Source organism: Cupressus sempervirens, chromosome 3, assembly GCF_028749045.1.
Source record: "Cupressus sempervirens isolate cs-2001-9-10 chromosome 3, ASM2874904v1, whole genome shotgun sequence".
NCBI classification, from domain to species: Eukaryota; Viridiplantae; Streptophyta; class Pinopsida; order Cupressales; family Cupressaceae; genus Cupressus; species Cupressus sempervirens.
Genome location: NC_143120.1, coordinates 851,791,843 through 851,863,931, shown reverse-complemented (window position 1 = coordinate 851,863,931; position 72,089 = coordinate 851,791,843). Strand labels below are relative to the sequence as shown.

At 35.0% G+C, this 72,089-nt stretch overlaps 1 protein-coding gene across 5 annotated transcripts; it reads right to left on the bottom strand.

The window, feature by feature from the left end:
* Positions 1 to 35,923: 35,923 nt before the first annotated feature.
* On the bottom strand, positions 35,924 to 55,533 carry LOC149569456 (E3 ubiquitin-protein ligase DIS1-like). Of its 5 annotated transcripts, none has more exons than XM_089822158.1 (5): positions 55,204 to 55,533; positions 54,754 to 54,821; positions 47,575 to 47,979; positions 36,728 to 37,114; positions 35,924 to 36,635 (listed from the first exon to the last, which is right to left on the bottom strand). In XM_089822158.1, exons 3-5 carry the CDS (start codon positions 47,782 to 47,784, stop codon positions 36,315 to 36,317), a joined length of 918 nt encoding a protein of 305 aa, XP_089678284.1. In that variant the 5' UTR covers positions 47,785 to 47,979; positions 54,754 to 54,821; positions 55,204 to 55,533; the 3' UTR covers positions 35,924 to 36,314. The 5 variants fall into 5 exon arrangements, with proteins under 5 accessions (XP_089678284.1, XP_089678287.1, XP_089678285.1 ...); XM_089822161.1 differs by having other exon boundaries at positions 54,754 to 54,876; positions 55,204 to 55,372; XM_089822159.1 differs by having other exon boundaries at positions 54,969 to 55,310.
* Between the last annotated feature and the right edge of the window lie 16,556 nt (positions 55,534 to 72,089).

The following is a 72,089-nucleotide window of genomic DNA, read 5'->3' as shown; positions in this document are numbered from 1 at the left end:
CCCATATTACCCATTCGAATATGTCCCTAGGGGTCCTAGGACCCCTAGGGACATATGTCATCGTTTAATGGGTCAAAGGGGGTCATAGGGTTTGACTCATATGAACGATTCAAATATGTCCCTAGGGGTCCTAGGACCCCTAGGGATATATGTCATCGTTTAATGAGTCAAAAGGGGTCATAGGTCACCCTATGACCCCCTTTGACCCATATGAACCATTCGAATATTTCCCTAGGGTCCTAGGACCCCTAGGGAGATATGTCGTCGTTTAATGGGTCAAAGGGGGTCATAGGTCACCCTATGACCCCCTTTGACTCATATGAACGATTCAAATATGTCCCTAGGGGTCCTAGGACCCCTAGGAACATATGTCGTCGTTTAATGGGTCAAAGGGGGTCATAGGTCACCCTATGACCTCCTTTGACCCATATGAACCATTCGAATATGTCCCTAGGGTCCTAAGACCCCTAGGGACATATGTCTTCGTTTAATGGGTCAAAGAGGGTCATAGGTCACCCTATGACCCCCTTTAACCCATATTACCCATTCGAATATGTCCCTAGGGGTCATAGGACCCCTAGGGACATATGTCATCGTTTAATGGGTCAAAGAGGATCATAGGTCACCCTATGACCCCCTTTGACCCATATTACCCATTCGAATATGTCCCTAGGGGTCCTAGGACCCCTAGAGACATATATCGTCATTTAATGGGTCAAGAGGGTCATAGGTCACCCTATGACCCCCTTTGACCCATATGAACGATTCGAATATGTCCCTAGGGGTCCTAGGACCCCTAGAGACATATGTCATCATTTAATGGGTCAAAGAGGGTCATAGGTTACCCTATGATCCCATTTGACCCATATTACCCATTCGAATATGTCCCCAGGGGTCCTAGGACCCCTAGGGACCTATGTCATCGTTTAATGGGTCAAAAGGGGTCATAGGTCACCCTACGACCCCCTTTGACTCATATGAACGATTCAAATATGTCCCTAGGGGTCCTAGGACCCCTAGGGACATATGTCGTCATTTAATGAGTCAAAGGGGGTCATAAGTCACCCTATGACCCCCTTTGACCCATATGAACGATTCGAATATGTCCCTAGGGTCCTAGGACCCCTAGGAACATATGTCGTCGTTTAATGGGTCAAAGAGGGTCATAGGTCACCCTATGACCCCTTTTGACCCATATTACCCATTCGAATATGTCCCTTGGGGTCCGAGGACCCCTAGGGACATATGTCGTCGTTTAATGGGTCAAAGAGGGTCATAGGTCACCCTATGATCCCCTTTGACCCATATTACCCATTCGAATATGTCCCTAGGGGTCCTAAGACCCCTAGAGACATATATCGTTGTTTAATGGGTCAAGAGGGTCATAGGTCACCCTATGACCCCCTTTGACCCATATGAACGATTCGAATATGTCCCTAGGGGTCCTAGGACCTCTAGAGACATATGTCATCGTTTAATAGGTCAAAGAGGGTCATAGGTTACCCTATGATCCCATTTGACCCATATTACCCATTCGAATATGTCCCTAGGGGTCCTAGGACCCCTAGGGACATATGTCGTTGTTTAATGGGTCAAAGGGGGTCATAGGTCACCCTATGACCCCCTTTGACCCATATGAACAATTCGAATATGTCCCTAGAGTCCTAGGACCCCTAAGGACATATGTCATCGTTTAATGTGTCAAAGAGGGTCATAGGTCACCCTATGACCCCCTTTGACCCATATTACCCATTCGAATATGTCTCTTGGGGTCCAAGGACCCCTAGGGACATATGTCATCATTTAATGGGTCAAAGAGGGTCATAGGTCACCCTATGACCCCCTTTGACCCATAATACCCATTCGAATATGTCCCTAGAGGTCCTAGGACCCCTAGAGACATATGTCATCATTTAATGGGTCAAAGGGGGTCATAGGTCACCCTATGACCCCCTTTGACCCATATGTACGATTCGAATATGTCCCTAGGGGTCTTAGGACCCCTAGGGACATATGTCGTCGTTTAATGGGTCAAAGAGGGTCATAGGTCACCCTATACCCCCTTTGACCCATATGAACGATTCGAATATGTCCCTAAGGGTCCGAGGGGTCAAAGGGGGTCATAGGTCACCCTATGACCCCCTTTGACCCATATGAACGATTCGAATATGTCCCTAGGGGTCTGAGGACCCCTAGGGACATATGTCATCGTTTAATGGGTCAAAGAGGGTCATAGGTCACCCTATGACCCTCTTTGACCCATATTAACGATTCGAATATGTCCCTAGGGGTCTGAGGACCCCTAGGGACATATGTCATCATTTAATGGGTCAAAGAGGGTCATAGGTTACCGTATGACCCCATTTGACCCATATTACTCATTCGAATATGTCCCTAGGGGTCCTAGGACCCCTAGGGACACATGTCGTCGTTTAATGGGTCAAAGGGGGTCATAGGTCACCCTATGACCCCCTTTGACCCATATGAACAATTCGAATATGTCCCTAGGGGTCCAAGGACCCCTAGAGAAATATGTCATCGTTTAATGAGTCAAAGAGGGTCATAGGTCACCCTATGACCCCCTTTGACCCATATTACCCATTCGAATATGTCCCTAGGGGTCCTAGGACCCCTAGAGACATATATCATCGTTTAATGGGTCAAAGAGGGTCATAGGTCACCCTATGACCCCCTTTGACCCATATGAACGATTGGAATATGTCCCTAGGGGTCCTAGGACCCCTAGGGACATATGTCATCGTTTAATGGGTCAAAGAGGGTCATAGGTCACCCTATGACCCCCTTTGACCCATATTACCCATTCGAATATGTCCCTAAAGGTCCTAGGACCCTTAGGGACATATGTCATCGTTTAATGGGTCAAAGGGGGTCATAGGTCACCCTATGACCCCCTTTGACCCATATGAATGATTCGACTATGTCCCTGGGGGTCCTAGGACCCCTAGGGACATATGTCGTCATTTAATGGGTCAAAGGGGGTCATAGGTCACCCTATGACCCCCTTTGACCCATATGAATGATTTGACTATGTCCCTAGGGGTCCTAGGACCCCTAGGGACATATGTCATCGTTTAATGGGTCAAAGAGGGTCATAGGTCACCTTATGACCCCCTTTGACCCATAATACCCATTCGAATATGTCCCTAGGGGTCCTAGGACCCCTAGAGACATATGTCGTCATTTAATGAGTCAAAGGGGGTCATAGGTCACCCTATGACCCCCTTTGACCGATATGAACGATTCGGCTATGTCCCTAGGGGTCCTAGGGATATATGTCATCATTTAATGGGTCAAAGGGACCCCCTTTGACCCATTAAAGGACGACATATGTCCCTTGGGGTCCTAGGACCCCTAGAGACATATATCGTTGTTTAATGGGTCAAAGAGGGTTATAGGTCACCCTATGACCCCCTTTGACTCTTATATATTAATAATATACATATCAATATAATATATATACATATACATATTACATTATTATATTTAATGAAAATATTACGTTATTATATAAATATATTAATAACATACATATTAATATAATAATATTTATAATATATATTATATTTAATAAAAATATTATGTTGTTATATAAATATTATATTATTATACATATTAATATAATAATATATAATACATATTACATTTAATGAAAATATTATGTTATTGTATATATTAATAACATACATATTAATATAATTATATATAATACGTATTTTATATATATATATAAATTACGTTATTATATTTAGTAAAAATAATAATAATATATATTATATTTATAGATTGTAATAAGATTAACATAAGATATTATTATATATTACTAGATTATATCTTGTATGTTTACATTACGTTATTATATATATATAATATATTAAAATATGCCTTTACATATTAATATAAGTGAAATAATTTAAAAATAAAAAACTAGAACGTTTAAATCGAATTTCTCTCCAAAATTTGAAGATTTTTGAAATTTGACTACCGAGCCATATCGGATATCCAATGTCAAATCGGATATCCGATCAGGCTTGGTATTTACCAAGCCTGCCCGGTCAACCCCAAAGACGTGTTTATAGAGGGTTTTAGTGATACTCAGACTTCGGGTAGCCGTCTGACAATGTTATTTTGATCGAAATTGAATGAAACGAAATGGGTTTTTTAATATCGCTCTCTAGATTCCATCAATATAATTTCTGTCAAATTCTGAGTTCGATAAGTATTTATTAGTTAATTATCAATGAAGATTATTGTAAAGTGCTAATTGACATACTGAATGAAAAATAGCTATAACTTTCAAACGGTATAACATTTTTTAAATCTAAAAGTTGCGTCACATTCTATACTTCGCCTAGTATAAGAAAAATACAAAAAAAGAAAAATTTGGTCAAATTTTCTATTAGTTAGGGTGGTTAGACACGGGACTTTTTTTAATCCGAAAAAGTTTTGGTAGAAAATTCATATTTAATTATTTATTTGGAATAAAAATATCAAAAAATATGCGTCACATCCGGGCATGAGTCTAGTTTTCATATCTATAATTATATTAAAAAAATATTATGATTTGATTTTGATTAAGGTGGTCAGACATACACCTACTTTTTATTTTCGCCCTGAAATTTTTTTAGTACTGCATTAAAATTCAAACTTTTGACCAATCAATTATTTTTTTCTCCTGATAAGGCCTAGTAGTTTAGAAACTACATTCAATTTTCTACAAATTATTTTCTTAAAACTTTTTGATATAAAGTCCATAACCACTTCAAAATTATGTGTCAAGTTGACATAAACCTGATTTGCTGATTTTTCACTGCCACTTAAGGCCATAGTTTGGTACACCATGATCTTGCACATACCCTCAAGACAATAATTATATATAGGAAAAGAATTTTATATGATAAATAAATGTCATTGTACAAAGGAAAGTTGGTCCTTATAAAAGGAGAGAAACAATGTACAAACAACCTTTCCCTCAAGTATAGAGGCAAGAAACTACAAATGAGAAATAGAAAGAAAACTGTGGAGGATTATAAAGTGATAAGAAAAATCTTGTAAGATATAATGAAGAATCATAAGTAACAACGAAATCTAGCCTTGCACAAAAAAAGCACCCTATATCAAACAAGTTGTATCATAGAATAATGGAACACCATAAAGAAATGGTAAAATATACCATAGGATATGTAATGAAATATGTGTGTGTGTTAAGAAAGATACAAGATATGAAGTAAATTATAAATGTTATAGATGATTATTAAGTGACAAACAATCAAATTCAAGAAATGGAAAGTATTGTTAGGCAAAAAAAATCATGTCTTGCAAGAAACAAACATTGCATACCCAAAAATTGCATATCCAATATATGTGTGTGTATGCGCACATGCGCACGCCTGCATGTGTATGCGCATGCCTGTGCATGAGTTAAGAAAGATACAACATATGAAGTAAATTATAGATTCTATAGATGATTATTAAGTGACAAAAACTCAAATCCAAGAAATGGAAAGAATTGTTAGGTAGCAAAAATTGTGTCTTGCAAGAAACAAACATTAAGTGCCCAAATATTAGAATGTATCATAAAATAATGCAAATCTATAGATAAGTGAAAGAAGAAGATGAAAGGATGTCATGTCATGCCTACTTAGTTATCACAAGAGGAAAAACAAAGAGATAATAGATCCTTAAAATAGAAAAGAGAGAACAAGATATTCCTCTAGGATAAATTCATAAATCCCCTGTTATATGTATTAACTAATCAATGTGAAGTAAGCTCATTATAGAGAACACATCCAAAAGGAATATAAATACACAAGAGGAGAAAGGGAGAGAGGGACAATATATTAATCACCCTAAAGTATTTCTTCTAGATACCAAATAATCACTTCCTAGTTAACTAGAAATGAATATAAATCCCAATAAAAGATGAACCTTTCCCTCCAATTAAGATGAACAAGGAGAAGGACCTATTGTGCCACTCTTAACAATATTATTTAAAATAACATAATGTGGCCTAAATAGGGATTAGAAATGCTAAGTAATCTTATGAAAAAGGAACAAAATATCTTTCGTATAAGAAATATTACCATTTTCAACTTTATCATGAACATATAAAGACATTTCAACACAATGACAAAGTAAATCTTCATTATTGTAGAGAAAGGTACATGAAAATATATTGATATAATTATTCTCATAAGGATGATGTCTTAGTTTAGGGGCATTCAAAAGGTAACAATAAACTTTGAATGCTAAAGCTTCCTGAGTGTCATTGGGAGATAGAGATGGAGTTGGAAGAAGGAGATGAAAGGGAGTTCGTACAGGAGAGAAGGTAGGAGGAACATTGGGAGAGGGAACATAGAAAATTCCTTTTTATGTTGGTGTTGATGAAGGTAAATGAGAATTTTATGTTCATTAATACCAAGTCTGAGGCCCTTATAACCTTGTCTAGTGATAATACTATAGCGTGTGGTATTAGTAATTTCAAGGGTAGATGGACAAAATGATTTCTCTTGAGTTGTATGAGTGTATGTATTGTAAGGAGGAATTTAATTATGATTTTTGTGTATAGGAGAGTGAGGGGTATTTGTGGGAGGTAGTGGAGAAGTTGGCTCATCAAAGAATTATCTAATATTGAGGTCATGAACCATAATTTGAAGGTGTTGGAATGTAGTAGGGTTATGAGGGGTTTGATCATGAGTGGAAGGTATAGGGTTATGCATAGGATTAGGCATAGAATTAGGAAAAAAAAAATTAGGAGCGTCATTAAAAACATCTCTAACACCATCTAAAAAGATGAAAAAGGAATCTTCATGAAAGTCTAATGATTGTCTTAAAATATGCCTTATCAAGAAAACTTGTGTTAGTTAACCTCATTATACCATCTACAAGAAAATAATGTAAGGATGTGAACATCATGAAATGAAAAAAAAATTGCATAAACATCATAAGCAAGATAGATGATAATGTGCCATGCTACCTTAGAGAATGACATTGTAAAATAAGATCTAACTTCACAAGATAGAAAATCTAACTCCAAAGGAAAGGGGTATGAGTTGGGTTCACCAAAAGAAGATGAACACCTAATGTAAAGAAGAAAGTAATGGAGATCAAAGGATATAACTCTATAATCACAAAGAAGAGACACATTGGGTTCACCAAAATATTTAGGGGGAAAGTGGCATCAATGAATTTAAAAATGTAAACTAGATGAGATAAATTCATTAATAACACAATTTCACACTAAGCCATAACTATTAATATAACTAGGGTTACATTAGAAAAACTCAAACAAGATGAATGGATGCTAATACTAAACCCAAATTATATTAAGGAAGTACGCAAGAAATTCCTCTTTCAGGAAATATTAATTAACTCTAAATGTGCAATGTGAATGTAAATTGAACCAATTGATTAATGAGAAAGCTAAAATAGATCTAGGAGCTATATGTATCCAATCAACCCAACTCAAATATGAAAATAGTGTTAGCATTAATTTTGATGATATTCTTATGGTGGAGTATCATAGCATTGTTAGAAACATTTGGGAGATTGCTAGTATGATCATATGTTGTATTCATGGTAGTATTTGTCATTGATGTCAACATATTGAAGATTGAGAGAGTGTCAAATAGTGTTTGTGATCATATGGTTTAATGATTGAAGAAGAGATAAACATAGTTGAATAAATTCTCTATAAATTGTCTTGATGTCATGGTTAAGAGTGCATGCATAAAGTCGAAGACTGGTGACAGTTATTTGAGATTTATAGAAGACAGTGTACAAACAGAGTTCCTAAGAAGTGGTTTTTGGTAATTGGAGTATATCTCCTAACAGGGATAGAATATGGTTGAGCATGGTTAGATAGAGGTAGAAGACATCACATTGATGATGTAGTTGAGTGCACAAAGTCTTAGGTTTCTTGTGTAAATATTTGTGAAGACTATGAGACAAGCATGTTATGTAATTCTGAAAAGATGTAATGTAGCATGTATCATTTTATCTTAATAAGGTCCCATTGTAATTATAAATTGAGAAAGCTTCAAGGAAGACTCAAAAAAAATTGAGGACTTGGTATAAGGGAACATTATTTTCTTTGTGATTATGTGTGTGATGTAAAAAATAAATTAAGCAAACTATAAGTGTGAATTACATATGAGTAAGAGATGTAAGGGATATTTGTGATGCAAGTTTGTAGATCTGGTATTGAGATCTGAGAATTATTTGGTGTAGTCGAGGCACAATGAAAGAGTGAAGTAATTGTATTTGGTAGAGATTTATATTGGAAAGTTGATATTTTAGTATTGTTCTGAAAGGAATAACACAAAGGCCAATTGAATAGTTAGTTCGATGGTCTTTCCCTTGAAGTTGTTTGAATAGTGGATCCTTTTGCCTTCCACAACTCCTAACAGGGTTGGAATCTCCTCAGAGGGATTTAAAGTCTCCTAAAAAGGATTTATATGTACTTGATTTATTTCATTGACTCCTAATAGGGTTCATCCTTTTGTGAGGAACTTAGATATTAGTACATCATTTTCTGGGTATCATCCCCATTGGGGTCTTCCCTCTAACCAAGGGTTTCCCTAGTTAACGAATCTAGTTTTACTACATATGGTTATTTTCTTGTGTTTTTTCACTTGTTGATTACATGTTTTAGATTTAATAAGGTTAATAAATGTTGTTTTGATTGGATAAGTTATTCACCGCCCCCCCCCCCCCCCCCCCCCCCCCTCAATTATCTTGGTGGACTTTACTTTCTACAATTGGTATCGAAGCATCGGGTCCTTAAAGAAAAATCTTAATAGATTAAGGAGATCTATAGCGAGTCATTTAAGAAAGGATAGTCTAAATTTTGATGGAACTAACTATGTCAGCTAGAAAGAGAAGATGAAGGCACATTTTCTATGCATGGATCCAAGATACTAGTTGATTACTAAGAATGAGAAAGAAATGGTTGAAGAAGAAAAACTTGAAGATTATAATGAAAGACAAAGAGAGTTGTTCGTGTGTAACATTCTTGCTAGAGAAGCACTCTTATCAACCCTTACTAAAAATGGATATAGTCAGGTAAAATATTTACTATTATCACATGAAATTTGGAAAGCTTTGAAATCTTCTTGAAGGTGATAAGCATGCTAAGAAGGTTAGATTATAGAATTGGATGTGTTTGTTTAAAGAAGCTAAAATAATGGAAGATGAATCTGTAACAAGTTATTTTGGTAGAATATCAAAAATTGTTGCAGGAATTAAGGCTTGTGATGGATCAAAAGATGAAGATGAAATTTTATGAAAGATATTGAAAACTTTGACACTTGCATATAAGAAAATAATGTGTATGATTGAACAGGTTATATCTTGCACAAAGAAGTTTACAAAGAAACTCTTCTTGGAAGATTGGAAGAAGTAGAGATAAGTTTGAGACAGAGTGGAGATTTTCCTAGAATTGAGACAACATTCAGTACATTGAGTGTTAGACCTACATTGACAATGAGCGCAAGAACTAGTGGAGATTATGCTAGCAACAGCAGAGGAAGAATCAAAGAAGAGAGAAAGATTGAAGAAGGAATTTTCCTACTTATGAAAAGATAACCTAAAGGTAAGAAAATCTTTAAATGTTGGACTTATAGTTAAAATGGTCATTTTGCTTCTAAATTCCCTAAGAGAGTAAAGAAGTATAAGAGGAATTTCAAGCCTATGAGACCTACAGAAATTCTTTATGCAAATGATGAAGATCTAGAAGCTAGTGTGGAAAGGTTCTTGATGCAAGCGATAATGAAAGTGATGAACTAGGATTTATTGCAATTAAAGAAGAAAGTCATGAAAAAGAAGAAGTTAGAGAAGAAAAGGAATCAGTATCTAAAGTTGCAAAGAATAAATCTTATTAGAACATAGACAGTGGTTTTTTGCATCATATGACTAGTGATATGAATAAATTTGTTGAGTTCAACAGTTGTGATAGAGGAATTATCAGAGTTGGAAACAACACAACTTGTCATATAAAGAGAATAGGTTCTATTACTCTTGATGGTAAAACTAACACTGATGATTTTTATTTTGTTGATGGTTTGAAACATAATCTTTTGAGTGTTGGATAGTTGGTTGACAAGGGATATCAGTTGCAGTTTGCAGAAAGGACATGTATCATCAAGGATAAAGATATAAGTTGATTGGTATAGGCACAAGATCAAGAGGTAATGTTTTCAACTAAACCCTATAGAGATTACATGCTTGGTTGCTAAAGTTTAACAGTTGCTTATGGAATAAGAAGTTTTTTCATATTAATTTTGACAACATTGTGAAAGTAAGCACTACATTTGTTGTTGCAGATTTACCTAAAATAGTGAAGCCTACTAACATGGTATGCAAGGAATGTGTTATGGAAAAGTAAAAGAAACGTTCCTTTCCAAGAAAAAATTTTACTACATTAGCAAAATTGGAGATAGTACACATAGACTTGAGTGGTCCTACAAAGACAAGAGCATTCTACGGTGAAAGGTACTTCATGATTCTTGTTGATGATTTTACTAGGATGATGTGGGTAGCATTTCTTAGAGAGAAATTTGAAGCATTTAAAAAGTTTAAAGTGCTTAAGAATAGAGTTGAAAATGAATTTGGATTAAAGATTAAGTGTTTAAGATATGGTAGAGGTGGAGAGTTTACCTCGAATGAGTGCAATAGTTTTTGTGAAGTAAATAACATTATATATATATATATATATATATATATATATATATATATATATATATATATATATATCTTTCAGCCCTAAAATACCTAAGCAGAATGGTATAGCGGAAAGGAGAAACGTATCAATAATAGAGGCAGCAAGAGCTATGATATTTGATAATCATTTCTCAAATATATTTTGGAGAGAAGTGGTCAACACAGCAGTATATACAATGAACAAATTTCAAATTAAACAAGGTATTGGTAAGACCCCTTATGATTTGTGGTTTGAACATGCACCCTTAGTTAAGTATTTTGGAATTTTTGAAAGTAATTATTACATTAAGAGAGAATATGACATTTGTAAGTTTGATGCAAGAAGTGATAAAGGTATGTCTCTTGTTTATTGTTGAAAAGTAAAGCATACTGATGTTTTTATCAAATAATTGAGGCTATTGTTGAGAGGTCAAATGTTAGAGTTAATAAAAAGTTAAGGATTCAAGAAAGAATGCTTGATCATGATTTTTTTGAAGAGACTAACCCAGAGGCTAACCAAGAGAATGTTGAGTTGTTTTATCAGAGTGACATAGAATTGCAGAATGATATACAGATTGTGGAACAGAGAGAAGAACCAAGGAGTGAACCTAGAGTTGAAGTAAGAGTTGAGATAGTGACACCAAATAAGAACTTGATAAAGAATCATCATGTTGGTCATATTATTGGTAGCGAGGATAGAGTATTAATGGCAAGGAACAAGGTACAAAGAGAAGAACTATGTTTGATTTCTCAAGTAGAACCTAAAAGTATAAGTGAAGCAAGTAAAGATGACTTTTGGATTCAAGCTATGAAAGAAGAACTTGATCAGATTGAGAAGAATGATACATGTGAATTGGTTCCAAGAACTAAGAACAAGAATATTATAGGAACTAAGTGGGTTTTCAAGAATAAGATGAATGAAAAAGGTGAGGTCATGAGAAATAAAGAAAGACAGGTATGTAAAGGATATTCACGGAAAGAAGGTATTGATTATGAGGAAACATTTGCACTTGCTGATAGAATAGAAGTAGTTAAAATATTTTTGGCATACACGGCTAACAAGAAATTCAAAGTGTATCAAATGGATGTGAAGTCAGCATTTATGAGTGGAGAACTTGAAGAAGAAGTTTCCATATAGTAGCCTGAAGGTTTTCCTTTGACAAATGAAGGAGATTTTTTCTAGAAGTTGAATAAAGCATTTCATGGATTAAAACAAGCACCTATAGCCTAGTATGCGAGGTTGGACAAGTATTTTCAAAAATTAGAATTTGATAAAGGTATTGCAATTAGTAATCTATATTTGAAGGGGAATTGAAAATGGTTTACTGATTATTGAAGTATTTTTGGATGACATAATCTTTGGAGGTGATGATGAAGAAAGTGAAAAATTTACTAGTGAAATAAAGGAATTTGAGATGAGCATGATTGGTGGGATGAAATGTCTCTTGGGTTTGCAGATTGTGTAGAACAGTGAAGGTATCTTCTTATCACAAACTAAGTATTTGAAAGACTTGTTGAATAGATTTGGTTTGGAAAATATTAAACCTATTGGTACACCAATGGTAACTAGTCATAAGTTATCTAGCAAAGATGAGACATCTATTATTGAGAAAAAATAATCTATGATTGGAGGTTTGCAATATTTGACTCATACAAGACCAGATATAGCTAATGCAGTTGGCATTGTTGCAAGATCTCAAGCTGATCCCAAAGAATCACATTATGCAGTAGTAAAGAGGATTTTTAGATATTTTAAGAGAATGCCTAATTTTGGATTATGGTATGATAGATCAAATGACTTTACCTTATGTGCATATATTGATGCGGATTGGGTAGGTAGTATGGATGATAGATAGAGTACAAGTTGTGGAGCATGTTTCTTAGGAGGAAGATTGGTTTCTTGGCTAAGCAAGAAACAAGATTGTATCTCACAAAGCACAATAGAAGCAGAGTATGTAGCAGCAGCAAATAATTTCAATCAAATCATGTGGATGATGCAAATGTTGAAGGACATTGGAGTTGAGTTTATAGAGCCTGTTGTCATACATTGTGATAACACAAGTCTAGTAAGTATGTCTAAGAATCATGTGTTACATTCTAAGACAAAGCACATATTTATTAAGTATTATGTTTTGAGAGAGAAGGTTGTAGAGAAAGAAATCAGACTAGAATATATTAGTACAAAGGAGTAGATAGCATATATATATATATATATATATATATATATAAAGCCTTTACCAAAGGGTACATTTGAGTATTTGAGAGGTATGCTTGTGGTTATGTCCATGCCTTCTTCTGAATAGATGATGCATAGATTGCATCAATCCAGTGGTATAGAGCACTATTGTTTATCTGGATTGAATGTTGGATGCTTCCTCTACGGGGGAGTATCTGTGTTTGAGTTTATTGATGAAGGACTCTTGGTATTTAATATAGTCTTTGGACACTTGAGCTTGATGAAGATATTTTTGCAAAAGAATTGACATAATAATGCCTTTGTCATGGATGTCAATAGGGGAGAGGAGTACATGAAAAATACTTGAGAATGGGGAAGAGTGAGAAAAATATTGATGTCATGGGGAAAGTATATCAATGTTGCAGTAACAGCTCTAATGGAGATTTTTTCCTAAGAGATTGATTTGATTGATGAAGAGGATTTGAAAAAAAAAAAGATGACTACAAAAATGGAGTAGTTGTAGCCGAGTGGTATGTTTGGTATTCTTGGAGCTTAGATGGTTTTTATCTATGTTGTTGTTAATGTCAAATTGGGAGATTGTTAGCATGAATGCAATTGATATTCCTATGGGGGAGTATCCTAGCATTGTTGGAAGCATTTGGGAGATTTCTAGCATGATCACATGTTGCTTTCATAGCATTATTTGTCATTGATGTCAACATATTGAAGATTAACAAAGCATCAGATAGTATTTGAGATTATATGGTTCAATGATTGAAGATGAGATCAAGTGCAGTTGAGGACATTCTCTATAGAGTGTCTTGATGTTGTGGTTAAGAGCGCATACAAAAAGTTAAAGACGGGTGATAGTTATTCAAGATTTATAGAAGACAATATACATATAGAGTTCCTAAGAAGTGGTTTATGGTACTTGGATTATATCTCCTAACAGGGATTGAATCTAGTTAAGCGTAGTTAGATAGAGGTAGAAGACATCATGTTGATGATGTGGTTGAGTGTGCGAAGTTTGAGGTTGTGAGTGTGAATATTTGTGAAGACTTTGAACTAACAGTGTTATGTAATTGTGAAAAGATGTAATGTAGTGTGTATTGTTTTAGCTTAATGAGGTCCTATTGTAATTGTAAATTAAGAAAACCTCAAGGCCGACTCAAAAAATAAATTTGAGGAATTGGTATAAAGGAAAGTTATTTTCCTTGTGATTATGTGTGTGATGTAAAAAAGAAATTAAGCAAACTATAAGTGTGAATAACATGCGAGTAAGCGATCTAAGGGATTTGTGTGATGTGATTTTATGAATTTGGTATTGAGATCTGAGAATTGTTTGGTGCAGCAAAGGCACAATGAAAGAGAGAAGTAATTGTATTTGGCAGAGAGTGCTAGTACATAGTAGATCTTTTGGTATTGTTATGAAAGGAATAATATAGAGGCCATTTGGACAGTGACTTCAGTGGTCTTTCCCTTGAATTTGTTTCGATAGTGAGTCCTTCTACCTTACACAACTCCTAACAAGGTTGAAATCTCCTCACAGGGATTCAAAGTCTCCTAATATGGAGTAATATGTACTGAATGTATTTCATTGAATCCTAACAAGGTTCATCCTTTTGCAAGGAACTTGATGCAACCAAAATTCGTCAAATGATTAATAGAAACATAAGAGAGAAAGAACACAAAAATAAATATTAGAACTCCAAATTCTTCTTTATTATTCTTCCAAATCCTCCTCCTCCTACAATGAGAGAAATTAAAATTTTAAATACAAATTTGAAATTACCATTTTTTGCAGTTTTTTCATAAAACTATTTTTTGCCATTTTTGGTCATTTTTAAAACAACTCAAAAAAAGCTGATTTTTTTCGTGAAGCTTCCTAAAATTGAGATAAGATGAACTGCCAACTAACATTTGAAATTGGAAGTAATATTTCAAAGTTATTAATAAAAACCAACTTTCTAAAAACTAAGAAAAACATTAAAAGCTTTTTAAAAACTACTAAAAACTCCTACTTAGAAAGCCACTAAAACCTCCTACATCATTCTCCTCTCGTTGAAAGAACGCAGCTCCTGCAAGTTGTTTTTTGAATGTATATAGTTTATTTCCTGGAACTTTTCCTTCCATTGTATCAATCATTGATTTTATTGACTCAGAGGAATGCAAGTTTATTCCTTCTTCCTAATCTTCCAATTTTTTGACATTTTATCATTCATCTTTGTGTTTGTCATTGGATCCCTCTTCCTCTTATTTTTCTTAATCCATATTCTACTCAATATCTTCTCAACCTTTAAAATCCAAAACTCCATTTCTTGTGTATAAACCTTTGTACCATAATCATTATGTCTCCAACAAATAATATATCAACATATTCACCATGACCACAATTAACATAATACCTCTGTGAATATTCATATACCTCATTTAAAAAATATGAAACATCTTCATTAGAAATCTCATTATAAACAACCATTTATGTTTGCTCATTCTGACCATAAGGCTGAAAATAATAATAATAACTCTTCCACGGCTATGTTTATCTTGGCTTCTTCAATTCTTGATGTCAAAACAGTCATTGGTATACTCACCATTTCATTTTTTGGATCTTCCTTTATTTTTTGTGTCTCTTCTTTCTTTTTCTTCTTCTGAATAGGCCCTATGATCTTCTTCTTGACTGGTACGTATCATTTTTGCATTTCTAATTCCATTAGCTTTCTTAATTGTTGCCAACTTTCTTGTAATTTTCTTAACATTTCTTTCAACTCTAATTGCCCCATCTCTTCCTCCTTCCTGTTCCTCTCTTTTTCTTTTATTTTATTTTTTTCTCTCCTCTTATGCAAATACTTCATCAATAAATCTAGTTTTCAAACGAGTCCATTAACCTTGCTTTTGCTTTGCCTTTGCCTCAACCTAGGTATTTTATCTCCTCAACCTAGTCTTCAGGAAACTAGTTCCTCTTCTCAACCTACATAAACATAAACTCAAAACTACACAACCACAAAAATCTCCTTTTCCCAAACCTTCTGTGCTCTGATACCAGATGATGCAGCCAAAATTCCTCGAATAATTAACAGAAACATAAGAGAGAAAGAACACAAAAATAAATATTAGAACTCCAAATTCTTCTTTATTATTCTTCCAAATCCTCCTCCTCCTACAATGAGAGAAATTAAAATTTTAAATACAAATCCAAAATTACCATTTTTGGCAATTTTTCCATAACACTATTTTTGCCATTTTTAGCAATTTTTAAAACAACTTTAAAAAAGATGATTTTTTTCATGAATCTTCCTAAAATTGAGATAAGATGAACTGCCAACTAACATTTGAAATTGGAAGTAATATTTTGAGGTTATTAATAAAAATCAACTTTCTAAAAACTAAGAAAAACACTAAAAGCTTTTAAAAACTACTAAAAGCTCCTGCTTAGAAAGCCACTAAAAGATCCTGAATCAAAACTTATATATTAGTACATCATTTTTTGGGTACCATTCCGGCCATCAGGGTTTTCCCTCTTATCAAGGGTTTCTCTAGTTAACAAATCTTGTGTTATTGTAAATGGTTATCTTCTTGTGGTCATTGCACTTGTTGATTACATGTTTTAGATTTAATAAGGTTAATAAATGGTGTTTTGATTGGATAACTAATTCACACCCCCCTCTCTCAGTTATCTTGGTGGTAATGGTGGAAATTAACCTTGAAATGTGCAAAGGAAAGTGCTTTTTCACTCTAAAGATTGCAGATCTGAAACTGTGACTCTAAATCTAACTGCATATCTATAGTCAAAATAGAAAACCATAAAAATATCAGATTTCTAGTTACATGTTGATTTGGGTAACGTCTACTAATAGCTTTACAGGATAACTGACATGTTTCTAGAGCATCAAAACAAGGTCAATCTAATTTTGTCTTGAAACCCTCAGTTGATAGTTTGTGGATCTCACAATTTTGATATCCTATTCTTGCACACAAGAAAATTTTGTTTGGTTTTGTTGGATGAGGGCCTGCCTTGGTCAAGCCCTAGATTGATCAATCAACCTTGAAATTGAAATGATAGTGTTGATGTAATAGAATTGAATTTAACAATGATAAATACAATTACCTTTGTAGGTTCAATTGAATTTAGTATGTGATCAAGTATGCAACGGTAATAACCTTGACTCAAAGGAACCAAAAGGAAACCATAGAAGTCAAATCCTCATAAATGGGAATTTTTGTAATATGCCTTCATGGAGAATAGAAGAACTTGAATGAATGAATGGAATATCTCCTCCTTGAAAGTCAAACTCCACAATCATCTTGAAGGAAGAAGCTTGATGCAAGAAGGAAATGTTAGATCTTGAATACTTGGAGAATGCTTGAAAGCTTCTTGTTTGAAGGCTCATGTATGTGTACACGTGTACTTTTTAATTCTTGTGTGATGATGATAGATGGATAGCTTTGTGGATGAAAATGAAATGCCCAAGCCTCCTTATATACTAGTTTCTAGGATTGAAAACAAAGAAGACAGACGTGGGAGTAGAATAAAATAATTCAAACACCTAAGATACTTCAAGTGTCAATACTTGAATCCCATTGGGTATAATTCAACATATAACTAAGGGTATTTTCAAGAAAGGGGATCCCAAGGTCCAAGGGAAAGTGTAAAGAGATTCAATAAATGATGAAATTGTTGAAAGATATGACCAAAAAGGTGATAAAATAGCACCTAAAGGGCCATGCATAGAAATGAGAGATGACCTAGAAATTTGAGCAAGATTGGAAGAATAAAGAGAGACCAAAAACCATATTGAGGAGGGATAAAAGGTCTCAAAATAAAGTATTTCCATTTTAAGGCGATACAATGGAAAATTAAGATCTTGTAATTTATTAGTCATTATAAGAAATTACAAATATATACTCTTATGACTTCAACAAAATCCTATAATTATGCAAATACACATGACAAGAACTAATAAAATTGCTAGCAAACTATATATGACTAACAACTAACTAGTACTATTTGACAACTAACTGAGAATTGTGGATAGCTAACTCAATGACATTGGACACCTAATCCTATTTGATGACATGAACTTATATTCATTTGGTTGAGATTTAACTCCAACACTGTTACTTATGTGACAACATCAATATAAATGAAAACAATATGTTATGTAGAAATTATTCTTCGAAAAATAATTTTTAGACCAATAAGACATCTTTAAGTTGCTCCTAATTGTTGGTATAGTCCTGTAGCTATCATCAAGGCTTTGATCACTATTGCACGCCATTTGCACATGAAATTCATCATAACCCTCATAAAGGTATGATACAGTTAAGCTTCCTTATTTTTATATCTCCCAAAACTATCAAACACCAATCCTCACATTCATCTCCCATAACCTTGGTGAGGTATAGTTTCCTTTAGCACCTCAAAATATTGATCATCCATCTAGTCTCTACTACATCCTTTCCTATCTTCAAAGTATTGGCTTCTTAAAAACAAAATAGTTGGCTCATCTTCAATGAAATCATCATCACCATCAAGATCTAGTGGTTTTACTCAAAGCCTCATCTTCTTGATATATTTTTCTCTTACTCCAATAGCACAAAAAAGTCTTCTTAACCACACAGTAATTTTTAACAGGAAGATAGCTCTGATACCATATGAAAAAATAGAGTTCTTATACTGATGCAGGAGCATCTCAAGTTGTACTATTATCCTACTCGATAGATATGTGCTTTGTTATCACTGTGAACCTTTTTGATGACTTCATTGTTGTTTTCTTGGTGGATGTGTTTATGTCTTCGTTCACCAACTGGCTCGAGTTCTTTGTTCATCAAGTGGTTATGTTTTGTGTTTGTCGAGTGCCTTAGTGACTCTTTGTGATTGTTGTTTAGTGATGTCTTGTTCTTCTTTCATTGAGTTATATGTTTGGTTCTTATTTGAGAGCTGACCTTTATATTTAATTATTGGTCATTATTTAATGTATTGAATTGATAATTGGGATGCATGTAGACCGTTATGTGGTCAAACCTCTCCAATGTGATGATCTAGAAACTTTTGTAAGTCATTTTGGCAAGTATAAATATAAGGTATTGGTCTTGGTTTAGTATAAGCAAGTAGATGAGTCTAAGGGATTAGAATGTGGAAAGGAGATCATAGATCTCACATGTTGGAGGATATTTTCCATGTATTTCAATCTTTGAAATGGTTGTAACTTGGAAGACCTCACAGTCGGGCATGTATGATAAAATTTGATAAATAAATGAATGATTTTTTGTTCTCTCTCCTTTTTGGTGTTTTCTTTTATGAATTGCTTCTATTGTGTATCTTGCTAAGGGTTGTTTTATTTTTAGGCAAGCCTTTGGCCCTACCCTTTTTCCCTTCTCATTGTGTTAGGTGTTAATCAAGACTGAGAATTATTATGATGAAGTTTTGTGTGATATTATGCTTATGGATTGTTGTTATGTAATACCTACCCCTACTTGACTTTTTTGATTTGTTTTGACTGGATTCTTTTAGGCCTGTTCTATTATTATGTTTTATGATTAGTGGTGTTGGATTACTGAAATTGATTAGTTGTATTTCATATTCAATTGATGGATGTGTGTGTGTGTGTGTATGTTTTATGATTAGCAGTGTTGGATTACTGGAATTGATTAGTTGTATTTCATATTTAGTTTATATATATGTGTGTGTGTGTGTGTGTGTGTGTGTGTGTGTGTGTGTGTATATATATATACATACATATATATATACATATACATACATATATATCTACATATACATACACACACATATATATATACATATATATATATATATACATATATACATATATATATACATATATACATATATATATACATATATATATATATATATATATATATATATATATATATATATATATATATATATATATACACATATATATACATATACATACACACACACACACACACACACACACACACACACACACACACACACACACACACACATGTTGAGGTACTTAGTGCCAGTTATTGAATGATGTTAGTTAGATGAATGATTTTTATACAATTTATAGGGATATTTACCACATACTTGCATGTGTTTGGTGTGTGTGTGTGTGTATGTTTTCTTTATGTTTGATGTTTCTAATGTGGTTGAGGAAGGGAGTCATAGCCACCTGCTAGTCGGGATCTACACGATGAACCACTTCTTGTTATTTCTTGTTTAATTTAGAATATTGTGTTTGTACATGTGTGGATTTTATACAGATTGCAAGTACCGGCTATCAACTTCCTTGAATTGCCAGGATGAGCATACCCTGTTGCAGTATTTCAATTGTATAAGTGGGGAGATAACTCTTGAGTCTAAATCGTAAACCCTAAGCCAATTGTCTTAGAAAATAGAACAAGTATCTGAGTTAGTTTACTCATCTGAATTCGTCATGAATTCGTGATTTTGACCTTGGAGTTTGATTATGTACTTTACCTTTAATTCAGTTGTCATTTTTGGTTTTGTGGGTATGTGGTGACTTTCTAGTTATAATTAAATCAAATTAAAAGATAATTTAATGGAAATTTATTATTAAAAAAATGAATTTAATTACATTTAATTAATTGAGAAATTAATTAAATATAAAGATCTTATTAAAGTTCTATTTTTGACGTATTTATATTTATTTTATTTAATGATAATTATTTAGGAGTTCTATTTTAATAATAAACTCTAAATAATGTTATTAATTAAGTTAATAAATTTATAATTAAAAAATGTCTCGTGAATTACTTAAATAAATGAATAAAATTTAAAGGTAAAGTTATAGCTCTAATTTTGATATATTTATAATTATTTAATTTAATAATATTTTATTTAAGAGTTTTATTTTAATTAATAAACTCTAAATAATATTATTAGTTAATTAATAAATATGATATTAAAAATGTCTCATGATTAATTAAAGTGACAAAGAAATTTAATTTAATAAAGATATTTTAATTTAAATTGCTTAAAATTGTTGTATGAAAATTGTATATAGAAAATTCAATATTTAATTAATTCAAAAATTAATTAAATAAAAGAATTAAATTTAAAAGATTAAATTAAAGTTCTAATTTTAGCGTATTTATATTTATTTAATTTAATTATTATTATTTAAGAGCTTTATTTTAATAATAAACTGTAAAATAATATTATTAGTTGAGTAATAAATATTATTTGATTAAAAAGAAAATATTAAAATGTGTGAATATTTTATTAATCAAAAACTAATTAAATTTATGCTTTAAATAAAAAGTCTAAATTAGAGGTCTAAATTTAGAAAATTGGTTAAAGAAAGATTAGAATATAATATTATTTAATTAATTAAATATGTACTTCAATTTAAAATATTTATTTTAAAAGTCTAATTTAAGAAGTTGGATAAAAATAGAATTATAAGATTAAAGATTAAAGATTTAATATTTTTTTATTATCATTATTTAATTAATAATTATTGAATTAGAGTTGCATTTAAATAATGAGCTTTAATTATTCTTATTAATTTAAATAATAAACTATGCTTTAAATAGTACTTGCACTAATTAATAAGTGGAGGAAAAGAAATATAAAAGAATATTTTAATTAAAAAGTTCTTTAAATGTGCATGAAAAAATTAAATTTAAAAGATTTGATTAAAGTTCTAATTTAGGCATATTTATATTTATTTAATTTAATAATAATTTATTTAAAAGTTTTATTTTTAATAAACTCTAAATAATATTATTAGTTAAATTAATAAATATTATATAAAAAATATCGCATAATTTAATAAGAGAGAGAAAGCTCTAATTAAATAAAGTTTATTTTAATTAAATTGCATAAAGTGTGTGCATGAAAATTAAAATATAATAATTAAAGACAAAGACTTTTCGCATGATTACATGATCAAAGCCTTGATTTGGGGAAAAACTCTTTATTAAGGAAATTAGAATTCATTTTTAGATACAAAGGTTTGAAGGAGCCAATTTTTGAAACGCGGGTTTTCAAAGAAAAAAGAAGATTCTTGCATGTTTGTGTGTTCATTGTTTTAGCATCATATCCAGATAGGATCTTATGGGTTTGTGCAGTAGTTGCTCGTTCTTCAAATTCCTATCTTCTTTGTGTCTGATGTGTTTCTATTTTCAGAAGTTCTCTAGGTTGAAACTCTTGTTTGAGAAAATTGATTTCCATTATAGAATTGTCTATGATTTAATCTAAAAACTTTTAGTAAATATTGAACTTTAGGGTTTTCAAAACTTAATTAATTATGAAATTCACTTTTATATGTGCTTTATGTGACGTGTGATTTACTGGTGTTGGAGTTTTCGGATTTGACTTAGTTTTGACCAGTCAGGATGTTTACCAGAGGCGCGAGAGTTATGTTTTGTGATGTCATGATGATGTTTTGATCTCAATCTTTTATACTCAACCATGGTAATGTGCCTGGTATGCTCTATGAGATGTTTTCATGCATTGATTGTTATTGCTTTCCAATGTTCTTGTGTGAAACTAAGGTGAATGGTGTGACCTATTTGATATAGCCTTTAAGTTTTTGATCAGTTGTATTTGGATTGCTTTCTAGTGTTTTTTATAACACTGAGGTGTTTGTATGATTTTTTCTTGGTGATGGATTGGTTTATGTATACTTGATTTTGGGATCAGTCCTGTTAGGATGATCATATTGGTGGAATCTGTAATTATGATCAATATTTTTCAATACTTGTTAGTTGCTTGTTTAAGAACTGATGTATGGTATGTGGTCTTTTGTGATCTTTTGATTTTACTAAGTTTAGAGTAGGTTATCTATATGTCATGTCAGGAAGTGGCTTGAAATGGAGGTCGAGGTCCAAAGTGGCTACCAGGGTAACCCACTGTAAGTTGTTTAATAAGTGAAAACATTACACTAAATGGGAATAAAATGAACCTAACAAGAGTCTTTGTATTTCCTCGCTCATGCCTCAAGTGCTAGTACAGACTAGGATGGGAGTAGAGAGGACACTTGATTGCGACCATGCATCATTAGTATGCCTTGTCAGTATGAAAGGATACTAGTGCCGCAAGGAGTCACTAGGGGGTCGAGGCCAAGTTAGGCTACCAGGGTAACTCTAGCATTGATTCGTGCGATGACACTTATCGCTTGCATAGTAGATTTCCTACGTGTTTGTGTTGCCTCTAGGATTAGTTGATACTTGTGTCTTGGTACCTTTGAATTAGATTGCTTTCAGGTGATTCCTTAAACCTAAATGTTGGATTTGTTTGTTAAGTTTGTTATCATATTTGGGACTTGAGACTATCTCCTCAACATGGTGGGAGTGGACCTTTTTGGGTTCCACAAGGTTGGGTGGTAGTGCTTTTTCTTATACCATTGAGATCTGAACATCAAATGCCACTGTTGGATGTGTTTATGTAGATGTTCCTTTCTATTTGTTCTTGTATTTCTATAATGGATGGTTGTACTAATGTATTGTATTTGATTTCATAAGATCTTAAGAGATGATGTAATTTATTTCATGATGTATATTACTTCAGCCTTTCATACCTTATGACCTATACAATGGATGATTGTGCATTCTTTTTATTGCCAAGTGGCATCATATATAATTGTATATTATTTAAATGGATTCATACTAGTATATTATTATTTGATGTGAATTTATTATATATTAGATTTATTATTAATTAAACTTAAATTTGATTCAACGTCATGGGACTCTTAAGAATTGTAATTTGTTTTATGGTATGTGTTTATGTGAATGTTAATTGCTTCCGCTATGTTATAACTGTTGTTGTTAAGTTATTATCTTTAACTTTAAAAAAATTGACAAACTTAGTAAAACTTTAGGTTAACTTATTTTGGGTCACATGGTGGGGTGTTACATGTCATATCCTCTTGGGTAGACCCTGGCAGTATGATAGACAAGCATTGCATGATGATAGACTAAATCAATATACTATTTGGGAAAATGGAAACAGACAAGTCTTCTTACCTTTGATAGAAGCATCTAATGAAAAATATTGTGAAATATGTAAGGAAAGAAAAAATGTGTTTTGTTGTGATTCTGAGTGCACCGAGTAATGATAGTATTGACCAAGTTCCAACAGAAGTAAAAAAAATTCTCACCGAGTATCAGGAGATTATTTCATAGAATGTACCTCATGGTTTGCCACCACTAAGAAGTATAAGTCATTGTATGAGCTTGATTCCTGGAGTTAGTTTTTCAAACAAAGCACCATGTAGATTGGCACCTACCAAGAATGAAGAACTTAGTAGGCAAGTGTAGGAATTGTTGCAGAAAGGCTTGATCAGAGAAAGTTTGAGTCTGTGTATTGTACCTATTGTATTATCACCTAACAATAATGGTGAGTGGAGAATGTGCACTTATTCAAGAGCTATCAACAAAATAACAGTGAAGTATAGGTTTTCTATGCCAGAAATGGATGATATAATGGATTGTTTGAGTAGAGCAATATATTTACAAAGATTGACTTCAAGAGTGGGTATCATTAGATCATAATCAGAGAAGGTGATGAGTGAGATATTTCTTTAAAGACAAAAAAAAAAAAAAGGTTTGTATGAAAGCCTTTTGGTTTGACTAATGCACTGAGTTCTTTCATTTGGCTAATGAATGGACTCTTGAAGAAATTCTTGGGTAAGTTTGTTATTGTCTCTTTGGATGATATTATGATATTCAGTAAGACTAAGGAAGACCATCTTGAGTGCATTAGATGAGTATTACATAGATTGAAAGAGGAGAAGTTGTTGATTAATTTGAAGAAGCGTTCATTCATGAAAGAGGAAATTGTCTACCTTGGTTTTGTGATTTTTATTAATAGTTTGAAGATGGATCCTCAGAAGGTTAAAGAAATTCTTGAGTAGCCTACACCTAAGAATATGAGTGAGGTGAGAGCATTTCTTGGGTTGGCAAGTTTCTATAGGAATTTTATCATAAATTTCAGTTTTGTTTATAATGCTATGATTGAGACAATGAGGGGAGATAAAAGGAATTCAAGTGGAGATGTGGAGATGATAAAAGTTTTGAGAATTTGAAATAGAGGGTTGTCAAATTACATGTGTTAACTTTGCCTAATTTCAATAAAGTATTTCAAGTTGAGTGTGATGCAAGTGGTAGTGAAATTGGAGTTGTGTTGAGTCATGAATGAAAACCTATTGCTTTCTTTAGTGAGAAACTAAATGATGCTAAAAGGAAATATTTTGTATATGATCAAGAGTTCTATGCTATCATTCAAGCTTTGAAAAAAGTAGAAACATTAGTTGGTCCGTAAAGAGTGTGTTGTAGACCGATCATAAAGATGTACAATAGTTGAATTTTTCAAGTTGCAAAAGGAGTAATTCAAGATAATGGATTGTATACACCCATTTCAGTACATAAGAAACCTTGGAGTGATATCAGTATGGATTTTGTTCTTAGCTTACTGAGGACAGCAAGAGGGTGTGATTTCATATTTGTTGTTGAGGATAGATTTTCTAAGGTGGCACATTTCATACATTGCAAGAAGACATCAGATGTTGTGCATATTGTAGATATTTTCTTTAAGGAGATTATTAGATTGCATGGATTACCGAGGAGCATCATATCTAACAGAGATAGTAAGTTTGTTAGTTATTTCAGGAAGTCTTTGTGGAAATAGATGGACACTAAGTTGAAGTTTAAATCTACATTTCATCCACATATTGATGGACAAACAGAGGTTGTGAACAAAAGCTTGGGTAATCTGTTGAGATGCTTAGTTTGAGATAAATTGAGTAACTACGATTTAGTATTGACACAAGATAAGATAAATCTATTAATGTCCAACAAAAGACCACCAAGGGTCTAAGGGACTGAGAGCATACAAACAAAGAAGCAACGAACTACAAGACACCAAATGGTATCTGGGAAAGAGTAAGCGGGAACAAAATAAATAAAGCAACAAAAGATCCAACAAGGAGGCAAGAACTAGGAATCCTTCCTCTACTGAAAGAACTCCAACACCAAATGAGATGAATCTGGGCAGGAAGGACCTCTAGTGTGTTGTTGTGAGTTGTGGGAGTGGTGTCACTGAAGAGTAAGAGTAGTAGCAGTATTAGACTTGGTGTGGGGTCTCACTGATCTAGAATGGCCAGCCATGGGGGTACTATTGGCACTAGAGGTTTGCTTCACCCCCCTCATTAGAGATAAGGGAGAGAAGAAGAAGGTGGTGATGAAGGGTTGATCCGTGACCTTCTGGGGGGATCAAGCGATGTAAAGTGGAGTCTCAAAACTACATCGCCTCCCTAAGATAGAGTGTCGAGCATCTCTGATCCGTATACATGAAGAAAGTTGTGAGGGAACTACACTCTCTGAATAGACAATAGAATCTCCCCCTGATCTCATAGTAGGACGGGCAACGGAAGATGAAATGGGTCTCTGTCTCAGCGTCTAATAAGGAGCATACGCGACAGATCCAGTCCTCTCTGCTCGTATGATGATCAGTTTGGATCTCTAACCAATGGGAGTCGACTCTGAAAGATCCAAGGGAGATGCATAAAGCATGACACCAATGTCGTGATAAGTAGCTAGGTCATGTAATAATCCCATCAATGATAACCAAGAAGTGCTCGGCATAAAAGGCCATCTTAGGACATCCTGACCGAGTTACTCTAGGTCGTGATGATATATTGTCTATAAATATTTGTCCTGAAAAGTAAAGTTTACATGCAATAATTATATGAACAAGAGTACTGGAAAGGCACCTATTGAGATTGTTACAAGAATGCAGCCTAGAGGTATATCAGATTTGAGGAATGTTGCTAGAGAGACAAAGAGAAGTGTTGAAGGTGATGAATTTGTTGAATTTATGTAGTCCTTACATGAGGAAGTGAAACATGAGTTGAAACATAGTAATCAAAAATACAAGGAGAATGCAAATAAGTTAAGAGGACATGTTATTTTTTAGGTTGGTGACGAGGTGATGATTCATTTGAAGAAAGGTAGTTTTCCTGTTGGCACATATAGTAAGTTGAAGATGAAGAAGTTTGGTCCTTGTAAGATCTTGAAGAAATTTGATAGTGGTAATGATTATGAAGTTGAGTTACCTAATGACATGGATATATCTCCTATATTCAATGTTGTTGATTTGTACAAGTATCATGAATCATAGGATGAGTTGACAATACCAAGTGATTATCTTAAGAAGAAGACAGAAGAGATAGAGAATATTTTGGATAAGAGAGTTGATAAGAGTACAAGAGGAAAGGATTACTTTGATTATTTGGTGAAATGGAAGAACATGCCAGTTGAAGATGTGGTGTGGATTTCTCAATTCAAGTTGGGTTCAACTCGGATTGTGACAGACTCATGATTCAAGAGAATCATTTCTTTTCAACCCTAGTTGTCTAATGCAGGAGCATCTTGAGTTGAATTCTTATCTTGCTCAATAGATATGTGCTTGGCTATCATTGTGAACCTATTCGATGTCTTCATTGTTGTTGGCTCGGTGGATGTCTTTTTCTTTATTCACCGAGTGGCTCGGATTCTTTCTTCGTCGAGTGGTTTTGTTATGTGTTCACCAAGTGCCTCGGTGACTCTTTGTATTGGTTGTTTAATGTCTTGTTCTTCTTTCATCAATTCTAGTTCTTATTTGAGAGCCAACCTTTGTATTTAATTATTGGTCATAATTTAATGTATTGGATTGATCATTGGGATACATGTAGATCATTATGTGGTCAACGTTCTCCAATGTGATGATCGAGAAACTTTTGTAAGTCATTGTGGCAAGTATAAACAGAAGATCTTGGTCTTGATTTAGTATGATCAAGTTGACAAGTCTGAGGGGTTAGAATCTAGAAAGATTGTAGATCTCACATGCTAGACAATATTTTCTATGTATTTCAATCTTTGAATTAGTCGTAACCTAGAAGGCCTCACAGTCAGGCATGTATGATGAAATTTGATGAATAAATGAAAGATTTATGGTTCTCTCTCCTTCTTGGTGTTGTCCTTTATGAATTGCAGGAGCAAGGCTTGGTTGATTGTTAAGTGAGCCTTACCCTTCTCCTTGAGTCATATGCTAATAGAACAAAATAAATAAATACAAAGAAAAAGAACTTGCAGATTATTATTCATTATAAGAAATTACAAATATATAGTCATTTGACTTCAACAAGATCCAATAATTACGCTAATACACATAGCAACAAACTACATTTGACTAACAACTAACTACAACTATTTGACAACCAATTGAGAATTGTGGATAGCTTACTCAACCACATTGGACACCTAATCCTATTTGATGACACATACTTATGACTTTTTTATTTATGTTTGAGCATTGATTCCAACACCTCAAAGCCTGTTTGCATTGTTGCTCTAACACCATTGGATCTTGTTCCAAGCAACTCCAAGCATTTATCTCTTCTTTATAGGAGCCTCTTTTGATCACCCCTTTTCCAAACGTCTCATTGTTTCCTAAGCTACATAATATGTTGCACACCAGAGGGTATCTACTGTAGTGATGTCCATCCAACCTACACTAACCCCATCTCAAAAAAACCATATCAACTTCCCTAATGTTTTAAAGGCTTCTATAGCAAACCAGAGACCTTCATCTTCGTCTTCTAAGAGAAATTTTGAGCAAGGCCCTGTCTTAGAGTTTAGGCAATATAAATATGCTCTAGCATATCCTCTTTTAGTTATGGTCCTTGTAGTGGAGCAAGCTCTGGCTTCCTTTGAGTTCATCTCTGCACTTTTGTAGACATCAGCAAGGAGTCTTCTACATATCTACACCTCCAGATGGATCCCCTACAAGCTATGAGGCTTATATTTTTGACACACTAGAGAAGATTTTGATGTTAATGGTGATCTTCACAATCCCTCTCACTCGCCAAAACTGAGTTATTGGATGAAAATTTCAAGGAAGCTTCATCATTGGCTTTGGCTACTAGTGGGGCACCTAAAACTACCATTACAATCTCAGCCTCCCTCACCATATGATTGGAAGGACGATGATTTTTTGATGGACGACGATTTTTTGATGGACAGCCTAGGAGGGTAGTACCCAGCCGCTATTGCATCTTTAGATTAAAGTGTGTTTACTTATGTTCCCCAGTGATTGTCTTTTAGTGTTGTTTCCTCCTTGAGGACCCTTGTACTTTGTCAGTACTTAGAAACTGGAGGTTTTATGTTGCGAACCTTCTTTTAGGTATTATTTTATTCTTTTATTTATTGTGTCTTTCATTTTCAATATTTGGAGACGATGGAAAGTGTTGGAGGCAATTAGGCACTCCTTCCATGTTGACCCAAACTTTTTTACTTTTCTTTCTCTTCATGTGTCATTTTTCATATCCAAGCCACAGTTGGTAGTGATGAATTATCCTATGAGAGCATGTATATATTGCTCTTCTAGGTTCTCATGCAAATTCTTTGGATATGCATATGCTGTGGAAATCATGTCACCTGTTAGGAAGTGGCATTCCATGACAACACCTTGTATGTTGATGTGTCACAATGTCTCCTCCCCTTGGAATATCTTATGCTCCCCTCTGAGCAGCATAGTCCATTATAAGAGGTTTGATTTATCTGTGGTTGATTTGGCTTTTATGTATCAATCATATTGTCTTTAAATCAAATATTTTTATCACAAATTTTTAAATGTTAATCTGTGTTTGCCCTTGTGGGGATCAATCAACTATCTTAGCATCTTGATCTTGCCCTATCATACGCCTATTTAGCTTAGGCTATGCATGCCGACATGATCTAAATCCACCCTATCACATGCTTATCTAGCATTTTCTATTCATGTTGAGACACTGTCTAAAGTTGTCCCTATCACATATCTATCTAGCATTCATTATGAGTGTCAGTGCACCCTCTAAAGCTTCTCTATCACATGCCTATCTAGCATTTTCTATACATGTTGGAGCACTATCAAAATTTCCCTTTCATATGGTTATCTAACATAACACACCTTGCCACCTATATCAATGTATCATTGATGGTCTTGGATTTGATACGGCTCAACAACTCACAAATTTCCTAACTAGGGGAAACGCCATTGACTAATTCTTGCAGGTTAAGTCTACTCAAATTTCTTACTCTAGCCCACAACTTTGATACGATATGCTCGCTAGAGTGGAGGCAAAATGTAATGGCATAAATTTGTACCCTGATGTAAATTTTCCATTAAGCATCATCCCTACCTTAGCCCGAGACTCAAAATTTCACATCACCTGCTAGTGCTCACTCGCATGGTTTTGTCATCGCCCACTTGAAATCTTGGCCATGTGGCCTATTAGGCAGAGTATGCGTACATGTTGCAGCGGGAAGTCATGCACTCATCCACTAATCTACAAACATGTAGAGTGCCTTTTAGGCATTATGAACTACCACCCTGGTAATGTAACCCCTAAATCAGACACCCACTAACACCCAAATTCAAGATTCATCATCAAGGTATAAGTGCACCACACTAGCATTCTACACCCACATTAGCATCCAAAAGTTACATGTGTCACTAAGGCAATGAGCTTACGGAGCTTGATGACCGTTCTTGGTCATTAGCTCTTTCATTTCCAAATTTGACATTCTTCAATTATTGACATTTAAGCTCACTTTAGTTAATCAAAACTTTCTCCTATAAACATCATGTTGTATCCCCCTAGCTCTCCACACTAGTAGATGTGAGGTGGCATAAGGAAAAGTTCACCCCTCGAGATTTTAACCTATCTCTAGATCGATATACAATTTATGATCATGTTGTCTATTTCAGATGGTTGAAAAAATTATAAATGAAGATTAAAATAGAAAAAGGTCAGAATAATGTGAAGGATACAAGTAATAAGGAATAAAGATATAAAGAACAATTCAGTTTCAAGATTTTCAAAACATAAATATCTTAATAATTTAGTGGATTGTCGTGCAAGTTTGGTAGGAGTAGATGGCGCACAATATATTCCACCATATGTCCCGAAGCATATTTAGAGTCAAAAAAAAAAAAAAAAAAAAAAATCAAATTTTTAGAGACCTGAAGTAGGATAAAACATGGAGACCAAAAAAACCTTGCAGACTTCAAAAAGAAATTCACCAATGGTGTAGTACACTAATTACAGAACGTGTGCTTTGGAAGTGAATTCGAAATAACCTCTCAGAATACAAAGAACCCTCATAAAGCCAACCCAAAAGCTTGTTAGCATTTTTCTATATTTAAGTTTGACCAGAGATTATATTCATTATATTATGATGATCTCACAGCCGGGTACTGAGTGTATTTGCTAACAAAGTAGAGTACGAAATATGATATGCAAAGAGAAGTAACTTCTCCCAGAAGAGGTCAACAATCAACTATGGCCTCATCAAGACTGTTGGAACATTTGTTGTATTTTTAATTGCAGCTTGAGGCTCGCCTTATTTTAGAGGATCAATAATCATGTTAAACAAACTTTGTAATGGAAAATAGAAAGCACGGTACCTTGGAAACTTCATTATTGTTTCGCTTCCTATTAAAAAGTTAATAAATATATTAAAGATATATTGGCATGGATCTTAAACTTGCCAATATCCCACTTGCGTACTGTTTGCGCTTTTGTGGTTTCTTGATGTCGTGATATATTTCAATGCTTAACTTGTTTCGCTTGTATGGCCTGATGACCTGAAAGAAGTCCATAATGCTTTCCACTTTAGAATTGATCTACATCCAAGACAGCATTTTTTCGTTACTCTCGTTAGGTTTACCTATAATTGTTTTGGCAATATTTGAGATTTCAAGATTACTTCCGAGTGTTAGTAAGAACGAGATGGAATGATATTTTGCTCTATAATTTGTAAGGATGCTCGTCGCATAATGAAGCATAGATCATTGTTAGAATGCCCGGAAATTCCTATTTTCCAGTACAATTATAGCCCTATAAATTCACCCAAACAAGGGTCAGAAGCGACATGTAAGAGCTATGGCAAACTTTAAATAGGCCATGTGTGGGGAAATGACATTACATAGTAGGGAAAACCCTCCCTGTTCACAGAACATAATAGCAGCTCTCTGCATATACATACATACATACAGATATAGGAAAAAGATAAAATATCAGGGGTGATCTTGTAACCCACCAGGAACTGTGAAAAAAGGGCTAATAAAGAAAACTGTAAAGGCAATCCATGAACCATAGCCACCAATTAGACTCAATGGCCAATTTACAGAACTCTAAAATGGTAAGAAGGCAATTGCGATCCCTTTCCAGAAAGTGATGATGATACATGGATTTCCAAATATTCTAAAAGAAATGGAAGATAATGTGAAAGCCTAGTTTTATTGAACTGTCTTTAACAGAGTAAGCAAATTCCCCTTAAGGTTTTGCAACGAACTTCATCTGTACCGCACTCAGAATTGAGTGTGCTAAGTTTAACCAAGGATTTAAATGTTGTTATCCATTATGAAAGCTCCGATGTTTTACCAGTTGAGTTGATCGCACCTGACTAAATCTTAAAGGTACTGGGTCCCTGTATTTGGCTTGGAATCTGGTTCTGGTTTGATGCTGGTTCCAGGTTGAGCCAGTCATGCCTGGGTTTCCCTCACTGGGCCTCCTAATTTTCTTCCTCTCCTGCTGCTCATGAATGTTCAAAGGCATTTGGAGCCCTTTTAATGCCCTCCGACTCCACTTGAAGATCTACTTTTTGCTTGGAAGGTTGCTATTAGTGCTATGAAATTTATATCTTGTTTTAGTACGCCCTGACCGTCCTGTTATGCTGCTTGGAGGCTTCTTGCTCCACAGCCTAGCTCAAATATTTTGCTACTAGTGTTATGAAATTTTTATCTTGTTTTAGTACCCCCCTATCCGTCCTGTGATGCTGCTAGGAGGCTTCTTGCTCCACAGCCTAGCTCAAATATTTTGCTATTAGTGTTATGAAATTTATCCCTTGTTTTAGTACCCCCTGACCATCCTGTGATGCTGCTTGGAGGCTTCTTGCTCCATAGCCTAGCTCAAATATTTTGCTACTGCTACTGCCCTAAATAAAAAGTATTTTTGTTTTGAATTTGCATCTTTTCCTTTCCTTTTGCTATGGCCAGTTATGGATGCTTTCCTATGACACCATCTCCATTAAAGACATTACTAGTGCTATTTCTCAGCCAACTCTCATGGATGTCAGGTAAGGTCCCCGAAGCCGAACCAAAAGTAACTTAGCTAAAACTCCAACAAATTTCAATAGAAATCTTCATTCAAATGTTGTCAAGTAAAAAAACACGAATTGTAAGCAGATGACTAATGATTGCAGTTTCTTTCTGATTTAGTATAACTGCATATTCTATCAATGAAAGTTAAGTATGGTGAATTGTCCGCTAAAACTACTAAAAAGCTCCTCCATAGCTTTATCATGTCAAGAGATTTTGATGGGAAAAAGAAAAAGGCAATGATGAGGTGAGCTTACAGGAGTTAGTCGCATCTTGGAAGCTTTGAAATAGTGCCTCTTTAGGTAATCAAGAACCTTGCTCTCAATCCTCGAGATAATTAAAAGATTTATAAATGAAAATAGCTACATTGCGGAATATCTAACTTCATCAAAATCAGCAGTATATACTATATACCCTATCACATAGAAAGAAAAAATTCAGGTATGAAAAGTAGACAGGCATTTATAGATGAACATTAAAAAAACAAAATATAAAAGCCTAACCAAACAACATGAAACATTTCTTCTCTAGTGTCAATCACTAACCAAAATATTAACCAGTGAAACCCTTCCCTCACTTAAGCCCTTCTCTGGTTTGCTCTGAACATAATTTTGTTTGAACAATTAGAAAATTGAAGAAACATGCAGAAATAATAATTTTGATTATCCTCCAATTCGTTGCAAATGTTGTTGATGATTTATGTCATCTTCTGTCTGCTGCTCTTTAATTTCCTCTTTGAATGGTCGAAAGAAAACCAACACAATTGCAATTGAAACCCCTAATTTCATTTGCAGGGCAGCTGTGTATTCAGTACAGTTGTTCTGCTGCCCATGTCCGGCAGGTATGTGACTACAAAAATAATCCATCATCGCTATCCTTGCTAACGGAGAAATAGACAGCAATGGAGTCACAGACAGTGAACTACTGCTGTAAAACGTGCAAAGCCAAACAGGCCATCCTTTTCCCGGCAAAAAAAGAAGTTTCCAATGGCGAAGATCTCGTATGGAAGCCTATTGGCTAAAATTAACACTCTTTGGAGCATACTGCAATGCCAACACCACCCCCAAACCCATTCTTTAATGTATCTCAAGGTTGAAGTGCAATTCACAGAGCATTAGACCGTCTATAAGTTTTAATGCACCAAGTACCGAGCCTAACTTGGAGCAACGCTTCTGTAAAATGAATGAATGTTGATACAGCAAATAGATGAGTGGATTAGTGTCTATCAAGTATCAAAGCTCATTTTCAATCCACGCTTACAAGAACAATAACAGAACTCTCTTCAGCATTTTATGCCTCAATCAAATATAAGAAAACATGATTTATGACCATTGTTATCTTTACAATCAGGAACATATATGACTAACTTTGAATCAAGCTCCACCACGGTAAACCATTCGGAATTCATAATGATTTTCAGTCTGCATACTGATAAAAAAAAATTACATTTTTCCTAATTTATATGAATTGCTCCATTAAGTTGCTCTGAGTTTTATGAATGTCTATTATATTTTGGCTGTCTAAATTGTCTTCATTTCCATCCATATTGTAAAAAAGCGTTTGAATTCATTCTGCTGCAAATACCAAACATCCAAGAAGATCAGGTTATCAATTTACCTCACTGTGCCAGAGCATGGGCCAAACTCAGAAATTTTGAACTACATAATGGCTCTAGTACATTCCACTAACAGTTATCACATTTTTATCTGTTTCATTCAAAATATCTGATGCCACTATTAATTAGATCTCTGATTAGTTTGGGTAAATACCAAACAAAGTAGATTTTCCATTTGTTTGAACCACTTTTCAACATTCATAGTACGTTTATCTCTGCAATGACAAATTCATTCGTTTAAGGCATATCTCCATCATATTGCTCTTTGATTCAGTTAGAGTATTTTCATATTGAGCCGAAAAGAGTAGTGAAACAAAAGCACAATCAAAACTATCCACATATCAGCTCTTTGCTTTTTTAATGGTTAAATAATCATTAACTACTTAAAATATAAAAGCTAGACTAAATAAGCAAATCAAATATCATAAAGATAATTATATATTATGATGTTATTAGAATTGTAATCATTAAATTACTCCTTATAATAAGATCACTTCCAGACCTATTTAAAAAGTTACAAAGAAATGAATTGGACTTCTACATAAATTTACATACACCATATGCAACTAAAAAAGCTAAAAACCATCAAGAGCATGGTACATAGTAGCTACATAGTAGCTAACTCAAATCAGCCACAGATATTCAACACATGCAGTGAGATTGAACCCTCACGGAGTCACTCAGCTTGTGGACTTTGTGTTAGCACTTGGGGATGAAGCCCTTCACATTGTAGTCTCATTGATTGGACCCGGTCAATTTGCAGCCTTCATTACTCAAAAATATATAAAAACTAGATCAGCCGACTAGTAACTCTCATAAGCCAAAAAAACATTAGAACTAATCAAGTATTGCAACTTTAACCACCACAAGTGAAATAATTAATTGGTGTCACAATATTCACTTTGGATGGGACATCACTGAGGTTCTCATCATGAATCCTAGTACCTGGATGTGATTTTGTCATTAAATTGAATGATCCATTGTCACCACAATTGATTAATAGCAATACAGTTGACAGTATCAGTCTTTATTATAAAACTGCACATTTCTGATATTTCTGAATAATTCTGATACGAATATAATGCAGTCAAGGATTGAAAATACGACCCACATGGCAGAGTTTTTGAGCCATTTGATACAAGGGGAAGATTGGGAACTGTGAAATAAAGATAGCCAACATGTCAGCTTTAACTTAATGTGAGTTGAAACCTCTGAATATCTCTAACAGAACAATGCAAAAACTGCAGCAATCGCTGTCAATTCAATCATAGGTACAAAATGATATTTCAATAATTTAACCTAATAAGGCAACAATAATTGCAGTTTAGATGAAATAGTCTTCATCAAAGTAACAGCAGATAGATGTACAACGAAGCTCCACATTTAGTAAATTCTTCATTTCTAAGGAAGGTCATGACATCAGGTGCATATCATTCATATCATTCGCAGATGATACACTCATCAGTCATGGTTTTCTGTCATCATTTCAGAGGATTTTCTATGGTGTTCTAGCTGAAAGAAAATTAATTTTGGAGCTTCTGTGAAGGAATTGAAGGTACTGATCACTTATATATCAGATTTTTGCCCTCCAAATGAAATTGAACTGCTACAAGCAGCAACAAATCACAGTGACATGCAGTAGACATTACATGCCAGGGTAATTATTGCTCCTTCCAAATTCGCCCAGTTACTCTCAGTTTCAATTCTTTCCTTTCCCCGCCAGAGAAAAACAGTGCCATGTTTCTTTGGATGATCAGTCCATCATGACTATCACGCACCTTCCTGTGGCTATCTCTAATGCTTCGTGGCACTCCTTGCCAAAGTAATTTCCGACCATTTGCTCCAACCTCAAGGCTGTAGCTAAAACACTTTGCATCATTATCATCTCCCATAAATCGCAAGAAAGCAATGTATACAGGTGCCATTCCCAACTGAAATGCTTCAAAATGTAAGCAAAAGAACTGCCCAAAACAATTGAATACCTGCAGATAAGAAGTATCATAAAAAGATGAGAAAAAATATATCAAACATCTTCTATGCATAAACATTGGTTTGCATTCAGATTAAGACTCACAGTCAACATCCATGTAGCATTCTCAACCTCATGGGGATTTGACTTTACATATCGATGGTTGAAAGTGCAACCACAATGCATATCCACTTTATGATCATCTCTTAAATGAGCGACAAGAAAAGGAATGTCACCGGTAACAGTACACTCGGAACCAGCATATGGGCAATTATAAGGCCTGAAAATACAACGGCCCTCGTGACTTTCTTTACTGTAGTATGGAAATATTTCCTGGCAACCATGCCTCTGGTACTTGCAAGGAAGTTCAAGCGAGGCTGCTACCTTTTCTAAGGCCAAGCATCTGATATTACCAAGATCATGTCTGCATGTAGGGCAACGATTATGAACTCTGGTTTTACATTGAGAACATAGTGTATGACCATTCGGACACTGCAACCAAAACCACATTGCAAAATCAAGTCCACATTCCATTCATGTTTTCCAAATAACTGAAACAATCAATGAAAGGGCTAGAGATTAAATAGTATGGCCAGAACCCAGATCATAGAATAAAAGATGAAATCTCACAGTTTCTTGACTTAATAAACAGGTAACTTATTGAAGATCCAATGGAGAGAAGTTGAATAACACAACACCAAAGCTCCCCAAGTAACAATAATCTAGCTAGTATTGATAAACTGTGATGGTTCAAAACTGGTGGTGTTGTTCTTGCCACAATAAGCTCCTCCCTTTGCAGCCTCACCACTTCATAGCACTGGGTCGAAAGCATTTACCCCTTAAAAACATAGTCTATGTGTTGCATGCTAACAGATCTAATATTGGGTATAGATACATCCCACATCTTAACCTTCTGATAAAAGTATGGTTCAATAGTCTTTTAAGTCTTTGAACACACACACACATCAGAAGCATAGAACCTAACACAAATATATGTGCACACATCCTGAGCTTGATCCTTTGGTGAAGGTTTCTGTATTCCATAGAAAAAGCACAGGTTCAAACCCATGTGTCATGTGTGACATAATTTATCCCTCCTTAAAAACTAGAGGTAAATGAAAAACATCCATTTACACCATATTGATGTCTTGATTGGAAGGGACCTCAGAAACTACCTATGTCTTAAAACTATCAGAAATGTATAAATAAAGAAAGAATCATAAATACCACATACATTGTATATTCTAATTGTTGTAGCTTTTGCGAAAAAAAACTTCAAACCTGGATACAGATAAGGACTCGATAGTGCATCCACACTACTGTTGCACAGGGATGCATCCCCAACATTCTCAAAACAGGGACGTCTCTGGGACATGGGATGTTATCCCTTAGCCCCCAGCTGTGCCTAATGTCAAGGGCTAACAGCTGCTGGGACGTGGAAACATCCCAGGTGGCCCCAGAATGTCAAGGGGGGCACCTGACCATCCCTTGAGAGTCTCAGGAACATCTAGGCATCCCTCGTTGAAAGATGCTTTTTTCCATTAGTGGGGACCCTCTATTCAAAATCTTTTTTTTAATTTTTTTTTGGCTCTATGCAAACCCTAAAGTGTATGTGGGGGCCTTCCACACCTACAAAAGACCATCCAAGCTTCATGCTGATTCGCATTGTCATTTCTAATTGTTTGCTACAGCACGATGAAGAAGTGTGATGAGCTGAGAAAAAGAGGAGTGAGGAGCAACAAGGAACAAAATATTTTGCCTTGTTGAAGAGATTTTTCAAGCACAAGGTAGGGTTTTAATTTTTTCCCTGGTTTTTATTTTATTTCTGATTTTGAATGATATTCATTTCTTGTTGTTTCATTTTTTTATTTCATTTCTTGTTAGAATTTCCAAATTAAGTTTTACCATTTGAGAATTGTTAAAGAAAATTAAATTTAGAGTTTTAATTTATTTAATTTTAAAGTAGGGCCTAGGCTGAAACTAAGCACTTATTGAATTATTTCGATTTGTCTGTGTTTATTGATTTGTTTTCATTTTGTGAAATGCTCTGTCAAAATGAGCTCCCATAGTCATGATATGAGTGAGGATGAGATGTAAATTCATTCTCATAGTCAAGCCATTCAAAATATGAACCTAAGCATGACGATGAGGGGAGTGAACATCGGCCAAATCCCGAAGGGCAAAACTAGGTCCATGGCTAGTGAACCACTTGCTACCATTTTGCCCCTCCCAACTTTTAAGAGAGTGGGCTAGAGGTTCTTATGATCCCAAATCTCCTCTCAGACACTTTGCGCAAGCCATTATAAACATGAAGCTGAGCATGAGTATAGGGCAGTGAGCATGGACCAAATCCAGAAGGGCAAATCTAGTTCCATGGCTACTGTAACACTTGCTACCAATTGCCTCTCCCAACTTTTGATAGAGTGGGTTAAAGGTTCTTACAATCCCAAATCTCCTCTCAGGCAGTTTTCAACAAGAATAACATTCACAATGTCAACATGTGGTGGCATCAGGAAATGGAAATGCAACATTTTGGTACAGAATGATTTGGGAGCATCACTAGAGTTAATGGACAATTCCTCTTTTGACCAGGAAAAGGTGTGGGAGAATAGGAACTTTTGAAGTTGCCTGAAAACCTGCATTACAAAATTGAGTTCAAAAAGCTTTAGGGTGTTCCAGATGACATTGGAGTTACAATGTCTATTACCTTGACTGGTAGGCAGCATATTCAAACTATTCAGAAAATTCAGGGGTAGCAAAATGCAGGGTAGCCACATGTTTCTATTCATACGTTGCATTAGAGAGTAAGAACAATGTCAGGACCTTCATCCACTCATGGTGTTGTGGTTGAATCACAACAGGGTAAGGAGAAAAACAAGATGCAAAGTAACCCCATAGCTGATATGTTCAATGTGCACCTGTGGGAATGGATGGATGATTCTTTGCATCCAATTTCATGTAACTTGATCTCCTCACCATAAGAGATGATGCTGGTGGTAGCAAAGGGAAGAGCATCATACGTGCCACTAGGTGAGCACAAATTGAGGACCCCAATCTTGGATAACAACCATGCCAAGATCAATGCATAGTGTTATGGAGACGATGAGGGCATGTTAGGAGGAGTCTGCATGCAGCATAGTTATGGATAAGAGGACAAACATGAGGCATCCTACACTCATCAATATCATAGCTACATGCACAGAGGGCCCATTCGTTCTCAAGGCGGTTAAAAGTTCAAGGCATCAAAAAGATTTTGATTTTCAGTATGGCATCCTTCAATCAGCAATCTTGGATAACAACCGTGCCAAGATCAATGCATAGTTATTGAGACGATGAGGGCATGTTAGGAGTCGTCTACATGCAGCATAGTTATGGATAAGAGGACAAACATGAGGCATCCTGCACTCATCAATATCATAGCTACATGCGCAGAGGGCCCATTTGTTCTCAAGGCGGTTAAGAAGTTCAGGGCATCAAGAAGATTTTGATTTTCAGTATGGCATCCTTCAATCAGCTATTGAAGAGGTTGGACCACAAAATGTGGTCCAAGTAGTGATAGATGTAGCACATGTGTGCAGAGATGCAAGGAAGCTTACTGAGGCAGCATATAAACATATTTGGACTTCATGGTGTGTGCATGCCATGAATAAATGCACTCGAGGATGTGGAGAAGTTGACTGGATAAAGGAGTGGTCAGCAATGCAAGAGATGTGCAAATGTTTACTTGCAACCACCACACTTCAGATGCAATAGTCAAGCACTTCACGAAGGAATTATAGAAACCAATTAAAACCATATATGCATCCTATTGCATTCTCTTGGAGAGAATGCTTGAGTTGCAAAACGCAACTACAACTCATGGATATGACTCAAGATTGGAATCGGTGGAATGAGGCCAAGACAAAGCAGGGGAGGAGGATGAGGAGATAGTGAAGAGTGATGCAAAATAATTAGACTATATCATCATGTCCAATTTTCCAGGTCATTGGATATGGGGATGGGTATGCACCTACCCTTGGATAGGTGTACAAGTGCATCAATTCTATGCTTGACCAAATGAGCTCAGTTGTGAGAGAGGGCCCCACTTTAGCATTCTATAATGAGCACATTCAGCCTATATTTCAGCAGATGGGACAGCTTGAACACTCCCTTGCACATGGTTGCTTATGCATTGAAACCAAAGTGGTGCATGCCTAGGCCAAGCAGAGTTGCACCAACTCAAGATGTTGAGGTGAACGAAGGTTTCTTTAGGTGCATTGATAGGATGTATGATGCTGAAATTGCTCACAAGATTTGCACTAAGTATATGAAATTTGTTACTCTTAGGTGTTATACCCCTAAGGTTGTGGGAAAGGCGTATATCAGAACTATGGCTCATGAGAGCCAGATTTTATGGTTGAGCTGTCTCGGACCAAATCACTGACTACCTCAATGACCATTCATTTGCTATCTGAAGTTCCTAGTTCTTCAGCTTCTAAGAGGAACTGGTCTACTTATAGCTTCATCCACAATCTTAAAAGGAAACAAACTTACCTCCAGGAGAGCAAAGAAGATAGTGGCTGTGCGTACTGCCTTGTATGTCACTTACCACAAACCGTGTGACAAGGAAAGCCCACAAGCAAAATGGGATGTACTCATTGGAACCATCACAGATTGATGAGCAGGAGGATGAGGATGAAGATGAGGATGCAACAACTTTAGATGTAGGGTTGGTTGGTGTTCCTTTGCCAGACCTTGACCTTGACGAATCCAGTGGTTCTAGTGATGAGGAGTTTGCCTTAAAGCCCAAACTCCCGGGGGATGATTGAGTTCTAATTTTTTGTAGCTTTAGAAAGAAAGAAAAGCTTAAAACTGGATAAAATTGGAAGGGACTTGGAAGTGCATCCATGCATATCTAATGCAGCCCATATATGATCCCTTGCTCAGATATATCTGAATGTAGTATATGGACCATATAGTATTTATATTTGACACAAAGACATGTAAAAGGGCAAGTTGCTAATGCATCCATACACGCCTGATACAGCCCAGCTATAAGCTTGTGTTCAAATACATCTGAATGTGGATGTAGGTTGTATCGTAATTGTATCTGGACAAGGAATGGGAGAGGCAGACTGTGTGGAGCACTGCCAGCTGTGATTACTATTAGAATAGCACAAGTACAACTGATAAGTAGAAGACATTTTCCATAACAAATCAAATTGTGATATTACCATCAAGATTCAACTGAGTAGTTTATTGAGTTAAACTCATTGACCCATGTTTCATGAGCAATTGTTCACATGAACCCATCTCTCATAAGAATTAATGGTACACTTTACATTCATTGCATCTAGGTGATACTCATTGCAATGAAGCACCGTGACTTCCTAGTAGGTCACACATCCCAGTACTACTCCAGCTGAAGTGCGCTTAACTATGGAGTTTCCTCCATGGTAGTACTAGGACGGATGACCTCTAGGAAGTCTTGGTACTTCACCTCAAAGAGTATCAGCTTGATGCAATGAGTGCTAAGCATTACATTAATTCTCATGAGATTTTGGGATCTCGGAAACTTTGAAAGAGCTAAATTAAAATCTCTCAAAAATATTTTTTTTATAAAATTCAATTACAAAATGCACTATATTAAAAAATTGGCATCTTGAAAGAGAAAATGCAAGGTTTTATAGCAAAAATAGCATGCAAAAAACACATTTTAATCAACGTTTTACCTATATCAACATTTTTCCTCCTAGTTTTCTGTGTCTATAAAAATGTGAGAGTCCAAATTATTCGTACGTGCCCAACAAAAAGAATAGAGTACTCGCCAACTCGAGGAGCACTCAAAGAGTTTGCAAACTATGATCCAAACATCCTATGCATAGGCATTATTGTATTTCTTGCTTTAGGGCATTGTTCAGATAGCAGAAGAGTTACTTTAACCAATCTAATGGGTGCATGTATGCATTCATTCATAGGAGCACATACCAATAATTACTTTCTGAGGTGCTCTCTAGAGCTTTATCATGGTGCGAATAATGAAAACAAATACTAAAACCTTACATGTCGATAAGGTAAACAAATACCAAAACCTTACATACCATTAGGGTAAACAAACACTGAAACCTTACATACCAATAAGGTTGTTGTTTTTCTGAGGATCGTTGCAAATGTAATAGCATTGCCTTCTTGATATGTGTTTTTCGAATGGCAGCGTCCTAGTTACAATTGTATGAGGAATAAACCAAGAGAAAGACGTGTTCCTTCATGGGACATGCCTATTCATCAACATAGTTAATATAATGTAATGACAACTTTAACTACAGTTTTATATATATATATATATATATATATATATATATATATATATATATATCATTGTCATTATATTAATATCTCTTTGATCTCCCAAGTTTATCCTACTAAAGCTACCAAAACATCAACACTCCTCTTAGCTAGGGAGGATAAACACAGGACACATATTACACCATTGGTAATATTAAGTATGATATCTTTGATCAAAACATATCCACCATTTTGATATCATGAGTATTGGTCTCCCAAAATACATAATATTCACCAATTCCTCAATAAGGTTTGATATCACATTTGATATCAAGAGTATTGGTCTCCCAGAATAATAATGATATTCACCAAGTACTCAAAATGAAGTTTGGTATCACATCTAATATCAAGAGTATTGGCCTCCTAGAATGTTGAGATGCAAGACATTCACCATATACTCAATTTGTTTGATCTCATGATACAAGTAATTAAGATCATGACCTTATAGAAACTTCTACAAATACAAGTGACATCATTTGGAAGTCATCACTTCTCATAATATACACAAGGGGTAGGCCCACTAAAATCACAGAGTCACGAGGTATGAAGCATAGTCCTCTTGATTGCTATAATTTATTGATCACCAGAGAATCCATCTCAACATGGTTTACTCTCTTTAAATCAATACAATCAAGATCACCGAAGGTTCACTATATTATATCCTCTATTTGCTCCCTCTCTTTCAAGGTTGCCTCTAATGAAATGTCAAGCTCCCTCTAAATCTCAATCTCCCTCTTCCTGCAATAATATCCTCAGAGGAAAAGATCAAGGCAAATAGCTCTTATAATACGTATGGAAATAAAAGAATAAGAAAGAGACTAACATAATAATCAAGGATAAATAAGATCATTCCAATGTAGATAAAATAAATATCTAATTTATATTTAATCATTTTGTTAAATTTATATTATCCCTTTGTATTGACAAATATTTCAAAATAATATATATGTATACATATATATATTACCACCCATAATATTCTATAAAATATTGAAGGCAATAATCCTTAACTTAATCATACCTTAGAATTTGCAATGTTTTATCCCTTTGCCAACAACAAAAACGGCCTAAGTCATTCATTCTTGTGTAATTCAATGCAATTGTCCTTGGAGATATTTGAATTCAAATACTATAGTGAATAATTTGAAATATGTTGCTTCTTGTACTTGCAAAGCCTGAGATGCCTACCCAATATTTCTCTAGATGTCAATTCATGTACTGTGTGTATAAGATTTGTTTATATGCAATACCAAAGTCGTCATATTTGCACAGATTATAGGTGTCGAGCATGGAACCTCACCATGTATATTCGATTGGAATTTTGTCTTTAATCAATACCTATTACCGATAATGGTTATCTTGTCTTCTTTCAAGAAGTAGATGCTTGCGATTAAGACGTCTTCCTCTTTGAATGCATAAAAGATCTCTACCACATCTTAGATGACTTTCTCAACAAAGTCAATCTCTTCCCTGCAATCTATTGCAAGCCATTCATTAACTTTACCGAAGGACATATTAGGCAACAAATATACAGTGAGAAGCATAAATATGGTTTGGTATTTGCTATCCAATTTTTCAAATGCTTTGCTTAGCATAGAAAACATGTTATCCATACCTACATTGGATTTGACAACCAAGCCATCTAACTCAGGAACCCATTTGGACAAGTCAAAACCATACTTACTAAAGAGGTGTCGGTCAAAAGTTGTTTTTTTAATTTATTTTAAGGCTAACGTATGAAATATGTAACTAAGACGAAGTTGTTTGAACAAACATTTGTTTGCAAATTGCAAAGCGAAACCTTTATCGTCTATCCCCAATGCTCTGAACAACAAGATGGTTATCGCCACCTCCTCTCCAAGCCTTGGCATGCCCATGCATGACTGTAAATTAATGAAATCCTTAAGGAATTCATCGCTACATGTGCTCAAGAGTATCCAACTATTTTCACCCTCGCCTCCTTGTAGAAAATCATTGACAACGTCTATGCTTTCTTTGGTTTGGATATTGTCCAAGATCGACAACACTCTTTGCCAGCTATTTTCACCCTCGTCTCCTTGTAGAAAATCATTGACAACGTCTATGCTTTCTTTGGTTTGGATATTGTCCAAGATCAACAACACTCTTTGGCCTTGCAAACTCTTTGTCAACAATTTCCACTTCTATCTATCCATTGAAGGGCCTCCAGATATGAGTCGCGGATGGTATACTTTGTCATTAAAATTTTTGAAATTATGATTGCAGAAAGCCTTGGAGAGTAGTTTTACTGAGGCCCAACATTCCATATAATCATGCAATGCGGATCCCCTTTCCACTGGGATGAATATCAGTATTGAAGAAATCTTCAACTTCTTGGCACATGTGTGCTTCTCCTTCCATAGCAAGGATATGATACTCTTGTGGAAGTACACAAGAGATGGTTCTTGCAATTTCATTCCTAAACTTTACTTCACCTCCAAGTGAAATGCATAAGCTTGATATTCATACCCTTCTTCATTGACTATTATTTCTAAACAGTTCTCCGTTCTAATTTAATTGTTGTTCATATTTTCGTTCCTTCATCCTTTATTTCTTATCTACGTTTGCAGCCTAGCTTTGATACCATGTTGTTTTCCTAAGGATCACTGCAAATGTAATAGCACTGCCTTCTTGGTATGTGTTTTCCAAACGGCGGCATCTTGGTTGTATTTGTATGAGGAATAAACCAAGAGAAGAAACATGTCTAATGTAATGACAACCTTAATTATAGTTTTATATATATATATATATAATCAATCATTGTCATTATTTTAATATCTCTTTGAGCTCACAAGTTTATACTACTAAAGCTACCAAAACATCAACAAAGGTAAACAAATATCACCCAGTACAAAAAGAGAAGGGCAGTGCATAGTTTGCTTAAATTCTTTTCCAATCTAATTGTTTGTGAATGAGATACTAGGTTGGCCATATAGCACAGTATCAATATACAAACAAACACCATGGAACAGGCACTGCCAGTTTCAAAAGTGTATGGTCAAAGGTGTAGTCATTGCAATTTAATATTTATAGTGGTAAATGCATAAGGCATATTAAAGATTAATCCACACGGAATTTCACAGTTAATCAAAAGGAGCAAGAATTCTTATTTTTATAATGTATTATAAGGTTGCAAAATCTTCTGTTCAACTATAAAGCATCATGAATAAGGCAGAATGCAGTTGGCGCTCAATTCACTGTGTGCTGATAAATAATAAGACCCAAATGTCAAGTGCCAGCCAAAATTCAAAAAAAGAACACAAACAATTCAAATCAAAGCTCAGGTGATTTTAAATTAAGAATTAAAAGATTACCTGTTCAAGTATAGGGGAAAATGCATGTGCAAACTCATCATGAGGATACCACAGATAAGAGTGATAATGTCTGACAAAGATGGAACAAAGATTCATAAGAATATTTACACACTGAGCACACCTTCTCAAACAAATAGAGAAGGATATCACCAGTTGAATTCACAATGAAAGTGTCTCATAGAAATCTACAACCACACCCACCCATGTGGCATCAGCACATTTGATTCTCCTATGCATGTATCAAGAGAATATGAAAGAAATGTCTAATTTCTTGGGCATATTGACTGACTCCATAATACAGGAATGCCAATGTTTTTGTGTATAGCTTTTGTTTAGTGACTATATATATGTGCATGTGCGTGTGTGTGGGTGTGTGGGTGTGTGTGGATTTGGCTACCTAAACAAACATATGGCTTTTTGACCACCTGTAAACAGAAAGCTTTCAGTCATCTGTCAGCCACCAAAGGTGTCATTCAGCAGGTTGGTACAATATTGGAAATGACTTAATCCTGCTTCTGGTTTTGTAGTGAACACTTGTCAAAATCATTTGAAAAATGATACCGTGTATAAGAGCTTCAAATGACAAAAATTAACTGCACAGCAGAATTAACTCACTGATCCCATACATAAATGACAGATTCAAACATCCAGAAGTGAATTAAACCTATCCCAGGTTCTGCATAGAACATAAGCATATTATTCTTCATTATACCTTTATCAAACTGCTCGTGAAGGGAACTCTATTAATATCCTAAACAAGATTCCATTCCTGCCTTGTTTTGTTCATGACAGGCACAGTAGCCAAATCTTGTACCCAGGAAATCTAGGCTCAAATGCCCATAAGCATGAAACATCCTCAGTATACAAGGTCTGAATCTACAATATTGGCTACCACACCAGTTTGGTCGATTTCAGAATCTAGGACTCATTTTTTTAAAGCAGGGATATGCTCAGGTAGAGAAAACACTTTCAGAGAGTGCCATGAGTAAAAACATACTGATCAATACTACTGCACACTGCTGCAGCTTATAGAATTGTTGTAAGCTCAGATCAAACATTTTGGACTGTAGATGTTGTTTATTTCTAATTATAACTAAAGAAATCCAGAGTGTGACAACAAAATCTTTATGGTTCTTACAATTCCAAAAGACAAATGATGCTTCACCATTTTCTTTAGGCATACGAACATCATAAGTTTATAAGATTACAAATTATATAAAGGGAAAAAAAAAAATCTCTCATAAGAACGCAGAGAAAAGAATCACAAAATTCATCTAGGTTTAGAATTTGCCAAACCTGGAGAATGGGAGGATACATAGAATTAGTGCATACTGGACATTCCAGTAGTTCATGTACACTACTTGCAGCAGTAATATTAGATTTGACTGTAAGACGGATGGAGCTTTTCACTTCACCTACATCATGCTCTACAGCATTTGGAGGAGTGGCATCAATAACTTCTGGCACTTCATGCATGTCTGCACAATGGATATTGCCTGATGCCATTACCACTCTCAGACAGCAATAATGTTGTACTCACTACTCACACCCTCCAGACAAAAATCTCCAAGCTATATACAATCCTGTTCAAGCCTGCGATAAGAATGATGACTTCTGACAAATAGTCCATCAAAGAACAGTCAAAATCTCATACAGCCAAATACCCTGGCATGCAAGCTACCATGACAAAACTGTACATACCTGCACAGCACATACACAAGCACACTGTCATTCGATGAAGTAGGATATACAATATAGAACATAAAACCCAAAAACATCAAATAGATCAATTCACCAATCTATATTTATCAGATACTATTTACCTTAACAAAAGTATGATATAGATAGAAAACATTTGAGCTATCACGTGACCTTTTATAGTGAAACTGAGTATTTAGGTCAACTTGCAAAGACAGACATCAACCAACAAATCAAACACAGGCTACCCTATGAAAACGTAGGGTAGGTAGGATGAATATAGATATAGAAAATTCTGATACGGAAACATTATACAAAAATCAATGAATAAAACCACCTACAAATTTACAACCCATGATTTAACTTTTGTACATTGAACATTAGACCACAAATTGAAGGCACTACTTAACACTGCAGTTAACAGATATTCTGGTTCACATTTTGTTGTTGATATGCAATCAAGATATCCCATGTGAGATAGCCTCTTCTTTGTATCATACATGTTGCTTCAGGTATTCTTTCTATATGAGCATAAAGTCAATTTTCATGTAAAGAAAGATCTCTACTGAAATTTCCTTTATTTTAAATTTTGTTGAGAGATTTGTATAAGCATAAATTATATGCCTATCTCAAAGCCGAGCGTGGTAGTTTGAATAATAAATACTAATTGGGTAATTCTTCATAATTATCCTTTGCTTATAAATTATTGGTATGAAATTTCCACAGTTTATGTAGTAATAATGCAACCTATATTGGATTACAACCAGTGATCCATCATTAGGAAGAGGAATATGTGGAATTGATCGCTTATAAATTATTGGTATGAAATTTCCACAGTTTATGTAGTAATAATGCAACCTATATTGGATTACAACCAGCGATCCCTCATTAGGAAGAGGAATATGTGGAATTTGAGTGCAGACAATACAAACATGAAAAACAATACTGATACGAGTTTTATGCAATTCAAAAAATAACAATGCAAGTTTTTGGTTTAATCTTTAAATTGTGTATTCTGTTCAGGAATCTATAATCAGAAAGAGGGGTGCATTCGATCTACAATTCTCTGCCACATATTCCTCTTGCTGATGACATATCACTGAGTGTGACCTCAAACGTTGATTGAAAGACTTGTACGGGTTAAACCAAAAGCTTGCAATATTATAAATTATTATTATACAAGGTACAACAAATTATGATTGACAAGGCTTGTCTACACCAAGCTTTGTTAGAAGATTGAAAACATTATCCAATACATGTAAGTTAACTGTAAAGTTCCCTGGTTCTCAAAAAGAAATCTTGTGGGGGCATGAAACCTGCAACCATAATTTGCTATTAAAATTTACCTGTGTTGCAACCATACCTCATGTTACATTAACTATGTACATCATCTTTCGATATCGACATTAACCACATAATTTCTAAGTACTAATATCAATTGGTATCATCTGTCCTTTCCAGTGTCCTCTTCACTTTACCACCCATACACACAGTATCCTTGGGCCAGATCCTCTACATTCAACCTCTAGGTATATTTGCATATCTGTATTGTTTGTGAACATGCATTTGTGTCTACACATATGTGTGTCCGTGTGTATGAGCATGTATGCATTTGCATATATGACTATAATGAATTCGACTGCAATCAAAACTAGAAGTATATATTGTATTTTATATGATTGTGATTCTTTTTCAAAAAAACTTGAATGGCAAAATTTCAATGGTTATTCAGGGGTGGAAACAGGGAAAAAGCAAATTCACATGTTTATTGGACATGCTGTGGAGAAATAACCAATTCATCCATTCACTGTGAATAAATTTTATCATTTAATTTCTAATTTCAAATACAAGCCTTTTCATCCTTCTTATAGCCCCCTCACTCTGCAAAAACATTACCATCATGTCGTCTCCAAAACTTTCAACATCATTAAAGAAAATAATGCATGTAAAATTGCATCAAATAATTAAAGAATAGTTACAAAAAGGGAGGAGTTTAAGATAACCTACTTAAGGAAAATGTAATTGCAAAAAACAAATAATTAACAAATAGTTGCAACAAAGAAAAATAAGTTCAAACAAAAGTTCAAGCAAATTTAAAACTCTTTAGTAGATACTGATTCAAGCACAGAAGGTAAAAATATTTTAGCGTAGAAATCAGAGAACAATCTAACAATTCTTTGTTAAAAATCGAGATAGTAAAGAGTTTATCAGTTGATACTCTTGTGCTTAAAAATTTAAGTTTCAAATTTTACAAGAGAAATCAAAGCAGTCAGCTCATATCTTAAATTTAGTCAGAAGGTAGAAAACCTGACAAGTCTAAAAGTTCAAAAATTAAAACAATTTGTGATTATTTAAGTTGATTACCATTCAACGATTAAAATAATTAGCAGAACAATCAGAGCGCAGTATGCCCCTTGAAAATCATCTACCTAGAATGATTGAAAAATGTGAGCAAGAAATGATAGCAAGAACCATATATTGAAGTCTGCTTAATATAGAAAACCCACCATACGAAAATCAAAAAGGAGATGATGTTAAGTCTCCAAAATGAGTATACCCATAAATAAAATATTCAGATGCCATTTGGCATCACTGCTTTGGGCTGGGCCACTTGCCTTTTATTTGGCTGTCTCTTTGACCAGTGGTGGTCTTTAGTTGAACATTAATAAAATCATCTTAGCTTGTCAGAAAGCAATCGTGATGCTTTGACACCTTTTTCAATCTATATAATGGGTTTATCATAGCTTTCCAAACTCTAGGTATGCTACTTTTAAAAGATTTTAGTTTAAACAAAATGATAAGGACATTTTCTCCTTATCACATTTTGATGAAAGAAGCTCGTCCAATAAGTTGGCACCATATACAACCAGTGGAATAAGTTGGTACATAATATCTTCCCTCCAACTTCAAGAAATCAACTCAAATCAAGCCAGCCCTATTTTATTGGAAAAGAAGGCAAGCTCATAAAATGACCTTGTAAATTCTACAAGACTCTTGCACTTCTTCAAGTAGCAACTTGCTCCTTACTCTTGCATAGCTTCCTTAGAACCTTCTATTACAAAATTCCACCGTATTTAGTCACTTGTTATGCTTTTAATAATCTTTCACAAAAGCTACAAATCCCATTTGAAGGATAATCAGCTAAAACTCAGCCACTTTGATTACCACATGCACATTAAAATACCATGTGAATATTAACACTATTGCAGTCAGTAGTTATTAATCTCCTATCATAAACAATTATTAAACTGCTGAAAATAAATTCCTAGCTAATATCAAACAATAACACAATTGCAACTTCACCAATAAAATACAGAAAGAAATTCAAAACACAGAGAACACAATATTTTCGGACAAATCATCCCTGGAAAAACCCCCAAGGGAAAACCAGTTCTACAGATGGAAAATATATTAACTTCAGCAAATCAAGAGATACAAAATTCCTTGCCTATCACTAGCAGAATTCAGACAACCTCCTAATTTCTCCTACTGACATTCTCCACTGCTATCCCCAACACTATCACTGCACCCTCGCTAACACTGCAAGACTTGCTATCCCTGCAAACTCATTTGCTAACACTGCAAATGCTTCTACAACTTCTTGTTGTTCTCTGTACTGTTTTGTTCTCTTTTGTCTTGTCTTGATCAAGACAACTCAACCAAGAAGTTTCTAGTTGCTTCTCAATTAAAACAAACCTAACCAATAGGTTACCAGTGGCTTCTAGAAGGAGTCAATTAATTAACAAATATTTGTCATAACTCTAACAATTATTTTCCAATTAATCACATATGGACGAACAGCTGTCCAAGCTACCTAAAACTAACATACCAAACTTGATGCAATGATCTTATTCATCAACTTATGTCAACAAAGGTCAAAAAATCATTATAGAGTTTGTGACTTGATGGGATTTTGAATTTACAATATACTATCCAATCCTCTATTGTGTCTTATCTTCTTCTACTCTCTCCTAAAGTTTTTTTTCATTGGTGTCACATGATGTGGATACATATTCAGGCATATAAAGTTTAAGTGGAGTTGTAGAGTCCTAGGTTAGAGTGGGATTTTCAGGCTAATTAAATAATTTCCATCTACAGAAAAATATCAGATGCATACAGTTTGAGTCGGACAAGTAGTATTCAGCTTATAGACTCCTCAGTTAGAGTAAGCTAGCAATTCGGGTTAAAATCCACATAGACAGTTTAAAATGGTCTCAGGCAACAACAAAGACAAACTAGCAGACTCCAGTGGGATTTCTAAAATACAGAAGTCACTTTCAACCTAAGAATTTAGAAAACCTTTAGCCCTCGCATTTACCTCTCAGCCTCTTCTCAATCTCTCTTTTATTGGCACGTCAAAATGAAGTCTGTTCAAACCTTATACTCAGATTTTTGTATGGCAGCATAGGCTTGGAAAATCGTAGCTTGGAATGAACTAATAATTTGCATTAACTTTTGCCTTGAACAAAATAAAACAGCATGGAAATTGAGAAAGATAATCTCATCACTCAGGAGTCCAGATACACCGTTGTTTGGAAGAAACTAAATAAAAATAAAACGATTTTGAATCTGCTGGTGCAAATGAAATGGGATTCCAAAACTCGAAAAAAACCATTTCCAACCTCCAAAAAGTCATTTCAAAAACTTTGCCAATAACTTAAGCTTCTCAACATTCCATACAGTTCTTTGTTCTTGCCAGTTTTCAGATATATGTTAGTCAATTTATAAAATAACTTGAGGCAAATGCATACTCAAACCAGCTGCATATGTAGCACTGAATGTTAGGCTCTAAAATGTCAATGATAACAAGGTTCCCTACTCAAACTCCCTGAATGTACCAACACCAAGAAGTTTGATATAGGTCCAATGCATATTAACAAAAAAACAAAATCTTATTATGTAGGCAAAAATTGAAAATATTTACAAATGCTTAGCCTCATGAAGAAACAGATTTGAGCTAACAGGTATATGCATATGCCAACAATACAATTTTTCCAATGGCAACATAACAATAGCGTGAAATGGTGAGAGAAGAAAATTTGTTAAAATTAAAAATTTCATATCTTCAAGAGTGAGGACATCAGTGAACAATGCACCTTAATAATTAAAATGTAAATCCAACTTTTCAGGGAGTAAAATGCAATGATTGAATTAGACATTGGACTCCTCGTTTCATTCTGTCGAATGGTACAAATATAACATTATGTTTACAAAAGCTATGCTAGCTTTCTTTTCGTGTAATCACTCCATGAGTCTATGCATTACAAAAGCTGTGCTAGCTTTCTTTTCGTGTAATCACTCTGTGAATCTATACATTAAATATATTTGGTATTCTTTAAAACAAATTTCCAGAGTCCAAAGGATTGTGAATGATCATTATGTAGCAAAACTGCAAGAAGAAGACCCAGATTAAAATCATGTCCCAATAGGATGACCTTAAGCTCTGGCATGTGATGTGGATAAGGTGTAACAACTATTTGACAATTCAAATATGATGTGTTCAGAAATCTTAGGAATGTGGTCCAAAATTACAACAGTATTTCAGAAATGATTTTAAAAGAGTCCAAAGGATTGTGGAATACAAATAATGGCGTACACTTATAAGCACGTGACCTCGTTTTACACTCTCCCCACCATTAGAAGCAGAGAGCAGGCATGCAGTAACATGCTGCTGTAGGAATTACGGAAAATAGAGTTTGTTATGTGTTTACACTTCTCAAGAATATGGATCGATATAGCTGCCTTTGTTAAAGGTGACTGTACACAATCTCACCCAAAATTCACTAAGAAAATTCACTCAATTCCAGATAAATTTGGCATCAACCAAATATTCTTGGCTGAGTTAAGGCAGCACACAATGTCACCCACAACTTAAAAAGAAAAATAATTTAGAGATATAGAATTTTGGTGACAAGAGACCACAATGCAATAAATGGTACCAAATGACTCGCAAAGAGACAAATCATGTATATACACAATGGCTGTACAGTCCACGTTCTAGAAATAGAGAGATACCAAAGGAACCAAGAAAATTTAAAACATAAGAGAGATAAGAAGTGCGTTTGATGTAGGTTTTGAAAAATTCAATGCTCTGTTGACCAAGTAAAGACTAAAGCAACGATCACTTTTCTAACGCATAAGCTCAAATTCAAAGCAATAAGATACGCAACATGCAACGCCTGCCGGGCTATGATCCACCAGTAAGTTGGTGATAGTTTACAACTGGAAGTCCATGTTTGACACCGACCCGGAAACTCCCCCTTTCCAACCAATCTTGTGTGTTCACTTGCAGGAAAAACTTCCCTACCGTGCCACAGAAAGGTTGCAAATATTTATTCCCTCGTCTTCTAGTTGAGGGGTGGGCTCGCGGGATAAATCAATGGGATTTTCATAACAGACACCAACATTTAAATCCCATTAACCACGAAGATCAATATAAACATGTCTGAATATGCGCAATATGCTAAGAAAGTAGCATATATCAACTGTTCAATACAAACAACAAACGAAATACAGAAATATCGCAAACTGGTTTATCTTGAATAATGTTGGGCAACAACTGGAGAGACTCGAAGCATCCTACAATTTAAATACTAAGGGGTTGATTTCAAAAGACTTACTCATATAAATAGACTATGAGATGTCATTCAAAAATTGAAAAACCAAAGACAATCGTGAAGATATACAATCTAAATGCTTGAACTGAATGCAATGAGGAAAGAAAAATAAATGAAACCAAGTGAAAAGAGAAAAAAAAACACAACAAAATTTCCTTACTCAGGGCAATGACGATTTGATTCCAATTTTAGCAAGCCGGCATACGCAGAGATTTGAGCGCAGTCTCTCTGCCACGTTAATGTACGCACAATCAATAAGCCCTGAAATCTCAAAACCCTATGTCTAGAAGGGGTAAAAGAGAAAACAGATTTAATTTTGGAATAAAAAAACCCTTAAACCAAAAAATAAACACACGGCTATTGGCAAAACTATACCCTTCGCCAACAATTCGGCCGGCCTGCAAATCCTACAATACAAAGCCTCGCAAAATGTCGAAAATAGAACATCTCCCATTTCTAAACATCCTAAAGCGAGATTCGTCAACCGAATCCCAGTTTTGTTCAAATTCAACCTCGTACGTGTGCCGATGAATGCTCAAATTTCGCAATGAACAGCTCATCAACAGCTCAAATTCTACATGAAAACAAAACACTGGAAAAAATTACGCACCGTTGAGAAGGACACCGCGTACAGATCTGCAGAGTGAAGAATGGCAGAAGGGGGTGAAGAAAACGCCATGATGTACCTTCGTCTCTCTACCCGCTCATCTTAATTCTGGAATTAATGCATCAAAATACAATGTATTAAAATATGCAACAGATCTCAAAGTTACAACGATCCTGACCTTTGGTTGGTAGATGTTTATACGTAGACGGATTCCAAGACTGTTATTAAATCTAGTTCGCACATATTTTATTGGATTTTTTTTTGCAACATCTTTGAATTTTGTTTTTAATTTTTGGATTTTTAGAGGGAAGATACCTTCGATTCCTTAAGACTGTTTTTGAATACGTTTGGAGGGGACATAACTTAGTGGAGTAGATTTTGTTTTTACATGATTTTTGAGTGAAGTGCAAAGAAAGTTAGAAAGGGGGATTCAATTAAGTGAAAATGATTATGAGATTATTATATGTTGGTCATGATAAGGACTACGTCTACATTGAAATATATTTTCTAATTTATCTAATTTATGATAGGGTTTACCATATGCGGTTATTAGAGAGTTTGCATTGAAGTTTTCAAAGTAATAAGGTATTATGGTGTGAAAAATGTATACTAATTGGTGAAAAGAAAAGTGTATTTTTAATTTAGGTTTAACATTAGTTTTTTTTATTTGCTTGATCTTTAAGAAGCTTGCAGACAATGGGGTCTATTTTTCTTATATGGGATATTAAATATAATATATTAAAGGCAAGAACTATAATAGTTCTTTAAGTACATATAAGTGGTCTCTAGTTCAAACAAATGGTTCATTCTTCATGAAAATAAAATGTTATTATTGTCACTTTAAGCAACGAAAATCTAAGTTAAACTAGAGGCAAGTTGAAATACTTGCAAATACAAGCTAAACTATTTAAAGTTTGAGAACTCTTCCCTTTCTTAAAAGATCCTTGGTGACATTTCATGGGAAGTTATTTTGAGTGGGTATGTTTAATGTACGATTTTATTGTTTTTTTTTTTTATTGTGTATGCATATTCTTAAACTTCAATTTTAGATTTAGCAATTTGATATCAAAAGAAATTATTTTAAAATGAACTCTAACTCAATTCATAATATCGAGTCATTAGTAGCAATTATTTATGTATACATAATTGTAAGGGCTTCCACTTAGCTCATTATTTCTCTTGGTCCAATAGTTATCAAGGGCCTCTTCATAAGCTTAGTTATTTATCATATTGTTTTTTTACCCTCCCCAATTCACCTACTTCCTTTTAATGATGCTTTACTTGTCCAATTAGATCTTTTTGTTGTTGTTTCCTAACATCTTCCCTCTCCTTGCACTTGTTTTCTTTATTATTAGCAACCTAAGTTAAGTATTTTTTTTCCTTTCAAACTTTAACACAAATCTCATCTTTTTTTATAAAAACTTTGTTAAAACCCTCTTCACTATTTGGCATGAACAACCTTGTTCAAGCCTTAAGGAAATTTGCATACTTTTTGTTGTAATGATTTAGAATAACTGAGAGGGGGGAGGGGGGGTGAATCAATTATCCTCGAGTCCAGATGTACCAATTCAACCTTTAAACACTTCAAGCAACTTAAATAAATTCAAATACCCACTTGGTCTCTATAGCATATCATCAACAATTTAACATTTCATACAATATCTTAACTCTTTGTCTCTATATCTGTCAAATGGCAGTAAATAAACTACTATAAAATATAGCATGCAAAATAATAACATCCACATATGATAATAACACTTTGACACCAAGATTTACCGTAGAAACCCAATTTGGGAAAAATCACCAAGTAACGTGCTACCAATTTTCACTCTTCTAAAGTGAGCTCGGTTAAGAGCCAACCTTTTTAAAGGATTTAATCACCCTGTTAGGAATAGCCTTGTTAGAGGAATTTAGAACAATCTGTTAGAATGTCACCTTGATTAAGGGATTTACAAAATGATTGTTAGGTCAACCTTGATTAAAATATTTTGGACTGATAGAATGGTTAGAATGTAATAGTAGGTTTGATATGCAAAGTACAACTCACTTTGCAAAGTCATATCTCCATTCACTCATTTGTTAGTTCACTGACTGCCCTCCATTGACATTTGCATCACTGATCTGCTTGGCATCTCCTCAAGCAATCACACTTCATCTCTTATGTTTACCTCTTCACAACTTCTCCTTAAGATCATCAATCAACCATGAACCTCTCAACTCATTCCTTATGCCTCCTTAAATAGGTAATTATGATTTTTTTTGCTTAAACATCACCATCGATCTTAGGGTTAGGTCAAATTCATCGAATCCTTCCATCTTTTGTTCTCCTTCTTCTAGAAATTTATGATCAAATCCTTGCCTTTGATCATGTAATTGTTAGAATGTTTAGAATAACAAAGAGGGGGGTGAATCAGCTATCCAAGGTCCAAATGTATCAATTGAACAAATAAACATTTAAACTACTTCTAATCTTCATATTCATTAGCTTGGCCTCTACAGTAAACTTTCAATAACATAAACTAGTAGTCCATTGTTCTAAATATAATAAACTTGCAAAATATAAGCATTAATTGTTGATGCAGGAGCATCCAGAGGTATAAGGGCAATCTTGTGTCACCCAAAAAAATGTACTTAGACTTAGTTTCTGTTTCATGTCTTTACATTTTTGGATACCCATTTGGGTCAAATAAAGGTTCCAACTCTCACAGTTCAACTATTAGTGTGCTAGAAAATCTCGAAAAAATAGGAGCATGCAATTTGGCCATCATTTTGGTAAACTAGAAGGTGTGAATTGGCCAGATGAATGTAATCATGATTTAGAGCATTCCAAAAAAAGAATCAGGTCAATAGGCCCCACGGTTTGAAAGTTATTGCAGTTTTTCGAGTTTTGGAGACCTCCTAAGAATGCTTCAAAGTCAGGTTTGGGGTATTAAATGACCTCAAAAAGGGTCAAAAAATGGGGAACGGGCAAAGCTTGTCCATAAGGCTATAGAGCGCTTCGAGAGCTTTTCGAAAATGTAAACGGTTCGTCAATCGGAGCTACAGTTCAAAAGTTATGCCTCCCGGACGTTTAGTTACCATTTCTGGATTCTTCTAGATTTGCACCGACTTCTAACGTAGCTTCTGGAACCTTCTATTTTGTCGGTGGATGCCTACTAGCACTTTCTAAAATGTACTCCTAGTCCTTAACCCTCTGGGGTCTATTTAAGGAGATTTCTGGCATTGTAAAAGGCAGTTCGGAGTGGAGTTTGAGAGGAGGTACTGAAAGGAGAAATTATCTCCAGATTTATGCTATTGTAAGCCCTTAGGGCATGTTCTGAAGTTTATTTTCTCTGTACTGTTGTAATAGCTTATTTTCTCAGTTAATATAATTTTCTTTTTCTGTTGTGTCCATTTTGTTCTTGGGTTGTGTCTCCATCAAGTGGTATCAGAGCGGGTTTTCTTGAGTGTGTAGACAGAACGCCGACTGTGAGGCAGTTTGCACCAGGACTGTGTGGTTGTGGGTTTGAGTTAAGAAGATGCCTCCATGAAGAGAGCGTGGCGGAAGGGCCTGAGTTGTTAATCCTAAGGAGGTTAGAGCCCTCCAAAGGCAGGTACAAGCATTGCAAGAGGAGCTCCGTAGAGGAGCAAATGTTGCCGCAGGTGACAACAGTGAGGATGACAATGAAGAAGAAGACATGGGACCAGAAGGGGAACTTGACGAGGAAGTTTTGAATCCTGTAGAGGAAAGGCTTTTTAGGGCCATTACTAAGTTTGGGAAAAGACCTACAATTGAAGTGGGTGTATTTTCAGGAAATCTGAAACCAGATGAGTTGATCGATTAGATCAATGAACTGGAAGAATACTTTGAGTATGAGGATATCAGGGACCCAGGTAGGGTTAAGTTTGCAAAGGCCATGCGAAAATCTGGTAGCAAGAGGTTCAATTGGAAAGAAACAGAAGAGGAAAGGAGAAGATCACAAGATGGGATCGCATGGTGGACAAATTGAAGAAGCAGTTCATTCCTGTGAACTACGAGCTTGATCTGTTTAAGAAGATGCATGGGTTAAAGCAAGCAGGAAGATCAGTCCAAGAATATACAAAAGAATTTTACCGACTCTTGATTAGAGCAAGACATGCAGAAGCAAATAAGGAGAAGGTTGCTCATTATATCAGTGGGTTGCGACCTAGCATCCAGGAGGAATTAAGTCTGGTAAGAATGACCAGTGTTGAAGAGGCATACCAGTTTGCCCTACAAGTTGAAGAGAAGCTGAATAAAAGGTTTGAAGGAAGACAAAGAGGGCGTGGTCAAGGAGGAAGGGGAAGCGGTAGATCATCTGGAGGCCGCAATGAAACCCAAAAGAAAAATGAAGATGTGGGTACTAGCAGGAACCAGAGGAATGAGGGTTTCAACCGCTCCCATGATCAAGACTTTGGAAATCAAAGAGGAAGAGGTAGAGGACGTGGACAAGGAAGAGGAGGCTTCCATGGTACCTATTTCCATTGCAATGAAGAAGGTCATTGTGCCTTTGAATGCCCTCAACGACAAGGAAGGACAAATAGGAGAGCTGAGGGCCAAGCTAGGGTTGCTCATGTGGATGAGGATGCACAATCATCACATTCAGAGGATGCAGAAAGAGGAGAGACCTTGGTAAATAAAAGAGTCCTACTAAGTGGTGAGATTGAACCAGGACAACGAAGGAGTTTGTTCTGTACCAGATGCAAGTGCGAGGATAAATGTTGTGACGTGATCATTGATGGTGGTAGCACTGATAACTTGGTATCAGAAGAGATGGTCTCTAAGCTAAAGCTCAAGAGGGAGAAACATCCACAGCCCTATCGGATTGCTTGGGTAAAAGATGATCATAAGGTCCTGGTAAGTGAACAATGTTTAGTAAAATTCAAAATTGGGAGTTACCATGATGAAGTTCTTTGTGATGTTATTTCGATGGATGTTTGCCATCTATTGTTGGGTAGACCATGGCAGTTTGATAGACATGCAGTGCATGATGGACATGCAAACACATACTCTCTCACAAAGGATGGAGTTCGCCATAAATTGAAGCCCATGAAAAAGGAAGATGAAAAGGTATGTAGCAGTGCTAGGATTTGTCTTGTTGATGGAAGGAAGTTTTTAGATGGCATGAAACATCAGCATATGTGCTATGCTTTGATTCCTACGAAAGATAAAGAAGGTAGTAGTGAAATACCATTTGAAGTTTCAGATTTACTAGGGGAGTTTGGAGATATTATCTCTGATAATGTTCCAGATGGATTGCCACCAGTAAGGCAAATCAGTCATTAGATAGATCTAATTCCAGGAGCTAGTTTGCCTAACAAGGCTACTCACAGGATGACTCCTACTGAAACAGAGGAGCTAAATAGACAGGTTCAGGAGTTGTTGAGGAAGGGCTTGATTCGAGAGAGCCTGAGTCCATGTGCAGTACCTGCAGTACTCGCACCAAAGAAGGATGGAGAGTGGAGGATGTGTACAGATTCTCGAGCTATAAATAGGATCACCATCAAGTACCGGTTTCCTTTGCCAAGGATGGATGATATTATGGACTGCTTGAGTGGAGCTCAGTACTTCACAAAGATAGATCTGAAGAGTGGTTATCACCAAATACGGATTCGAGAAGGAGATGAGTGGAAAACAACCTTCAAGACCAAGGAGGGTCTTTATGAGTGGTTAGTCATGCCCTTTGGATTGACGAACGCCCCAAACACCTTCATGCGGCTCATGAATGAGGTATTTAAGAAGTTCTTGGGGAAATTTATTATTGTCTATTTGGATGATATTTTAATTTTTAGCAAGACTTTGGAAGAACATTTATTGCATATTTGTAGTGTCCTTGAAAGGCTAAGGGAAGAGAAACTGTTAATTAATCTGAAGAAGTGTAACTTTGCAAAAAGGGAGTTAGTCTATTTGGGGTTTGTTATATCACCTGAAGGTCTCAAAATGGATCCGGAGAAGGTAAAAGCCATCTTGGAATGGCCTACTCCAAGGTCTATTACTGAGGTAAGATCATTTCATGGTCTGGTTAGTTTTTATAGGAAGTTTATTAAGAATTTCAGTGGCATATGTGCACCCCTAACTGATACAATAAGAGGGGATAGAAAAGAGTTCAAATGGACTGCAGCAGCTGCGAGAAGTTTTGAATTGCTGAAGAAGAAGGTAACAGAACAACCTGTGTTGGCACTTCCAGATTTTAGAAAAGTGTTCCAGGTGGATTGTGATGCCAGTGGCAGCGCTATTGGGGATGTATTAAGCCAAGAAGGTAAGCCTATTGCATATTTTAGTGAAAAATTGAATGATGCAAAGAAGAAGTATTCTGTTTATGATCAAGAGTTCTATGCAATAGTTCAAGCCTTAAAGAAATGGAGGCATTATTTATTGCCAAAGGAATTTGTTTTGTATACTGATCATCAGGCATTACAGTACCTAAATAGCCAAGGTAAATTGAATTAGAGGCATATGAAGTGGGTAGAGTTCTTGCAGAGCCATACATTTTTGTTGAAGCATAGAAGTGGAAAATCTAACAGGGTTGCAGATGCACTAAGTAGGAGACAGTTGTTGCTTACAACGATGCAGGTTGAAGTAGTCGGGTTTGATGAACTCAAGAATTTGTACCCCGAGGATCCTGATTTTGTTGAAGCATGGAAAGCTTGTAAAGAACCTGTTGTTGTAGATAGAACCAAGTGGTTAGACTATTTGATTCAGGATGGCATGTTGTTCAAGGTATTCAATTGTGCATTCCAAGGAGTTCCATGAGGGAAAATCTGATTAAGGAGAAACACAGTGGAGGGATGACAGGACATTTTGGTCGAGATAAGACCATTGCCATTCTTAGAGAACATTATTTTTGGCCTCAAATTTCACAGGATGTGAAGAAGTTTGTACAAAGTTGCCAAGTTTGTCAAGTTGCCAAGGGGTTTAGTCACAATACTGGCCTATATCAGCCATTGCTTGTTCCATCAAGGCCATGGGAGGACATAAGTATGGATTTTGTTCTTGGATTGCCAAGGACACAAAGGGGTAATGACTCAGTATTCGTGGTGGTTGATAGGTTCTCCAAAATGGCACATTTCATTCCATGCCACAAAACTCATGATGTTGTCCATATTGCAGACTTGTTTTTCAAAGAGGTGGTAAGACTACATGGTCTTCCAAGGAGTATAGTTTCTGACAGAGACACTAAATTTGTGGGGTATTTTTGAAGGACATTATGGAAAAAAGTTGAGAATAGACTTGAAATTCAGTTCCACGCATCACCCACAAACTGACGGCCAAACAGAAGTGGTAAACAGAAGTCTGGGCAATTTGCTGAGATGTTTAGTTGGGGATAAGCCCAAGGGATGGGATTTGATTCTACCACAGGCAGAGTTTGCTTATAATAACTCTGTAAATAGGAGTAATAGAAAATCACCATTCCAAATTGTATATGGGAATAGCCCAAGGACTGCACCAGAGCCGAGGAAGATAGAACAAGGGGAGAGGACAAGTGTTGAAGCTGAGGAATTTGCTGAACATATCAAGCGTCTACATGAGGAGGTTCAAGCACACATTACCAAGATGAATCAAGAGTATAAAGCTAGGGCTGATCAAAGGAGAAGATATAAGGAATTCCAAGTAGGAGATTTAGTCATGGTGCACTTACGAAAAGAAAGATTTCCAGCCGGTACTTACAACAAGCTGAAAATGAAAAAATTTGGCCCCTGTAAAATTTTGAAGAAACATGACTCAGGAAATGCATATGAGGTGGAGTTGCCATATGGTATTCACATTTCTCCCATTTTCAACATTGCATATTTAACAGAGTATCATGATGATGGTGCAGATGAGGAGCTGGTGTTAGAGCCATGTCCAATTCCTGCATCTAAGAAGGAGGAGATAGAAGACATTCTAGATCATCGTGTGGGTAGGAGTACCAGAAACAGGCAGTATGAAGAGTATTTGGTCAAATGGAAAGGACGGCCAATCGAGGACTAAACTTGGATTTCAGCAGCTGAGGTTTCCCATTTGGGATTTCCTCTACCATCCATAAAGTGACAGGGTCACTTTTCAATCTACCCTGGGTGTCTGATGCAGGAGCATCCAGAGGTATAAGGGCAATCCTGTGTCACCCAAAAAAATGTACTTAGACTTAGTTTCTGTTTCATGTCTTTACATTTTTGGATACCCATTTGGGTCAAATAAAGGTTCCAACTCTCACAGTTCAACTATCAGTGTGCTAGAAAATCTCGAAAAAATAGGAGCATGCAATTTGGCCATCATTTTGGTAAACTAGAAGGTGTGAATTGGCTAGATGAATGTAATCATGATTTAGAGCATTCCAGAAAAAGAATCAGGTCAATAGGCCCCACGGTTTGAAAGTTATTGCAGTTTTTCAGGTTTTGGAGACCTCCTAAGAATGCTTCAAAGTCAGGTTTGGGGCATTAAATGACCTCAAAAAGGGTCAAAAAATGGGGAACAAGAAAATCTTGTCCACAAGGCTATAGAGCGCTTTGAGAGCTTTTCGAAAATGTAAACGGTTCGTCAATCGGAGCTACGGTTCAAAAGTTATGCCTCCCGAAAGTTCGATTACCGTTTCTGGATTCTTCTAGATTTGCACCGACTTCTAACGCAGCTTCTGGAACCTTCTATTTTGTCGGTGGATGCCTACTAGCACTTTCTAGAATGTACTCCTAGTCCTTAACCCTCCGGGGTCTATTTAAGGAGATTTCTGGCATTGTAAAAGGCAGTTCGGAGTGGAGTTTGAGAGGAGGTACTGAAAGGAGAAATTATCTCCAGATTTATGCTATTGTAAGCCCTTAGGGCATGTTCTGAAGTTTATTTTCTCTGTACTATTGTAATAGCTTATTTTCTCAGTTAATATAATTTTCCCTTTCTGTTGTGTCCATTTTGTTCTTGGGTTGTGTCTCCATCAACTGTAGATTATCACAAACAACATCCACACAAGTTTAATGCTAGGGTTTAATATGGAAATCCAATTTGGGAAAAACCATATATAATATACCACCAATATTTTTACTCTTCTAGAATGAGCTCTATTAGGAGCCAACCTTGTTAAAGGTTACAAAATACATTGTTAAATGTGACCTTGTTAAAGGGTGATTATATTAGGAGTGACATCATTAGAGGACTTCATAATACTCCATTAGAATGTCACATTGATTAAAGGATTTGCATATGATTGTTAGGTCAACCTTGATTAAAGGATTTCAAATTGATACAATGGTTAGAAAGTAACAACTGCTTTTGATCTACCAAATACAAATCACTTTGCAAATATAGATCTCAATTCAACTCAAATGTTGATCCACTGACTGGCCTTCATTATCATCTCAACCTCTAATTCACTTGGCGATCCTTCAAGCAATCACTCTTCACCTCTTCTCAACCTTTTGCTTAAGTTTGTCAATTAATAGCATCAGCAACGGCTCTAACCCTATTAGGTTAGCCCTTGTACCTCCTTAAATAGGTAATTCTAGTATTTTTCCACTTAAAACTTTTCTATAGTAAACTTTCAATAACTTAAACTAGCAGTCCACTATTCTAAATATAATAGACTTGCAGAATGTAAACATTAACTGTAAATTATCACAAATAACATCTACACAAGTTTGACACTAGGACTTAACATGGAAACCCAATTTGGGAAAAACCATTAGTAACATGTCACCAATATTTTCACTCTTCTGAGTGAGCTCTGTTAGGATCCAACCCTGTTAAAGATTACAAAATACATTGTTAAATGTGACCTTGTTAAAGGATTTAATCACCCTATTAGGAGTGGCCTTGTTAGAGGACTTTAGAATATTCCATTAGAATGCCACCTTGATTAAATAATTTGCATATGACTATTAGGTCAACCTTGAATAAAGGATTTTAAACTAATACAATGGTTAGAAAGTAACAACAGCTTTTGATCCAGCAAATACAACTCACTTTGCAAATATAGATCTTAGTTCAACTCAAATGTTGATCCACTAACTGACCTTCATTATCATCTTAGCCTCTAATTCGCTTAGCAATCCTTCAAGCAATCACTCTTCACCTCTCCTCGACTCTTCTCAGCCTTTTGCTTAAGTTTGTCAATTAATAGGATCAACAATTGCTCCAACCCTATTAGGTTAGCCCTTGTACCTCCTTAGATAGGTAATTCTAGTATTTTGCCACTTAAACATCATTGTAGATCTTAGGGTTATCTTAGATTAATCAAATCCTTCCAACATTTTGTCTCCTCTTTTATGTTCTAGAAACTTCTCCAAACTTCTTTGTGAATCCTTGCATAGAAATGTGCAAACATGGTTCCCTTGATTTAAATATTCAAGGTCATCCATCCTTATCTTCAACACATGTTACATATTCCAAGAAATCAATGACAACATAACAATTTCTCCAATTGTAGTTTCAAAAAATCTCCTTGTTTAGCATTGATGGCAACACCTCTCGTTACCATGCAATTGAAAACATGTATTGAATCGAGCAAACTCCCTCTATGTACAGTATCAGATATTTATTAATATCATTAGTTTCATGTTGGTTCTCATCTCTACAACACCTTTAGTTCTATGAACTCCTTTCTTATTTAAACTCTCCCTCTTACTAATCATTGCAAAGGCAACTATATTTCATTCTTCTCCATCTTTCTATGGTAACTATTTCACAACATCTCCCTCTTCATGGTAATCTCTCCCTCTTTGACAACAATGCCAAAGACACTTTATCTATCTCATGCAACTTTTCATGTAGATATCTTTGTGTCAGTACTGACTTCATTCTCTTTCATCTGTATATGACTGATAACATAATTTTTTCCTTCTCCCTCCACTACTACCATAGGCAACTCCTAAAGTAGGATTGTCCGCATCAATTTCTAAGATATTCTACTCAACCCATTTGATACAAAGCACCATTTCAACTTAAGTAGCCTTGTCTAGGGAATCACCCCTAGTTTACCTCTTATATATTCATGAGCATCCTTAGGTAAAGCTTTAGTGAATATATTAGTTATTTGTGCCTTAGTGTTTACATATTTCAATCTTACTTCTTTATCTTGAACTAGCTCTCTCAAGTAATGATACTTGATAGCAATATGCTTACTCTTTATGTGCATTATAGGATTCTTTGATATGTCAATAGCACTAGTATTATCACAATAGATAACAACTAGATCAGTAATCTCTTTCTTCAAACCTTTCAACAATTTCTTGTTCCATATGATATTTGAACAATTCATTATTGTTGCCATGTACTCAGCTTCAACTGTTGTTTGAGAAATGCAGTCATGCTTCTTGCTTGTCCGTGAAATTAATCTCTTTCCTAGAAACAATGCTCATCCACTTGTAGCTTTTTTGTCGTCAACATTTCTTACCCAATCTAAGTTAGTGAACACCTTGATTCCAAACTTGTAATTTTTCTTGTAATACAGTCCATAGTCTTTTGTTCCTTTCAAATATCTCAATATTATTTTCACTGCTATCATGTGATTCTCCTTAGAACTTGTAGAAAATATTGCAACTATCCCAATTTCTAATGCAATATCAGGTCTACTATGAATAACATATCATAGTTTTCCAATCATTGATCTATACAATGTCTGGTTCACATTAGTAGAATCATCAATTTTAGATAACTTATGTCTAGTGGACATAGGTGTACTAACTGGTCTTGAATCTTCCTTTCCAAAAGTTTTTAATATCTCCTTGATGTATTTGGATTGAGTAATGAAAATACCTTGCTTCATTTGATATACTTGTAAACCAACAAAGAATTTGATCTCGCCAAACATAGACATTTCATTTTCCTTCTTCATCTCATCTGCAAATGATTTTCATAATGCTTCCTTGCCTCCAGATATGACATCATCAACAAAGATTTTAAATAATAATACCTCATACAAGTCTTCAAGTATAGATTACTATTACCATTAGTTCTTGCAAAACCAATATTCACCAAATAATTGTGCAATCTTTCATACCATGCTCTAGGGGCTTTCTTCAAACCATACAAAGCCTTGTGCAATTGACAAACCATATTCTTCTTGTTAGGGTCAAAAAAATCTTCTATTTGTTCTACGTATACTTCTTCTTCAACCATCCCATTCAAAAATGCAGATTTGATATCCATCTGATATACCTTAAATCCTTTGTAAGAAAAATATGCAAGTAGTGTTCTAACTTAGGTTCTAATCTTGTAACTGGGTTAAAGTTTCCCCATAGTGAATTCTTTCTTCTTTTGCATATATTTTGCATACCAGTCTAGCCTTGTTCCTTGTAACTTCACCTTTTTCATTGAACTTGTTATTGAATACCCACTTTGTTCTAGTAACATTTTTGTCTTTAGGTCTAGGTACCAATGTCCATGTTTTCTTCTTTTCAATATGCTCAATTTCTTCATTCATTGCTTGAATTCAATCCTCATTCTCCAAAGCATCTTTTACTAATTTGGGCTCAAACTCATAAAGTGAACATGTCTCACTTCTGAGTCTCTTCCTTATCATAACACCAGATTTTTTATCTCCAATAATTTGCTTAGGTGCATGATGTCTTCTCACATAGTTTTCTAGTACAAGTTCTTTCCTTCTCACTTCTTCTATAGGTTCATCTTGAAAAATGGTTCAAGCTCATTTTTTCTCTCTTGTTCAGGTTTTGGTTATTGTTATGCTTGCTCATAATTATCTTCCTAATGTTTAGTTCCTTCTGTCAGTGACTTGATATTATCTCATTATTACTCAACATCCATAGTTTGTTTCTTGACACCTTGCTATTGCAACTTGATATTACCAATTTGTTGTTGAGTTGCAGCTTTGTTCTCTTGTTCAGGTGGGGTATAAAGAGCACCTTCATTCACATATATAAATGTATTGTAGTCTTCAGGTTCTGTCTTGCGTTCAAATTCATTGTTTTCTACATATTCATCAACTTTTACATTTGTACTTTCCACAACTTTTTTAGTGTTAAAGTTCAAACACTTATAAGCTTTTCTCTTAATGGAATAACCTAGGAATATGCCTTCATCACTTTTACCATCAAGTTTTCCATTTCTATTTTCCTTAAGTATGTAGCATTTGCTTCCAAAAAATAAAAAAATACTTTACATTAGGTGCATATCCATACCATAGTTCAAAAGTTGTAACATTTGTACCTTTCTTGACTTGCACTCTGTTCAAAGTATAAATGGTTGTACTTACAACTTCTCTCCAATATTTTTGTGATACATTTTCCTCCATCATCATTGTTCTAGCACAATCCATGATTAATCTATTTCTCCTTTCAGCTATTCTATTTTGAGGAGAGGTTCTAGGTGCTAATATTTGCCTTTCGACTCCTCTATCACTGTAGAATGTGTTAAATTCATTAGAAATGAATTCTCCACCTCTATCAAATCTCAAGCATTTCATACTCTTTCCTGTCTCCTTTTCAACTCTGGCCAAATATCACTTAAATAACTAAAAATCATCATATTTTTCTTTAAGAAATATCACAGCCATGATTCTAGAGTAGTCATCAACAAATAGAATAAATATTTGTCTCCACTATACCTTTGAACACCAATAGGTCTACACAGGTTAGTATGAACCAATTCCAAAATATCATTAGACGAAGATGTCTTGCTCTTGAAACTAGACTATGTCATTTTTCCCAATTGACATGTTTACACATAAAATTATCAAGTTTCTTCCGTTTTGGAAATCCTCTTACTCTTTTCATCTTACTAATGCTTACCAAATTGTCAAAATTTACATGACATAACCTCTTATGCCATAACCATATATCATCATATTGTGCAAACAAACATGTCTCATCAAATAAATTCAAATAGAACAAGTTACCTCTTGTTTGATCACCACTTCCAATCATTTCACCATCATCATCAAATATCTTGGTCTTTCTATGATGGAATTCAACTCTGTAACCTAACTTGTTCAATTGTAAAACACTCAACAAGATATAGTCAAGACCTTCAACCCAATAAACATTATCACACTTGATCTTGTCAATTAGTTTTACTGATCATTTACCTTTCACAAGACATGGTACATCATTACCGAGTTTAATGTAGCTACCCTTGTACGGTCCAATATTCTCAAACTTACTTTTATCACAAGCCACGTGATTTGAACAACCACTATAAAGTATCCATCTATCACTTTTGTTCACATAAGAGATAAATGCAATTCTCTCATCTTCATCAAAATCTTCTTTCATAGCAACACAAACTATTGACAATTGGCTAATGAAGATATGTAATTATTGTCATTTATGGAAACACATGATGTACATGCTTATAGGAAACCTTGGAAATAAAGATACTTAGCTTTTGGTACTCAGGAAATTGTCTAAGTATGAATTTGGTTTACAACAATATATTGTTTTGTATGTAACTTGTTATTGATGTCATATTATGACTAGCGAAGTTAGATGGAGATAGTATACATGTTGATGATGACATGTATAACCTCGAACATTAGTTTGAACTGTACGGAAAAGAGATATTCATGTTTTATCCTGAAATAAGACAATGGAATTAAAGGAAATGAATTATTTTGTTTACAAAATAATTACTTGACCAATTAGGGCCGACATCCTAGACGTTTACTCTAAGTTGGGAAAGTATATTATGGTCTTAACTGACCTAGCAGCAATTTGTGAAAAGACATGGTATTTATGCAAAGGACATCTTGTGAATTAAGATGGGCAAGAAAGTGATGTATTGTGATATGCAAAATTTCTATGAAACCGATATATGCAAAGTTGATTTTGTGATCCGAGATCGAACTAAGGAAGAGGTTACATAATCTATATTTCAGAGGACTAATTACTTGTTTGGGCAATGAGCTCTTCTTGTAATTGGAAGTGCATGTTTGGGCAATGGGCTCATCTTGCATCTACTATACCACAACTCCTAATAGGGTTGGAATCACCTAATAGGGATTCAAAGTCTCCTAATAGGGACTCTCTATACTGAATTTTCTCATTGACACCTAACAAGGTCCATCCTCTAACAAGGAACATATATATTAGTATATTATCTAGTGTGTATCATCCCCACCAGAGTTTTCCCTTGGCCAGGGTTTCCCTAGTTAACAAAATATGGTGTTATGAATTATCTCTGTGCATGGTTACTATTGCTATTCAACATTAATTTATTACTTTCTTATGCATGATTCAAAGTAATAAATAATATTTAGTTGGCAACTAAAGTTTGTAAATTACTAATTCGCACCACCCACCCCCCCCAGTAATTCCCATTTCTAACACAAACAACTTCTTCATCATTACTTTCAGATTCATTATCAGTTTCTTATTCAGAAATGTAACAAGATTTATTTCCTTTGTCTCTGTAGTCCTTGTTTATCCAATTGTTGCAATCATCTCTTCTTCATTTATACTTGCTTTCTTTTCTTTCATCTTGACCTTCTTTGTTAAGACATCTTGCAGCAATATGACCAATTTTTTTGCATTGAAAATAGATTATAAGAAGTTTACTTTTGTATTTTCCTTTGCCTCTTGGAAGTCTTCTAGCCATCAGTGCCTCAAGTTCATCATCAGAAGTATCATTGTCACTTTTCACATATTTTCATTTTCCTTTCTTACTAGAACCAATTGTGATTTAAAAGTAGATTCAATAGCAGTAGGAGTGAAATTATCAAAATTTGACAACTCAAAAGCAATAAGTCTACCAATCACACCTTCTAGAGTTGGGTCATTACCTGGAGTACATCTCAATTATTGTAATATAGAAACCCTAATAGCATAAATAGGAAGTAGAGTTCTCAATGCCTTGCTCATTACAATTTCATCATTAATCTTCTTATTTTATCCTCTTATAGCATTAACAACCTCTTTGATTCTTCTACAATATTGAACTATATTCTCACCTTCTACCATTCTCATTTCATCAAACTTACCTCTTAAGCTCTTTGATTTTACTCTCAACATATTCTTGTCTCCTCCATAGATGTTCTTCAGTGTGTCCACATTTCTTTAGCAGTCTTGCAATCTTTTATGTCATCAAACTCGGCATAGCTTAGGGATGATGCAATATCCAACATAGCTTGGTTGTGTTCTTACTTCTCTTTCAGTTGATGGGTTGTTAGAGGGACTGTTGTTATCTCTACATATGCACCATCCACAAAATGTATTGCATCATCACCAATTCCTGCTAAGTGTAGCCTCATTAAACTTTTCCATGTAAGGAAGTTCTCGTTGATCAATCTCGGCACCTCCTTTTTTAACATCATGATCTTTAGCTTCAAGTACCTTCAATTTTTTCTTTACAAGCACCAATTCTCTGATACCAATTGTTATAATGTTTAGAATAACTAAGAGTTGGGGGGGGGAGTGAATCAATTACCTAAGGTCCAAACATACCAATTGAACAAATAAACACTTAAACTACTTCTTATCTTCACATTCCTTAGCTTGACCTCTATAGTAAACTTTCAGTAACATTGACTAGCAGTCCACTGTTCTAAATATAACAGACTTGCATAATGTAAACATCAACTGTAAATTATCACAAATAACATCCACACAAGTTTGACACTAGGATTTAACATGGAAATCCAATTTGAGAAAAACTACCAATAACATGTTACCAATTTGTTCACTCTTTTGAAGTGAGCTTTGTTAGGAGCCAACCCTATTAAAGGTTACAAAACACACTATTAAATGTGACCCTTTCAAAGGATTTAACCACCCTATTAGGAGTGACCTTGTTAGAAGACTTTATAACATTCCGTTAGAATGCCACCTTGATTAAAGGATTTACATATGATTGTTAGGTCAACCTTGATTAAATAATTTCAAACTAATACAATGGTTAGAAAGTAACAACAAGTTTTGATTAGATAAATATGATTCACTTTGCAAATATAGATCTCAGCTCAACTCAAACATCA

What these genes read in the sequence shown, in the direction of transcription:
- LOC149569456 (XM_089822158.1), bottom strand. Translation starts at nt 47,784, where the DNA reads ATGGCATCAGGCAATATCCATTGTGCAGACATGCATGAAGTGCCAGAA. An exon ending in TGTATCCTCCCATTCTCCAG is followed by an intron (nt 37,115 to 47,574) that starts GTTTGGCAAATT and finishes TTTTGGTTGCAG; the next exon opens with TGTCCGAATGGTCATACACT. An exon ending in ATGCTACATGGATGTTGACT is followed by an intron (nt 36,636 to 36,727) that starts GTGAGTCTTAAT and finishes TCTTATCTGCAG; the next exon opens with GTATTCAATTGTTTTGGGCA.